General features: G+C 40.0%; 4 protein-coding genes across 4 annotated transcripts; 1 reads left to right on the top strand and 3 right to left on the bottom strand.

The window, feature by feature from the left end:
• Positions 1-26,102: 26,102 nt before the first annotated feature.
• On the bottom strand, positions 26,103-31,188 carry myorg (myogenesis regulating glycosidase (putative)). Its single transcript, XM_040158525.1, has 3 exons — positions 31,088-31,188; positions 28,320-28,702; positions 26,103-28,141 (listed from the first exon to the last, which is right to left on the bottom strand). Exons 2-3 carry the CDS (start codon positions 28,580-28,582, stop codon positions 26,350-26,352), a joined length of 2,055 nt encoding a protein of 684 aa, XP_040014459.1. The 5' UTR covers positions 28,583-28,702; positions 31,088-31,188; the 3' UTR covers positions 26,103-26,349.
• Positions 31,189-35,054: 3,866 nt separating this feature from the next.
• Positions 35,055-40,200, bottom strand: zgc:109965 (uncharacterized protein LOC619266 homolog). The gene is made up of 16 exons (XM_040159060.1): positions 40,186-40,200; positions 39,668-39,839; positions 38,998-39,188; positions 38,658-38,802; positions 38,330-38,427; positions 38,174-38,251; positions 37,901-38,004; positions 37,191-37,279; positions 36,932-37,071; positions 36,671-36,849; positions 36,460-36,547; positions 36,303-36,341; positions 35,717-35,889; positions 35,558-35,611; positions 35,399-35,477; positions 35,055-35,221 (listed from the first exon to the last, which is right to left on the bottom strand). The coding sequence occupies exons 1-16, from the start codon at positions 40,198-40,200 to the stop codon at positions 35,165-35,167; spliced, it is 1,701 nt and encodes a 566-aa protein (XP_040014994.1). The 3' UTR covers positions 35,055-35,164.
• A 631-nt stretch (positions 40,201-40,831) lies between these two features.
• Positions 40,832-51,672, bottom strand: fam219aa (family with sequence similarity 219 member Aa). Its single transcript, XM_040115692.1, has 6 exons — positions 51,435-51,672; positions 47,175-47,268; positions 46,301-46,394; positions 45,512-45,592; positions 44,194-44,248; positions 40,832-43,696 (listed from the first exon to the last, which is right to left on the bottom strand). The coding sequence occupies exons 1-6, from the start codon at positions 51,492-51,494 to the stop codon at positions 43,538-43,540; spliced, it is 543 nt and encodes a 180-aa protein (XP_039971626.1). The 5' UTR covers positions 51,495-51,672; the 3' UTR covers positions 40,832-43,537.
• Positions 51,673-52,088: 416 nt separating this feature from the next.
• dnai1.2 (dynein, axonemal, intermediate chain 1, paralog 2) lies at positions 52,089-71,389 on the top strand. Its single transcript, XM_040115691.1, has 20 exons — positions 52,089-52,280; positions 52,458-52,517; positions 52,668-52,766; positions 52,979-53,059; positions 53,375-53,501; positions 53,764-53,819; positions 53,995-54,150; positions 54,327-54,386; positions 54,743-54,871; positions 55,194-55,278; positions 55,438-55,555; positions 55,733-55,776; positions 55,886-56,133; positions 56,465-56,554; positions 56,682-56,769; positions 56,948-57,027; positions 60,576-60,724; positions 63,364-63,463; positions 66,709-66,894; positions 71,185-71,389. The coding sequence occupies exons 1-20, from the start codon at positions 52,239-52,241 to the stop codon at positions 71,284-71,286; spliced, it is 2,100 nt and encodes a 699-aa protein (XP_039971625.1). The 5' UTR covers positions 52,089-52,238; the 3' UTR covers positions 71,287-71,389.
• Positions 71,390-72,089: the final 700 nt, after the last annotated feature.

The raw sequence follows: 72,089 nt of genomic DNA, 5'->3' as shown, positions 1-72,089 counted from the left end.
ACTGCCCCAGGAGTGGCACGTAAGTATTCTCTGATCTGACGTCTCTGTTGGCAGGACGACATCCCTTGTCATTGCCTTCCAAAAACATTAAAAATCCCCGTTGTTAAAAAAAAAAAAAAAAGGAACAATTCTAATCTAACACAGCTACTGATCAGGTTTGGTTAGGTTTGGACACAAAGGTGACTTAGCTAGTGTTAGGGAAATACTATGGTTTGGGCTAAAGTTTCTACTAGGTTTGGGCCATTCATTGTCATGGTTAAAGTATAACCACTTGGTTATGGTTAGGAAATTACGTTTTTTTGACTCATCTATCTACTTCAGCCTCCTCCCTCTGCAGACTTGATGGCTCAATAATAATGTTGTGCAGGATCATCCAATTTGGAAATAAATCTTAGGGATACTAGGCTGGACTAAGAGCACCAGCATTCACCAGTTTCTTGAGGATACGCAAGTGATTTTTTTCTGTGTTGCTTTCTAGTGTGACCGGGTGCTAAAAGTTGTAAGCACGTTATGCAAATTCTCTGATATATATCTAAGCCAAGTTCAAATTAACCTTGCATGCTTAACCAAAAGCACTTGACAAAAAACAACTGCGCTGGTTTACTCTAAGGAGCAATAAGGAGGCAGTGGGTGAGTCGAGGGGCTTATGTAACGAGCACCCATCCATCTATAGAACTTGATGAATGCTGCCCAGTTTCTCCTCCCTTGAAAAGACCCCACTCATGGCCCCCTAATGGAGCGTCATTCTGCACACATCTCCTCCCCTTCATATATTATCATCCAATATATTGATTCATCATCCATACACACCATGCTCCGAGACTCCCCTCACCCTCCCCCTATTAAATGGTCAGCTGTGGACAGTTAATGTGAGTTATCATGGTAGGGTTCCACCTATAGACTCAACAGACTATGGTCTCCAATGCCCAGTGGACAATTACAGTGTCCAATGTGCAACAATGTATTTTCAGCTAAATGGGCTTGCTGTAACATATCACTTTAGCCCTGGGACTTATATATACATTCTCTTAACAAGTTCTTGATGTATGTGATGTATATTCCATTTAAAGCACACCCTAACTCTCTTCTTTATAGACAAGACGTCACGCAGAGCTTTTAAAACATGAAATAGCCTATGTTCTGCCGGTCTCAGAGCCTAATACACTGACACGTCAAAGCTCCTCTAAGGAACTGCCTTGCTTTCTCTTGCTCATTGTCTGTAAAGTGTGTGTGGGGGGGGATCACTGTACAGAGAAGCTAGTGTGTGTGTGTGTGTGTGTGTGTGTGTGTGTGTGTGTGTGTGTGTGTGTGTGTGTGTGTGTGTGTGTGTGTGTGTGTTGGTGTGTGTGTGTGTGTTGTAAGGCAGAGAAAAAGAGCGTAGTTGCTTTACTTTGTTTGTGTTCGAATGTGGTTTCATGCATACATGTTGCTCTAAAATTTATATTACAAAAATCCACCGACCTCATCGATTTTGTGGTAAAGCCTCACAAAGACTATAACCAAACTAGTGCACAAACACACAAGCAAACATGGACATTTTGTGTTCTCTATCTTATTGTGATTTCCTTGTATATTAGGCAAGCTGGCTGCCAGGCTGCAAGCTCAGTCTGATCAATTATTTAAGCTACCTTGAGCTCTCTGGGTTTTCCCAGGATTTATTAGGTCCAGCTGCTGGAAGTTTGGCACAATGAAAAACATGATGCATGGAGCGAGAGACAAATACTACAGAGATTCGTCACCCATGTGCCACTTAATGCCAAGCAGGGAATGTGAGAAGTCGAAGATCTGATTTTCAAAGGGGTGAATGGGACTATAACTTTGCTTCTCAGAGGACAGCACACAGCTGGGGGAAAGTTTGAGGAGTCGAGTATCCAGCTCTGTTGTCTATGATGGCGCAAACAACATGATAGCACACTGTGCCTGAGACATGTTGCTTTTAACTGGAAAGAATGAGAAATGGGAAAAAAGACAGAGTGTGTGTTTGTTTGCTTGTGCACAGTATCCACGAGGACATGTGTGCACACGCTACTTAGCATTTGTTTGTGTGTGCGTACGTGTGTGTGTGTGTGTGCGTGTGTGTGTGTATGTGCATGTTTTCTCCTACACAGCAGCAGCCTGCAGCAGTAATGAATGGGACCTGGGGATAGCTGAGAGGATGAGAGGTGGCAGATCATAAATAATCATTTATCCCATCGCTTCCCCTGCTTCACTGCCTGACAGACCACTGGGTACAGGCTGGGAGCAGCCAGCAGCATGAGCTGGGATGCAGCTGCATCGTCCGCAACTCACATGTAGCCTCAATGCTCTGGGGCAGATTTTCTTCCCAGCAGGTGTATCTCACTGACACACAAGTCAAATAAGCAAAACGAGAAACTATAAAATAGAGAAGATGCAGGATGAGTTGTGATCTGTGAAAAGGACAGAAAGAGGACATTTGCAAGCTAGAGCCAAGCAGACAAGCCATCTGATGAGAAAGGCTGCCACAAATGAGGAGAGAAGGATATGAAGTAATGAAAAGGTAATGAAAATCAAAAGCTGGCCTGTATTGTTATGTGTGTTATTCATCTTAAAATCAATAGCTACCTTGCCCATTAGCTTTTAATGTGTACTTCCAATTGGAGCCTGAAATTAAACAGTGCTGGAGGAAATCAGCAGCACCTAATGGCAGAGCCCTGGGGGAAAAAATTCACTCATAAACACAGGTTGGCCGTTCCTGCAGAGGAGGAGTATTGGCTTGTGAGTGGCAAAAATTTGTTCGGAACACAGGGGTGATAAACTGAAGATCTATGATGCACTTAAGACCATTGTCAAAAGGTTTAGTGCTATTAGTCAAGCAACAAGAAGCATTCACAGTCATTCACAGTAGCATAGCCTATTGAAGTGCAATGGCTTATGTATCACAGCAGCATGATGTCGATGAAAGCAGATGCAGAGAAAGAGATATTGTACTCTGTCAGTATCCACAAGTCCCACTGCTCAAAACTTTGTGTTGTATTTGCATTTGATGAAGAGAGTTTTCTTAGTGAGTAAAGACATGAGCATGAGAGAGAATATTCCCAAAAAAAAAGTACATTATTCAGGCATGTACAGGACTAGTCCGGCACAGAGGTTTTTTTTGGTTTTGTTTTGTTTTTGGAAAATGCAGTTTTAAGCCAGAGGATCAAGACTTAATCTTTTTTTCTATGTTTCCTTTATAGCTTCTCTCTGTCTCAGTCTCTGTCTGTCAGTCTGTCTGACTAAATGCAGGAATATGTGCGAGCTAACTAATACAAACTACCATGACTGTGCTCAACACTCAAAGAGCAACATTAATCAACGCTCCAACACCTCGGTCTTCTCCAGCCAAGCAGAGTAAATCAGGAAGAGGATGGACAGAGAGAAAAGAGGAAATGGCTTTGATTTAATTTATGGCTTCCGCTTTCATGTCGCCACACGCCTGACTAAGTGTCAAAGTGGCATTTATGATGTATGAAATTAAATTACGGAGGAACACCACCACACACAAAGCACAACGCACCTGCAATGTGTTCTCACCTCAGCGGCTTAACTGAAAAGGCCCTTCATTTCTCTCAGGGTAATAAGTCTCTCTCCATTTATCTCTTTTTGCCTATTACTTCACTGTCTACAGAACACAACAAGGAAGCAAATCAAATCTTTATTGGGCTTGTAATCAAACAGAGACCTATTTTAGGCCTCTTATTTGATATGGATCAACATTAGCTTCTTATTTTTTCAGTGAAGGGTATCAACATATATTTGGCCTTGATCAAATCTCCAGAGAGGGAAAACTGATGTGCTGAAATTATGCAAAAGTACTCCTTATGTTGAACAGCTGTCGATGAAGAACTATAAATTACATCCACAGCCATCAAAAAAGTTCCCACAACTAAATCTCTCATTTGTATATTGGAACATTGTACAATTCTGCCTTGAATGTCTACAATAGGACACATTATATTCGTACATCGTACTTCTTTTGTTGTCCCTTCAGACCAACATAATTTTATTTAAATACACTGTAACAAACTAGTTCTCTTGCCAATGACCAGTGTTCAAAAAGCAAACATGCAATGAAAACTTGAACTTCTACAAAAATAATGATGTAGCACTTTATGGATCCCAGCTGAGAAATTCACTTCATGGTCTCTCCTTCCAGGTGGTTCAGAGCAGAGTGTCAGATACATTACAGTGCCACTACAGCTGGTAAATACTAGGTGGGTTCCTCATTTGTTGTGTTACACAGTAACTCTACCAAAAGCACATTTTGCAAGATGAAAGTTTTAGGGCTGGCCTGTCTCTCAAAATGGCAATCTAATCCGTAAGTTATTAGAATTTTTATTGATTGAGCATTTGTTTAGAGGTACTGGCTATAGCAGATAGGCTGTAATACTGTCACTCCACAGTTATCATGTTCCATAAAACAAGCCTGATTCATTTATACTGGGACAAACTGGCCCTTTGGATTAGTGCGTGTTTTCCTGTTGGCCTGGTTAAAATTTGAGTTAGCATCAGGTCGAGCAAAGCTGCTACACTGTGGGTTTTTAGCCGTGCCAGCAGCTTGGTTCAAGGGATAGCAATTTCAGTTGGTGCTCCACTATTTTGGTCCAGATTGAGATATCTTAACCATTGGATGGATTGTCATGAATTTTTGTTCAGATATTCATGGTCACCTGAGGATGATTTCTTATTACTTTGGTGATCTCCTGACTTTTCATCCAATGACACCATCAGGTCAAAATTTAGTTAGTCCAATACTTTGTTTTATGACCAAATACTTGCAAAAGTAAAACTATTCCCATCAGCCTCAGCTTTATTTGCTAAATCGTGTTTTCGTGCTGATTGGCAAATGTTAGCATGCTAACATGCTCAACTTAAATGAAATTAGTTAACATTATACCTTTAAAAGATCAACATGTTCGCACTGTCAATATAAGCATTTTATCATGCCGACATTAGCATTTAGCTCAAAGCAGGACTGTCCCTCGTTTTAATTCATGACGTGTCCATAGTTTCTTTCTCCCTCACTAACTTCACCAAATTACTTTACATTTCTCTAAGTTTTCACGTTATGTGGGATATACTGTATATCAAATTGATGCACAAGTTTACATCAGTACTAAAATTTGTAATGCCACCAGGGTTGCAGAGTTGGTGATCATAAAACCACAGGCTGTTACACTGTCCTGAGTTGTGAAGTTGTAGCATCTATTTCAATAACTACGCTCTTTTTTTAGTGATTTTACACAGCAAAGAGGGAAATTACAATTATTGTGGACTTAGTGCCTTACATTTCCTACCTGAAAGATGTGTCACTATTCCTCTATCTATTGCTGAAGCACAAAAAAAAAAGTTCCAGTGCCCATATCCACAACAACAACAAAAAAACATCTGCATCCATCTTCGTCGTTTATGTCGGCCTCAAGCACTTGGATGCACAGCCAGTCATAATTATGACTTCCAAAGTTGCAAGTTTACGAGGGGCCCATGAACGCATGACCTGCCTATCATATGCTGAGCTGACAGTGACTGACTGCTTCTTCCGGGCATAAATTCTGACCTTAACAAATAAACATTATGCTGCCTTCAGTTACCTGTGTCACGGTTCTCAGAAAAAAGACCCGAGAGCACGACTCAGGAAGCAGATCTAAAAGTAAAGAGTCTTTATTTAGGAAAAAAAAAAAAATCCAAGCAGGCCAAGAAAGTACAAAGTGTCAGGCTGAGGCAAATCCAAAAAACAAAGGCAAGTTCCAAAACACAATCAGGATCAAAACAGGCAGTCAAAGAACAGCGCGCTGGAAAGCTAAGGCACATGGCACAAAGACAATCTGGCAGTGAGCAAGTGGAAATGGACCAGTATATATACTAGGGAGCTAATGAAGGGGGAATGGGGAACAGGTGAGCAGGTGAGTGGGGTTGGAGGTCAGGTGATTCTACTAGCGAGAAAGACAGCCAGGTGGGGGTGGCAGGTTCTGAAATGACAACAGAATTAGAACATGTATGCACAAATAACTGGAGCACGTTCAGCCTCGACAAAGCACAGCAAAACCTTTATTTAAACGGAAGTAGGTGGCGCGTTTAACACCCTGTTGTGTTATGGGAGGTTGCAACTATGGCAACATTTTTAATACAATTGTGGTTTATATATGTGGCTACTTATTGGGTAACACTGCTGACAAACCCACCAAATGAGAGCAAATGTACCTCAAAGTCCATTACACACCTTTTCACCAGGAATAATGTTGTTCAACCCAGAAACCTTAGCAAAACCACTGCACACCATTTTCAGATTGAACCTGCCCCAGTATTGAGTGAATGACAAGATGAATGAGCAAGCTGAAACTCAAAACCATGACAACCTGTTGGAAATAACAGTATTAAAAGTTATGGGGTAAATATGAGGACAATCTGGATTCTCTATGAGCTCACAATCACAGATTTACAACATTCGAAGCTGGGTGGTGCAATATTTTAACTTGGTCTGAGACTGCATTGCTGTAGTGTAGGTATTAGATGTGTAGATATGACATTAATTATATATTGGATTTTATTAATTCTCCAGAAATTATTTGGACATACAGTATCATAGAGGTAAGGTGACCAGATGTCCTGCTTTATGCAGAACTGCACAGCATTTTTTTCCCTTGTCCCACATATTGAGGCGATGTCCCATATTGTGACTGGCTCTAGTTTTTAAAGGTCAACACTTTAGGACAGACGCTTTTCTGAAAATCTGGCTTTTATCCAATGGCTGTGAAGAATGCAAGGAAGGCTGTCATCATGCGGCTGTAATTGATGTCAATCAAACTCCGCACACATGGGTTAAGTGCAGGTTAACCTTTCATCGTCTTTGCTTTCTAGGCTACGCCCAACTTTGCGAAAACTTTGGGAAATTGCGAGTCAACACAGAGTCAAACACTATGCAGATGTTGGCAGAATACGATGGAAACTATCACAAAGAAAAAAACTACTTATGACTGGGTGGAGTCGGTGGAAGGCAGTTCTCAAGAGTTTTTTTGCCTTTTTTTTCCAGTTACTTATCAGTTTCACACAGGGGAGAATACGACGTGAAGCAACACAGTAAATGTGTGTCCTGTAAGTCTTGTAACCTGCATAGTCTATTGTGTGTGTTTATTTTTTTAGTTAGATAGACATTATATCAAAATTTCAGACTAGCTCTCAGCATTGTTAATATGTACCAAATCGTCCCACAGAAACATGCTCTTTGCCACATATTTGTTTTGTTGGGATCTGGTCACTCTACTTAGACGCCGTCAATTTGGCCACAGCCTGAAGTTCAGGGGCACTTTTACATTCACAGTGAAGGTGCATGTTGGTTTGGGGTTTAAAATATGGCTATCACTGTTAAAGTTTTCTTACATACAATAATAATAGAGTAACAAAGATGGTGAAAGTGTTTTCCGCATTGTAAATTTGCAATGTTTTCTTCCAATGACAACCTAAACACAGAAGTACAGAAGACTCCAGGGTAAATTGACAAAACTATATGGTTATGTCATTGATGCTTTAATGCTAAAAAATACCCTTCCTAATGGTAAAACAGACTGTATTGTGAAGGCCATATTTACACCTTTTTTACATCGGCTATTGCATAGCGAAAATAGCACAACATCAGCAGTTGCAGTCCCCGTAAGACTCTACTTTACATTGGATCACAACAGTTTCATATCTCCCATAACCCAATATGCAATTTAAAGACACTACACCTGAACATTAAAAGAAAATAGCCTTGGAGTTTTAAAAGATGCCTCTGGAGACAGTTCCCTATATAGAGTATGCTGATTTGTATAAAACGGTTTCATAATTTCATATCAAAGCTGTATTTGATGTTTACTCAATCTACCATCTATTGAAAGTTTTTTGCATCGCACTGCAAATAAAATACTAACATGCTGAAAAAACACCTTGTAATCACCACTATTGTTATTGCACATGTACAAACATATTCAATAATGTTTGAATCTAGCATTATAACAACTAAAGATAAACATTCGCATTTTATACAACACTGAAATATGATTTGTGTACATTTTTAACTTTGTATCATTAAATAACTTTTACTCTCCCAACATGGAGCAGTATCTCTACTTAAGACAGTTTGACCTAGCATTTAAGTTTTCATGTAGTACGTAGCTGTACCGGAGATGTTAATCTTTGCCTAAAATTCATCCTGGCCCGTCCAGTCTGAATAATGAGGCTTTGTGTAATCCCCCACCTGCTAATGCTTCCCTTCATCTCCCCTGTGCTTGGACTCCTCCCACTCCAAATTACCTACCTTAATCTTGTGTCTGCCTCCCCTCACAGGCAGCGGCCACCTTTTTTTTTTTTTTTACAGGGCTGAAAATCTGCTGAGTAACTTCTCCCCCTCCTCCTCCGCCTCCTCCTCTTCCTTCTTCCTCAGCCACCCCCCACACATGCACACCCCCATTGGGCACCTAAAGAAAGTGATGGGAGGAAGAAGGGAGGGGAAGGTGAAGGGGGTTGCTGCTGCTGACGTTACGCGGCTCACAGGACTTACCCGTAAATGAACTCATTTTTCATCCTGCCTCTCTCCCTCCTCCCCCTCCTGTTAATGACTGGCACTTTCCTCATACGGTGCGCCAGCCCTCTGAAGAGCCTGGCGAGTGACAGGGCACCATTCATCTCCTCATGACGAAGAGGGGGCAGGAGGTGGAGCTGGCAGACGGACATGCGGACGGATGCAGGAGAAGAAAGAGACAGAGACAGGTTGCAAGTGAGGCTAGATTAAGGAACACTTCTAACAGTGGGAGCAGGTAAGCGATAAAAGAGGAGGAAAAGAGGAGTAGGAAAGGGGAACTGCCTACCACAGATGGGACAGGCACATCTCCTTCCTCTCGCTCTGATTTTGCCAAACAGATCAAATGTCAAATGAATCATCAGGAAAACCAATAATCAGCATGTTTTGATATTGATTTTTTTTTACTATTTACTCTCTTCAATCTATGCAGTAGTCATAGAGATTTTACCTAGATAATGAAAGCTTTCATACTTTGTGCTCTCCGGAACACCTGGTACCCTCTAGGACCTTTATGAGAGAAATCCTCAGGAGCACAGTGGGGGAGGCAGTTTATGCTCACAGAAAGAGTAACAGTAGCCTGTCTGGAATAAATATGATGCCGCTGCCAGGTCAAAAACTTTTCTCCGTAATGTCAACTATTCAAGAACTACAAAAATCTGCTGTATTTTAGATTTTATCCTATATATGTACACACACACATATATATATATATATATACCAGGAGCAATGGTTGCAGGTAAACTGAATAATCAATGAAGTATGATGAATTTGTCTCTGGTGGACCACTGAACCAGAGCCCAATCAAAACCACAGCCTACTCAGACTACCTTTTGTTTCACATTGTCACTATGCCTGTTGAAGACTGTTGTTTGTACAAGCAGCTTATTACAACCAATAGTTACGTTTTGTTGTTAAGCGACATCTAGAGACCGCTGTTTGTTTCCCATCTCAAACCGATTATCGGCGTTTTCTTGTTAAGAGAGTTCTGTTTACATTCAGTGTTCCTCACCACAAGTATATTCTTGAGGCATACCGGAAGTGTTGAAAGCATTTCCTTCCACATTTAACTTTGCAAAGCCGATTTTTTGAATATTTGAGACCTTAATCGTTTGCATCCATGTTTGCTAGCTTGCAGTCTTCTTCCTCATTGCCTGTGTTGGTGCATTGCTATGTTTCTTGGCCTTATACAGCCACGAAGGCTCTGTCAGTGGAGTAGCGTGCGAGTGCAAGCGCATCCTTGTGCCTGTTCACATTATACAAACAAAACAAAGACCCACTCATAAAAACATTGCTCCATAGTGCCACTAGTGGTCAAAAACTCCACAGGGTGACCTTAAGGTGTGCCTGCACACTCAATGCCTGACTGGTTGACTTAACTGAATTGGGCCCCCTTACAAAGACATTTATGGTGTGGGGAAAAATACTGCCTCACCTTATTCCAATATATGAACATTATCGATAAAAAACAAACAGTAACAGAATTTATTATATAAACTGGAAAATATTTGAAACTATATTATATATAGAGTATAAGGTTACTAGTAAGGACTCTGAGCAGTTATTCCGAGATAAGCCCAAAGTCTACATCACAAATATCAAATCTAATTATCATGAGCGCTTGGAAGATGTCTGCCTTTGGTAGACTAGAAAATCATCTTGAGCTCTTGATTAAAAGCACTGTGCAGATCCAATACACCCTCTCATTACATATAATTAAATAAAGTATAAATATGCATGAGCCAGTGATGAGCATCTCCATCTCCTGATCACCTATTAGGGGTCGACCTTTTGCTCTTTCACAGATTCTGGAACACTGCATCAAGGCAGGCGTTTTTCCAAAATAGAACAACTGTGATTAAATATTCAAGCATGCGGTGGAGAAAAACACGCCCCACTGTTCAACACAAATCTAATTGCGCTGCCTGTTTCCTCTGCTATCATATTACCTGTTGGTGGGATGACGGATCGCTGAGCCTAGACAATGCTATTAGGATATGATGCCTGTGACTCAAATCCCAGGTTCAGTTTTGCAAGTAAACAACATTATTGTGATACTGGAGTGCGTGATTAATTATGATTATAAAATTATGATTATAAAACAGGCTATACTAATGCGTCAGAGAAATTTTGGTATCTTGGATCCATACTCATAGATGATTTTATAAAAAAGAAAAAGCTTGTCGGAGAGGTGCTGCCTTTTTAATGAAATATGTGGATCATCATTCTGTTTTGTGACCTAAAAATTCATTTGAGATAAATGCTCTTTCTTGCATTGAGGCTTAAGACATGTGACACGTGCATATACTGTAGCTTGTTGAACCGGGGGAAACAGAAAGACAATGAAAGACAATAGAGAAAGAACCGTAAAATCCTACTGCAGCTATTTTTTGGAAGAAATTAACTCAAAAATGAACTGATCATGCATGTCTGTGTTCCCATTTGCAAGCATGTGTGATGCAATGATGAAAAAATTATGACAAATCATAGAATGCACTTTATCTACTATTCTACTATGAGTATATACTTTTGTATGTATCTGTGCATATGCACAGATACTTTTTTTTTTTTTTTGCCTGCTGAGTGTGGCAGATGGAGTCAGGCTCAAAGTGACACAGCTATAAAGCAACACCTGGTGGAGATGGGCTGGTCACCGCTACATCTGTGGCTATCAGGACTGATTGTGAGTATGGGTGCGTGTGTGCGTGTGTGCGTGTGTGTGTGTGTGTGTGTGTGTGTGTGTGTGTGTCCTACGGCCAGCAGAAGTGTTGGCACACCGAGGCCAGTGTGGGTGATGGTGCCAGTCTGAATCCTGAGATGAGATGTGAAACTGAGATGTGCAAAAAAAAAAAAAAAGCAGGAAAACACATCAGCTAGAAGATGCAAGAAAAAAAGATTCTGGCAGCTGTGGAAATTCAATATTTGTTCTGTGCCCTACGAAAATTCAGGCACAGTGTTAAAGTGTTGCATGTATGGTATTTAATGAAAGAAAAGAAGTATTTGTAATTCTCAGATGGCACATGGAAAAGGTCACAGTACAGTAATGTGTAAAAATGGCTTTCTATAACAACCTGTAGTGTTAACTTCTTGCTAAAATAGGAGCTGAATCAGGAAATGTTCCCCATCTCCTTATTCTTCAATAGCTGTGGTGATGTGGTAAAAAAAAAAAAAAAGAACCTTCTGCCATGGTTTTTTTCAACTATTGCAATTAGAAGAAATGTCTGGTTTCCCATCTCTGCCACTTAATTTTTCATGTCATCTTTGGCCCTCAACTAAGAACCAGGCAAGTGTAGGCAACAGAGAAAGTGCTGGATGATATCAATGATGGTGCAAATGTTTTTGTTTACACCTAAAGAATTTGCACAAACAACAAAATGAATGACATAATGAGTGCGCTATACGTCTATTCTGACTGAAAAGTTTCACATTGTGAGACACCTTTTTTTTTTTAAAGAAGCACTTTGTGGTATCTGCTCAAGATATGTGCTTCGCTTATTTTCATTCCTGAAATAACCAACCATCTCAGCTCATATCTGCTCCAAACACAAGGACAATATTAAAATCTCAGACAAAAACATGAGTTGCTGAGTAAAGTTCCCGAGAGTTTGCATGAGTGCATGAGAGTCCAGCTTCCTCTGCTCTGTCACCCAAAGAGCGTTTCGCTACACCTGCCTCTGCCCACCTTACTCCACAGTTAGCCATTCTGAGCCCTTTCCTGTACCAGCAGCCCACAGCCCAGCCAGTCAGAAGTAATTACACCCGCTATTAACTCCTGCTCAGCTTCATTAGGCATGCAAATTGAGGAGGGACAAAGACTTGAAAAACTTTACTCTGTCTGACGCCCTCCTCCTCCTCTCTTTCTTTCTTTCTCCCTAATGCTAAACTCCCACCTGTGTTCAATGAGGATTTGTGTCTCGTCTCCTAGTATGGAGACTCTCATTGGCAAAACACATAAAACTGCAGCATCAGTACTGTGACCTTATAGTCTTCAAAAGAAAAGCTTCTTACATTTCCACCACTATTGCCATCACAACCAGCTGTATCCTCAGTTGACAACGTACATAAATGCATTTTTATGCTTGTCACACTACACAGTTTTACTGTGCTGATGCCACCATCCTTTCAGAGATTCCCTAATTTGTTCAATTGTAGACTATGAATAATTTGAAATGGTAGCACATATAGTAAAACATAAGCTCTTCAAATATTCATGAAGATCATTCTGTTAACCCAAACTGTGGTAATGAAAATTCAGTGGCTTATTATATATGATCACACAGGCCTGAAAATGAACATGGAGATCCACGATTTATTAATATACTGGCTTGTCATAATTTTAAGTGAAGGAGGTTTCTCTTTTCACATCATGACCTCCATCCCTCTTTAGTAACCCTCTCTTTGTCCCTGCTGTCTAAAGCCACCAACATCAAAGGCAAGGCCAACATGGGTCAGGGCCAATCCTTTGCTCTGATGGAGCATAAATGTATTACCAGCGGGCTGAATTACCAAGGGATAACACGGTGTGTTGCGCCTTGCCACTTTGCATCACACAACAGGTTCAAACAGGTGGAAAATGTATTCGGAGGAGAGGAATAAAAATTAGCCTGTCTCAGTTTGCACAAGAAACACATTTTTAACATAATCTAATTCAACTGTATGTCGTACTGTGAAAATTGGTTTTAAGATTAGAACTGGGATTAATTTCTAAATTTGAGGTAATAAGAATTGTTGGTTTTGATGAATAATTCACAATACAATGAGGTCTAAACAATTTTGCAGACTGTTACTGGGTTACAGTTATTATTACAAAACAGGGTTATATTCTTAAAATCCTCAAATGATAATATCTCATGCAACTCAAACTATGATGATATTGTGATCTCAGAAAAAAAAAAATCAATACATTCACATTTGTCCTTTGAGCAGAAGCACCAAGAGCTGTGACTGCTGAGCAGTCAGCTCAGCTATGGCGTGTTAGAGAAGGTATTCTGTAGTAAACAGTGCCTTCCGCTGATTTATAAAAGAACTACAGTGACATGAGAGTCATCTTAAACTGAAGTGACTTGAGGTAACTGTTACTGAGATCATCAATGTTCTTCAAAGTCTTGTTTTGTTTGTTTGTTTGTTTGTTTGTGTGTTTGTTTTGGTTTTGTTTGTTTTTGGTGTGGGTTTTTTGTTTGTTTTTTGCTGAAACTTTGCAGCTATTTAACTTGTAAGGTTATAAATCTACAGAATGGAATTATGACTCTAACATCTTATCTTTAGGAGAGATAATGTGGTAAAATAAATAAAGCCTGGGACAAAAACTGAGTGGGCTATTTGAAGTTTTGACTAAGTTTTAACATGAACTTTCTGCATCACTTTTGCTTAAAGTACACATATCACAACATAAATTCATGCATAATTTTGACACCTTCTTTCCTTCAGGTCCACAGTGATGAAGCATGTCTGAGTGAAAATCTTGCCAGTGCTAAATGGTGCCGTGACGGCCCAGAGGCCAAGGGCCAGCCGGAGGACAGGTGGCAAGCTAATCATGTGGAAAATGAGAGCCTGGAAGGCAAGTGTAGGGGTGGGGATGGGGGCTGATGAGGGGTGTCCACCTTGTGCTCTCAGGTCCTGGCCCAACTGGGAACTAGACCAGCACCGAGGTCCTCCATTCTGTCTGCCAGCTAACCTCCTTTCCACCCAACAATCCCACAACTCTATTATCCATCCAGTGTTTCATTATACTGAAATAAAGAGGATGAATGATATTATAATCAACCTCTCTGGTCAATATACTACAGTAACCTCCCTTTGTTCACAAATTAAAAAGCCATTATACAAAGCCTGCACAGTATACGACGACAGAATGATCAGCATCGATGCTTAGCCCCCACAATTCAACTTAAAACTGCTAAACTGTTTTTGGTTAGAGCTTTGTCACTGTCTCATAGACATCTTTTGATAGCAGTGATGTTAAGTGAGACTGTGTAACTTTCACTGAACAACAGACACTGAAACCACAAGTAACAAACACAGACCAGTGCTAAAGTGCAAATTATACTTCATGCGTCCGCATAGCTGCAAAGGTTGGCAGAAAATGCAATAGATTTGTACGCAAAAAATGTCAGTGTCTGCATTTATTGTGAAACATATCAGGCCTTAAATGCTAAAACCAACTTTAACAGTAGCATGAGTGGAGAACAGCCATGAAGTCAACAAACTCACTCAGCAGTATTTACCTAATAGACCGAGTAAGGTAGGTGTAGCAAAACACCTGAGTGTCCTGGATTCAATAACATTGTGTTTTAAGAATGTGTCTTTCATAAGTTACATAGTCTCACTTTGAACCCATGAACAGCATTGTAACAGCAGTGCATGGCATGAAATGACTGAACTTTTCCGCGTCGTTTTCTGCAGTGTTTGAAGAGTTGTGCATTACAGTTAGATAAAAAATATTTTTCAACATTTGTTAGGACTCAAGTGACTCCCTGTAATGTGAAAGAGCTGCTAGTACTGCTGTTACCACTGAGAATCAACACCACACTGTGCAAAGTGTGGTTTCAACCTGATGGGAGCACAAAACTGAATAGTAGTCTGTCACCAGTGTAGGTATCAGCAGTATTGATAATGCCAATACTTTGCATTGATAAAGTCTTTACATTTACTGTCGTGGAATAAAATATGTTGAGGAACTGAAGACATTTCACCACTCACCCAAGAACAATTCTGCTCTTCATGTGAAGTGGAGAGAAGTGAGGAAATGGTCAAAACTCTAAATAACACGACACAGTTTAACCCAGAATAAAAATGTCATCTGCTAGATTTGCTTTTGAGTTTATTCTACTGTATTACAAATAGGTGCTTTCCATAGATAGAACCATGGCTGTGCTATGGGTTCACCTGTAGCCCCACAGTACCTCACAATACATAAAGGGAAAAGAAAGACATTTGAATACATGGCAGAAGCTCCAAGCCACTGGTTCAGATCTTTGGATGACACATGGCTGAAAACAGTCCTATGAAGGGGTGGCTGTCACAAAACACATCAACTCAGTGGACAAAGGAGGGCATCTCAAACAGCGTCTGTACACTTCCTGCACATTTCGAAAGTGAAGGAGCAAAAGTAAACATAAGACTGATGACAGTGGAACGTTTACAGGTAACATGAACATAAACACGTCATTTTGGGGCATTTACTGAAAAGAGGGGTGCTTCCTCACACGAGCCATAAAGATCATTCTACAAAAAGGCAGAACTATGGGTCATAATAAGCCTATGGGGTCATTTTTTATGGGAGGACAGTCTGAGAAATTTGTGAGAAAAATTTGAGAAAGTATTGGTTTGCTTTTACATATGTCAGATACATTTTTTATTGTCTACAATGCAAAACGGTTGTTTTAATGATGACAACTCTTAAATATATTTTTTAATACCAAAAGTCCCTAAACGTCCCAAGTGAAATTCATTTAAAAACAAACGCAGGTGAACAAACAAGCTCAGATAAAACACCTACAAAGAGATTGCCCCGAATTTGTATTTGCAAGTGTGAGCAGGCTTTGAAGAAACTGTGACAGAGAGCTATGAAAGTCAGAAAACCTGCACAGAGCACAGGGCCACAACAATGTCTGTCTCCTGGGTTACCCCATCTTTGAGAAAATAAGTAGGGCTGCAGGGCTGGAAAAACAGGTCAATATCACAGTGTTTTTCATGAAGGAATATTGCTGTATGTGTGTTTGAATAACATCCTGAGGGGAATTATTGATCAACACTACAGCATGAAAGAGAAAGGTCCCTCAATGGCTTCAGATTGTTCCTAAATTGCTGTCAAATGAATGCCACTCACATTAGGTTAGTGGCATTCTGAGGGAGAAAGGTGGGGGCTTGGGTGAAAATGAATGCGTTACATTTGCAAATAATTTTCAGAAGTTTTTTTAATGTGACTGCGAGTGCCAGTATTCAGAATATTCAAATATTAAATCAAATGCTTTTCTGTTACGTTGAAGACCTTCTAGCAGTCACTGTAAAGTCGATATAATTCTAAACTGAGAAATATGTAACTGTGATCATAGATGCACGATTTTGCTCCTTAGCAAAATAAAATAGAGTACGTTATTGTCATGTTTGTGAGAAAATCAGCTTCTTTTTGTTGTTGTTGTTTTTTTTTTTTTTTTCATCAGTATGGCTCATTTTGTTGTCATTAATATGATCGGTGACAACAGCAGCTCTATCTCATCTGCTTCCCACAGGAAAAAAAATAACAATCCGCATCCAACACTGATGGGATGAAACAAATTGAAGTTTGGAAGGAGCTTTGCCCCCACCCTCCCCTGCAACAGCAGAGGAAAATTAAATCCTGTAACTCGGGCTCTTTTTCAGTGCAGAACCCAAATTAGAAATTTAGTCTCTCATCCTAGGATGCAGACTCATTAATATTTATTGGTACTTTTACTTTATGGGAACACAGTAAAAGTAGAGCCATGACCCACTTTGGGTCTGATCCATAGTTTAACAATACATATTATACTCCATTTCAGATGTGACAAAATATCCTAGTATTTAAAAAAAAAGAAATGAACTGTAGAAAAAAAAAAAAAAGCATCTCAATGACATTAAATCCCTTTTAGTGGATACAACAAGCAGAATATGAAAGTCAGAGGGGGAAAGACTGATAAACAGAGAGAGAAGATGTGTTATCAAACTTGCCAGAAGGGGAATCAACTTGCCTGTCCCTATCCATATGTTACTAAGGTGATGTTCCATGACATCCATCCTGACTCAGACACCTTCTAGCTCTGTTCCCCTGCATGTCCATCTGGACTACTACTACCAGTGGCAGCTGGAAAACAGGACAGGAAGAAGAGGTAAAAAATAAAGGCTGCCAAATATGAAAAGAATAGTCTGTACTGGTTAGGTACAGAGCAGAGTTAAACTGCAGCGATATTGCTATCATATCAGTGGCTACGTGGTTGCTATAAAGCATGTAAGGTGTTCTTTCTGAAATGAGCTTTGATGTTGTATTCATTCATCCTAGCTAGAATAGATTGTTTGGCTGTACTCTAAGCAGCTCCCTGTCTGTTAAAGATAGATCAGCAGGCAAGACAAGGAGAGAAATAACGGAGGAAACAGGGGCAGAAAGAGAAAAGCCATTTTGTCCCTGTCGCCCTATTAATTTGAGGAGAACTAGGAAATGCCAGCAGGATTAAATGTGTTACTCCCACAGGTTTTTTTCCCCCCTTCTTATTCTTTCTCTCTCCGAGTTCAAATTAAAGGATGGGGTGGGGTGGGGGGGGGTTGGGTGGGGCTAGGAGGTGGGTGGAAAAAGAGAAGAAAGGTGTTAATTGCTTGCCAATCGATATTTCTATAATTACTTTGTGACAAATGGCTTGCTTGCGGTGCTAGGGTAGGTTCAGAGAAGGGTGGGGAGGAGGGTGGTCAGTGGGTAGGGATGTTAAAAGGGACTGGCCATGATCAGGAACGGAAATATTTGCTTTTGTGCCTACAAGCCTGGCTGCCCCAGGGATTTGTGACAGGGAATTTATGTCAGGTTTAAACGTGAAGCCAAGCCCCCCTTGGGGGGGGGGGCATGCACACACATGCATATAATGACACTAGTAGTTTTTGCCTCAGCATACTTTACCTGATATTTCTTCTCAGCCTGAATGAGTTGCAAAATCTCTTTATTCTGCAGTACATGGGACAATAGCCACATGGAGTATGAAAGCATATTAAAGACAGGACGGCAGATTATCATTTTTGCACCATCAAATTGTCAGACCACTTCAAGAGAAGAGCAGGGTGTAAAAGGAAAACTGGAGCGAAGGGTTTGAATTTGGCTAGAAGACTTTGAGTCTACTACTGCCTGTCACAGTTCACTATCTTCCAATCAGAGTTTCATTATGCCAGCCAAGCGTGAACTGATGCGAGCCTCTTCTAGCCGTAGGGGGAAGCTTTAGGCAGACAGCAGGTGGGCTATCTGGAGACCTGTACAGGTCAGGGCACCATGACACCTGGCACCCCCTAGCAGCTACGGCTGGGCGGGGGAGGGTCAGAGGGGCCAACAGGAGATTGATGGCCCACCTTCACTCATGTCAAATCACCTGTCAGCACGCCCCTGGCACTGAATCCATTTTGTTCCAAGCCACCATTAACCTTGGACCACTTGGATTCATTCCCCCTCTCCATGGACTAGGCCCCTGTAACCTTTGTCTTCTACAGCTGCCAGACTAGTTACTGGGCTATACTTTTATCATGTTCACTGAGCTTCCATCAACTTGGCTGGCTTCTAATAAACACTAAACAAGGAAATAGTTGACACAGACTTGCTCATCAAGTCTTTTGGGCAACAAAAAATAAGACTCTGCCTGTTATTTTTTTTGGAAACAATAACAACAACAATAAGATGACAAACAACATCAGAAATGTCTCATCCATTTTGGCTTTATTGATCCACCGTATTTGGTGAGCCTTAAAGTGGCCACTGTTGATTCGGTTACTGATGAGATCTGCCTCAAAGGTACTTACACCCTCCCCAATCTTCCACTGTACACACCTTTGGATAAATGCACTGTAGTGTCATTGTTACATCCTGCCGTGCTGGAGGATATCATGCAGAATTTGATATTGTATGTATGATCCATCTATATATGAAGCATGGTTATGAGCAGATGTTTGATCATTTCACAGGCCTATAAAAGGGCGATTGGGCTGCCAGTGGTCGCTGTAATATTGATTGATGGTGGGCAGGTGGGGGCCACAGTGCTGCCCTCAGACAGACTCTGTTTATTTATACAGTCTGCCGTCTGCCCACCTTACCCACCACAGGGCTACATTCACTGAATTTACAGTCATCAGGAGAGAAAAATATGCTAATGATGCCACGTAGCCCTGAGGAAAACAAAAACATTTTCAATCCAAACTTTTACACAGACGTAGCAGTTATTTCAGGCTGGATCTTCTGCACATTCAACACCACTACGCAGAGTACAGTATCCCAGCTCTCCACAGTACCAATCCATTATTTCCTACTCTGTCCCCTGGGGCATTCACAAATTGGATCCCTTAATGAGAGGCAGTAATGATTGTCTTTGCATATTTGGTCTTGATTTTCAATTATATATAATATAATGATAATATTGTCCTGGATGCTGTGCGTTGTGGTATTAAATTGAACATTTCTGTAGAAATGGACTCCGTGTCTTATTGAACATGCAAAGGAATCATTGTTTTCAGGCAAGGTTTTATTATGGCCAGCCATCCAACAGGGCTATTCAAATCAGGAATCTGTGTGACCACTGCGTGTACATTTGCACGGTCTACAAGGTGCCATTATAACTGCTTTCCTTGATCAGATACTGAATGCACTGTAAAATCTTGATTAAAAAATCAAAAGTCACACGATGCAAAAAAAAGGGTAAGGGCATATATTCTATGGCAGTGACACAGACAGAGACGGAAAAATGCGAGACAGGGAAATGGTCCTCTCCACATCATTAAGGATGCTGAATACTGAAGTCCTTGTTCCATTCCAATTTTCTAAGCTTTGAAGAAGTCAGTGGTTGGATGTGGGCTGCCTCACAGAGCGTGTCTTCTGTTCCACTGAGGACACAGTAGCTTAGGGATCAGCCTGTGTCCCTGACAGGAATGTGTGCCACTGAGAGTTGGCCTGTCCACTGAACAGAGCTGCAAGCCTCAGATCAGTGGCATTGGCTGGCCTACGGGTTGTTCTTTATGGCTGTGTAGCTGAGTGGCTGGCTCTCCGCTGTGCACACGGCAGCCCTCCAGATGGATGCTGGGACAGCGGAGGCCACAGGGCTGAAAATCCCATCAAGCAGCAGTTCCAGGCCCTTGCACTGAGAAGATGAAGCGCACCAGTACGCCAGGGGACACGGGCCAAACCCTTCTGCACCTCCATCACACCCCCCAACCCCAATCCCTTCATGCCCCTCTTTCCTTCCTCCCTGTCTTCCCCTTTTTTCTTCCTTTTACAGGAGAATACTGCAAGCCCAACCAGCCAGAATATGGAGTGTGGCCCTTGGGGTCTGTGGCCCTTGCTTGTTAAATAAAGGAGCTGACTGGCTGATTGATAGACCCTCAGCAGTCCCTGCACCTCACGTTTCCCGGTCCACTACCTTATATACGAATCCTTTGTTGGCCAGGCCTGCGTTAGCGTTTGTTAAATGCAGTGTTTGATGGATGGCACCAATTTTCCTCCAAAACCCAGATGAGCCACCTAAGCACCTTTCCCCCTCCCCTGGTTTCTCCCCAGGTAAACCCCATGAGCATGAGGGGACAGGAGTGTTCTAAAATGGTATCAATCAAAAAACCTTGTGCACGGCTGCAGCACACACCGCAATGTTTCAATTACGCATCTGTTCCTCAGTGCTTGACATTTTGTTCAACCTCGTACCCCCACCGAGACACAGGGCAAGCACCCTGCACGTTGTATTCACCTAAGTCCTTAATTTTATATATAATACATTTATATATAAAATGTATATATATATATAATATTTATTTCAGCATATCGGTCACCATTTTCCTTAACTCTATACAACATATACTATCCGTATAGACTCAGTGATCCAAACTCAATGATCAAATCATCTGCCGATTTTTTTTCTCAATTATTTGATTATTCATTTGGTCCCTGAAATGTCAGAAAACAGCAAAAAATCCCAATTACAATTTCCTGAAACCCAAGGTGATGTCATTAGATTGCTTGTTTTGTCCAACCAACAATCTTAAACCCAAAGTTGTTCAAGTTACTATCACATTAAACAAAGACCAGCAGACAGTCCTCACATTTAGTCCCTGGAACCAGAGAATCATGTTTTCTTGAAAAAAATGACTTAAAATTGATTATTCTGCTGTTGATCGACTAATTGTTTCACCTGTAGATACAACATGAGAAAAATAATAAATATAAAAATACCCATGGAAGAGGATTATACAGAGTTTAAGAGTGTTTAAGAGTGTTGTACAGTATAAAACACAAATGATATATATTATTATAATACAGTATGAAGTTATAGAAACAAATATGTAAGTGGACTGACACACTGTGCTACACTATCATGCCCAGTCCAAAAGTTAACAAATGCTGCTAACAGCCAACACCGACTGTAATGCCAGAGGCATGCTCTGAAATCTACAAAGGCTGCAGAGGAGTGTCAGCCTGATGCAGTGCAGTGAACAGACAGGTGAAAAAGATAAACAGATGCGAGTCCAGTCTCTGGGGTGTTGGGTTCATTTGTTACCTAGCGAGGACTGACATATTCCTGTCAGACAAGCCGTGGCAGCACCAGATGCGAGGTCATTCTAGTTACGGAGTGAGAATCTTGGGTTAAGGACAAAAATTCTCACTTCACACAAGAGACGGCCATGGAGTTTTATTTCCCCTGTGGTGATCGTACAATAAATGCTCGTTCCGCATTTAGTTTCAAAAGGCTGAAAAGCTTTTTTTTAATAAAACCCAAGCTTATTCATCACTGTTTGTGTCCTGTACGGTTTTGGTCCTATGTGTGATCTAACAACAATTCTGGTAGCTTTATTGTTCATCTGCAATTATTTCAGTGAATAAGTGATTGTGCTTATACATGTAAAAATCATAGGTTGTTTGTAATGTATGCTTTCCATTAATTAGCCCATCTGTGGCCGTTAGTAGGTTGTAACTAGTAAGTTAGAAAAAAAACCCAACTTGTTATATTTTCTGTTTGTTCAATGTAACATCAAATCTCGGGCATTATAATCACAAGAACATGTGCTACAATACTGTACTTAAATAATTCCTTTTTGCACTAACTTGTCAGATATTTGCAAAACAGAGGACATCAACCATTGGTCTATTTGGAAAATTAAGTAGGACATTTTCCAGGATGCATCAATTTTTAATTTTTTTTTTTTTTTTAAACTGAGCAGTGCTTTTATGGTTACTCCTCATAGCGCCACTACTCTCTCTGTATAATATATATGCCTTCCCGGAGAGGACAGACAGCAGACATACTCATGGAAGGAGGATATGGGAAGGTACTTGAGACACACTGGCTCCTAACCAGAACAACTGGCGTCTCTCCTCTGCAGATGGACACACAGGTGGGCTCACAGGTGGGGAAGGAAGGGAGGTACTGCTCTGCCAGTTTTGTGTCCTGCTTGGTGTGTGTGTGTGTGTGTGTGTGTGTGTGTGTGTGTGTGTGTGTGTGTGTGTGTGCGCATAACATCTGGACCAGGGTCCATTGACATGGCAGAGAAGGAAATTATCAATGAAGCTACACTGCACCCTTCTGGACATCTGCAGCACCACATGACCCAAAACAACTATATATTTCATATATCTCCTTATCTAGTTTTGAATATCTTTGAAAATTTTTAATGTCGGCTGTTTGACAGATTAAGCCTGTGAGCCTTCTTGTTTCCTTTTTTCAATACTTACAGTTTCTTTTAAGCATTATTTTAAACACACCAAAATATCTTATTCATTGTCGATTATTTCTATAATATAAAATATATATTGACAACAGTAAACCATTTGCCTCCACACAACGAACTAGGGGCAAATATAATTAATCAAGTCTCTACTGTTTTTCTATAAAACAATCCTTTATTTCAAAGTCTTTCTCTTTTCAACCCTCCTCCTAAAAGTCTCCCAATGCTCCTAAAGCTCCTACATAAATTATTTGTCCAGTCTATGAAAAGATGGGCAGAACCAAACAATATGATTGCAGAAAGCAAACCAACAAATAATATTGATCCCAGCAACACAGAGACAGCTAATCAATGAATGTATGTCCTCCCCGCACAGGCTGCAAGTCGAGATCAATTTTGAAGAAAGATGAGGCATTGGCAAATAAAGTGAAGTAGTTCTGAGGCATATCCTGCTGTTGTGAAATGGAATAAATTCCACAAACATATGAAAGATTGACTATAGCTGTGAGAAATGGTCCAGCCAGGCTGTTTGAACTCAGAAAGAACAATCCTGTTTAATGCTGTAATTCTACTAAATATTATTGCTATTATCACATACTGTAGTAAATTTATCTTTCTTATTCTTGGTGTCTAGTCACACACTTTTATTTCAGTTGTTCTCTGGCCTCACATCATGAACCACCAGATGATTTATTGATCTGAGCACAGCCTCCAAATAACCTGCACAATTGTTTCATCACTGTGTCATTATTGCCCCATGATGAGCCAGGCGTCAAAAAGTTAGAAAAGTCCCTCAGGGGTGCCTCTTTCAATATAGAATTGATAGGCACATTAGTTTTCATGTGTTGCAGGCTCATGAGAGGTTGCAGGTTGCTATTTGCTAACTGATTGCATGGTCAGCTTACTGACCTGAATTTCATGTCCAGATTTTTTCTTCTGATATTTTATTTGTTGGTGTGTTCAAAATGTAAAGGTTGGGCACATATTGATCAGTGATAAGAGCATATGAGGATTTAAAATCAGGTGTTGGTCATGGTAGCAAAATATAGCACTGTGCTTAATGTACCATATGATGTTTAAAATGTGAAAAAGAAAAAAAAAGAAAAAAGATTATTCAATTCTTTTAATACATTCATACAAAAGGACATCAAATATGCTCTCTTGCTGAAATTAATGTTGCCCTTAAGTCACATGCAAATGTTGCAAACCTCCAGTAACAAAAACCCGAAGCAAACAGGAAACACTGGGTCACAAAAGCCACAAACAAAGAAACTTTCAGTCCAAAATATAGCCTCTCAGTCTTGTCACAAAGCAAGACAGTCTAAACCAGAAATAGCCTTAGAGATTGACCTGGCCCAGACGCTGAGTGAGAACTACTATTAATAGGCAGGGTTATTATGATGAAACAGCATCAAAAGGCACAAACAAGATCCATCAAGGTCAACATGTAAGCCCCATGTAACACCACACAGGGTCAGGACGGGGCTAGATAATGGGTGAAAGGCAGGCAGCATTACAACACAAAAACAACCCAATATTGACAAATGAGACTATTGCAAATGTGGACAATTCCTTCTGATTACTTCACAAAGGCACAACAGTTTTTCAATGCAGTTTGAAAACTCATCATAATCCAACACAACAAATTTTAAAAAAGCTACCAGGAACTATAGGAGGTCAAAAATGGACATCATTGAAAGCAATAATTTCCATGTTAGGTTTGGGATTCAGAATCCCCGAGTTAAATGAGAACATCAAAATCAGTTTAGTCTCCAGAAACCAAGTCATGATTTTAACCGATGTACTTGCTTGAGAACTATGAAAAAAAATTTTCCAGGCATTTGCAGGCACATAGTGTAAATTTAAAGAAAGGAGATAATTTTCTGTGATACTATGTTGACCATGCTACTGCCCATAAAGGTTTAACTCACCAATAATAGTACATAATAACTGTACAATACGTAACAATATAACAATAATAAATGTGTAGCATGACAACAAATCACATATATTATATGGCAGTAATTATTAAGACATGGCATTGGAGACATAACTGTGGTTACAAAATATTCACATTAACAAAACGCAACGTCACAAAACACACTGTACCATTTAAATTGATAATTAAATTTTGCAAAATTTCACACTGCGTACCAAGTAGGTAGAAGGAAACCAAACCATTATTATTTAAGTTATTGTGTTTCAGGATTCCAAAATTTAAATATCTTATAAAAGAGATGCTCATTATCTTGGATGTGGTAGTCAATGTATTAGACATTATAGCATCACCAACTGTATTCAGAGTAAACAAAGCACATTAAAGATAGTTAGCCAACAATTCAAACACACTACAGCCTGAGAAAATTGCCTGAGGAAGAGCATAAAATATTTAGTGCCTAATAAAAAGACGTCCTCTTCTGGGCTAAGAGAAGTTAGATGACACTGTGTTACACAAATGAGAGCACATGCAGTTTGTAATGATTAAACTTCAAGCATTCATCCCGATAAGTGAAGCATAAAACCCAACTTCCTGAGAAGTATCTCGGAGCAGAAGAGTAGAAGAGTCATTAGTGTCAAAGGAAAAGTAGGATGTCTCAGTCAAACTGAGAATTGTTATAGATATAGAAGGTTTTATGGAGCCTACTATCTGTCATATGACAAAAATTACACCCCTTTTATCAACCTCCCATCATACAATATGTTTGTCTTACATTAACTTCGAAGTACTGTGACACACAAAAACAACTTTTTGGCTTGTGGCCTACTATGGCATTTATGCCTTAATCACTTCACAGTGTCTATATTCCTTTTTTTCCTTGTAAATTGAAAAGCTGAATTCATAAGAATTAAACACACTTTTACTCACTTTAATACATGCTGGGGTTATGTTGATACAGCCTTATTTGTTCTAGTATGACCAGTAGCTTATTATGGCTAATGTTAGCTAATGTTAGACAGAAATTGCTGTGTAACTGATGATCAGTTTTTCCACTATGACCATACATATTACCATTTATCATTAACCCGTAATTGTCACTTAGTGTATGTCAAAGAAGTTACATAGTCTCACTTTAAAGAAGACTACTTAGCTATCTTTCTATTAAACCACCAAAAAAAAAATGCTAAAGAAGATGACTGACGAAATGAAATGACAATTAAAAATTAAGATAAAATTTTCAGAATTTTTGTTAACATTTGTAATTTAATATGGTGTTAAAATTTAAATTTCTTTAAGTCTTCATATTTTGTTCCAGGAAAGCTTTTCCATAAAAAAAAACAACATTTTCATCCAATGTTTCATGCAGAAAAGCTTAATTCATGAAGCTTGTCTCACAAGCAAATTGGAGCCTGGATTAATCAAGTCTATTCAGCTTTACATTCCCGTTTTGTTACACCCAAACAAAGTAAGCAATTTCATCCAGGTCTACAGGATAGTCCGTGAGGTGCAGTGGCTCCTTGATATCAAATCTCTCCCCCTTGTAGCTTCTCCAACGGCCTGCAGGGAGGTAGATGTCACGCTCTTGCTTTCCAGGCTCTAAAACTGGGGCTACCATGAGGTCATCCCCAATCAGGAACTGGGAGTCAATTTTATAGGCTGTCTCATCACCTGTGGCAATCCACCACAGGGGCCGTATGATTGGGTCCCCGGTGTCCAGCACCTCACCAGCTAGCTCCAGGACCCGTGGCGCCACAATACTCTCGTGGAGAGCTGTGTATTTCCGAGCAATTTCAACCACCTCATTGTCATATTCCCATGGCGGAATAGAAAACTGCATGGAGGGCATGAAGGCTGACAGCTCCAGCCAGCGGATATAGAGTTCTCGATCAGGTAACACATGATTTCCATCTGTGCGGTTCAGATAGGCATTCCCTCCAATCATGTCTGGTAGAATGAACTGATAGCCAAGAATGCTAATGGTGAGCACTGTGGGGATAAGAGATTTGAGACCCAACTCATAGCCCCACACAGAGTCTCTGTCAATTGGCCTGAAGAAGCAGGATATGTTCTGGGATTGGTAACCACTACGCAGCTCAGCTCTATCATTGTAGGGAATGGCCATTTCCGTGTAACGTCTTGTGAAAAAACTTGGGTCTCGAATGGGAGTTCTTGTGCTAAATTTCCATGGTAAGTAGTTGGTCTCCCCTGCATCAAATTTAAAAGATGACACCCCATACCTGGAGCGCAGTGAACGTAGCTGGGAGGAAAACCAATCACGGGCCTCTGGATTTGTGAAATCCAAAATGCCACCAATGCCATTCCACCAGCGCACCAATGCTGGCAGCCGCCCTGTAGGCTCCCTGACAAACAGGCCCCTCTCTACACAAGTATGGAAGTTTTCTGAGTCATAGTTAACAAAAGGGTGAATCCAGAGTGACACCAAAAATCCATCTGATTTCAGCTTTTGGAACATGGCTGAGGAATTGGGGAACTTTGTAGTGTCAAACTCAAATTCCCCGTAGCGGCTGGTGTAGCGGTCATCTATTTCTAGGTGGCTACAGTTGAAGTTATGCTTGCGGATGTTGGCAGCATACACTAAGAGTTTCTCTTGGTCAATGTCAGTCTTATGTAGTGCCCAAGTCGACCATATAGGATGGCGAAACATGACTTTGGCCGGCACTTTGTTTGGTTTGTTGAAGTATCTGCGGACCATATACTTGTGTATGGATGTCACATCCAAGCCCACGCAGACTCTGTAGCTAAGTTCAGCACATGGAGCTTCCCCTGGGTTTGGCTTGAAGGGGCTGTCATTGTATCGCGCCTGGAAGTACATGGTCTTCTCTGTGTCATTCCAGCCCAGGTGGAAGGGCACAGAATTATTTATCTTGATGGCTGTAGCATTGGACGAAAGCCAGTAACTCTCCAAAATTCCACCAAATTCATTGCGATTTGAGTAGATGTCACTAGTAACAAAGGGTTTGGGAGCCTGTTGGCCAGAAATAGAAATAGGCCAGTGCTGAATTGCTGACACTGCACCGCCATACCAGTGTGCAAACTTGTATGTCATGGCATGCTCAACAGGAATGTCAGGAACCAGTTCCTCCCAACGCACACGGTAGCACTGTACTGTGTCCTTAGGTCGAACTGTCTCAATGAAGAAATTAAGTTTTCTATCTGTGGTGCGTCCACAGCTGAGAATCTCTCCTTCTTTAGAGCAGGAATCCAAATCCAGGGTCCCTGACCTGCCAAGGTTTAAAAATAATTACATTCTCATGCACTCTCTAAAATTCTCATGCACTCTAAGTATTTGTCCATTTACATTATACATACATTCCATTTACATTATACATACATTTTCTGATGTAAATATGCCCATACACATACATTAAATTAAATTAAACACCATTTTTATATACCAACCTGAAGTCCATTCTGAAAACAATAGAGCCTCCCTGGTTGCGGATAATGTAGCCATCTTTATTCAGATCCAGCAGTTGAGTCTTAAGCAGCTCAGCTTTGCGTAGAGAGGCTATGTAATAACACCACGCCGTCACTGCTGCAATCACCAGCACCAGGCCGATTACTCCAGCTCCGACTAAAGGTCGAGTGTCCTTGCTGTGTTTCTGCTTGGGGATAACATCTGTAATTGTGCCCCCCGCTCCTCCCGGTACCACTTGGTACATGACTTGTGCCGTTCAGTGGCTAAATCCGAAAGTTAATTTTCTACAGATCATGAGAATGTTTTCCAGGGCACCTCTTTTGTTGCACTCTGGCCCCGCTGTCACGTCTGTCTGCCTAACTGTCTGTATAGAGGGAGAAAAAAGATTTTGAAAAGTCAGGGTCAAGGTTTTCATGCAATATTTGCTCTTCTCATGTCAACACTGTTTTTGTTTTTTTTTCTCAAATGTGTTCAAAATAATTTGATTTCTACAAAAAGGCTGCCTGTTACTGTAGCCTTTGCACAGTACATTCACCTAATGACATCAGCCCCAACCAGATCAAGAAGTCACATTCAAGAAGTCAACTCGTTTTCAGTCTGTCTTGTTTCCCTGTCTGCTCAAAGCCTCCATGGCATTTGTAGCATTGTCTTACATGCCCTACACTGCTGCATAGTAAGTGATTTCACAGCACTTAGAGGTATTTCAATGTCAGGATGTAAACTTTAAAGATATGTTTGAGATTTAACTAAACAAATCTGCTGCCAGTTACCCATTAGAAGATAAAGTAGATGTCCCCAGCAGTAATTCTAACATATGAGTTCAATTGAAAGAAGACTCATTTGTATGTAAGGAAGTAGGGAAGCTGAAAAGGGGATTTTGGCCTTAAAGCTCCGCCAATGCCGGGGAGGAGAGGAGAGCATACTAAACTTTGTGCTCTATCAAGCCAGACGGGCCAAAACTGGAAGTTACCTGGTTCATTCTGGCCAAAAATATAATTTTGAAACAAAGATGGAAAAGATATGTGATATGATATTTCCACTGCATACAGGCCTTACTGTCCCTCCCATCAGGGATACAGGAGAAATTCTTACGAGTAATTAACTGGTTGATGTTAGTTTTCGTGGCTTTAGCTAATGAGAATAGATTACATTAGAATGCACTGCACACCAAGGGGAGTTCAGTCCTCTCCAGCTTCCCTGTTTGCTGACTAGTCCTAACTGCAATTGACCCTCATGCTCTGCTCTGGCAGCAGGGGTCGATAATAAAAAATGCTTGGTATTAATTAGCAATCTAATTGACTAATTCTGTGTTCAATCACCCTTAGTATAGATTTCCCCCAACAACAGGAGTGATAACATAAGCCCGTCATTAATTAACGGAGAACTAACTGTTGGTTTCTTCGAGATCCACCGAGGCTGCTGGACTCCAGTAGGGAAACTGACCGGGAAAGTCAGGAGAAGATTTCCTGTACATCAGCCCTGTTCTAAAAAGAACTGTGTCTGAATTAATTTTTTTTTTTTTTTTTTTAACCAAAGAGTGCAAGATGGACACCGGGTCGAAAAAGTAACATATGACAATCTATGATTTCACAATTAACACGTCAGGGCTGCAACTAACAATTACTTTAATTATTAACTGACTATTATTATTTTCTCAGTTAATCATTTATTCTATAAAATGTCCGAAACTTTGTCCACCACTGTTTCCCGGAGTCCAGGGTGACGACTTAATGTTTGTCAAAATATTCAGTTTATTGTCATGGAGGAATAAATATCCACACCTGGAAATGGAAAGGAAGCTGGATCCAGGAAAATTTGGCTTTGCATTACTTTAACGAGTAAATTGCTTGTCTTTTTTTAAATTTTATTTCTTTTACAATTTACAGACAAAAATCCAACAGTAATACAATGACTTATTACAGACACTAAAAAGCCTTATAAAAATTGTTGCTGATTAATTTTTTGTCACTCAACTAATCTTTTCACGTCTACTCACAATTCGGCAAATCGATTAGAAAAAAAAAACCCTTTGTTTGCTTTTCACGTGTACAGTGGCTTTTCTTAACATAAACATCTTGAGCTCATGTTTGACATGTTTTCCTCACTGAAAGAGGATGACAAAGAGGAAAACTTTCTGATTAGGGCATTTTCTTTGTTTAAACGTGTGAGCAGGGAGGTTTCATTTTTCAGCTTATTTTTCTGTTCTGACATGGGGAAAAATAAACACAGAAGTGCTGATGCAGTTAGAGCAGCAGTTTGAGAAAGCCTCACTACCTCAGTGTGTGTGTGTGTGTGTGTGTGTGTGTGTGTGTGTGTGTGTGTGTGTTGGCATATGCTGATTATGGTCAAATCTTCGGCATATAAACTTGAATCAATAAGGACAGAACTTAACAGATCACCGGTTTACTCTCTTTTTTTCAGATATGAACTTTGTTTTAGATTTGGCCTTTCCAGTTTGCATTTTTATTTTTTAAATAAAAACGTTCAATAAATTCAAACATGCATTTTCTAAGGTTATAGCTGTACAGAAAGGAATGTCTTTTTTGCTGCACCCACAACTTCTACATACAGTACCCAATAGTCCGATGTATAGAAAGGCGTTGTTGTGCGCCTTGGTGGGTGGTGCAAGAAAGTTAACGGAGGGGGGAAAAAAAACCACGGAATCCGCGTCAGTAACGTGGCATACAAATATCGTTTCTGCTTATTCAGTTTTCTTTTCAGCTCTGCGTTAAAAATAGCTTTTGCCTACCGATCAGCGGCAGCCCCCACGGCGGCTCCAGGCACAACTTGTTTGCCACAGTTCAGAGAAGGAGCGAGAGAGGCATCGGGGTTTGCTGTTGCGTATCCGCCTCGTCTACGCCCACTACAGCATGGGAAATGTAGTCCAGTAGATTTGAACAGTGCACTTTTATTTTCTCCTTCTGCACACATTCGACAAATTAACATGACTTGAATCGGTCATACTGGCTGGAAAACTTCACATATAGCAAGAGGCTAATACAACAAAAAAGATCTTTTAAAGAACTGGGAGAAATAGTAATTAGCAAAGTGAGGGGGGAAAAAACGTATAATATTTCTATGGGGACCTGAGGTATATCTGTGCTATGTAGTATTGTGTTTGTAATGACCTTATTTGCATCGGCGTTATATTTTGTCTACTATATGGTTTCACTAGAAAAACGTATAATGATCATTGTAATAAATCTGTAATACCCCTGAGTAAAGTTTCATTGTTGCAGCACTATTTCTGTTTTAACCATCCAAACATGCATTGAAGAATGCTCATACCACACGTAAAAGAATAATCTCTCTAATAGCAGAATAAAATTTTAAAGTCATAGATAGATACTTATTAGGGCTGCAGAACCTTATTCGATTTGATCACCACAGGCCCCTTATGGGAGGATCTTTGCTGCTGATTTAGTACTTAATTGTGTGTGTCCACATTGCATGCAGGGAGATAATAGAGGTGAGAGTGCAACCTACAGGTACATTATTAATTCTTACACCTTGTCTCCACGGGTTAATTAGTAAAGAATTAAATAACAGTGAAGTTAACGATCCCTCATTCTGCTGGAGAACCCCCCAGGAGGCCCCCCTCAAGGACCTCTGCAGACCCCCAGTCCCCACTTTGGGAGCCGTTGCTGTAATAGTCCTAACGAAGACATTCAGACACAAACTCTGGGTGTATGATGTAGTGTCCAGCTTGGTAGGGCTTCACCACGTGGAAGCAGCTGTAGCAACCGCTGTTAGAGAAACCATAGGAGCAGAAATTAGAGCTCAGTGGTTATTTTTTAAATGACTGAAGAGAGGCCTGTTCTTGTCCTGTAAATAACATTTGATGTTATTACATGAAAGTGAATATATGTAGGTATAATCTAGAGTGCTGTTAGAGCAAGACCTGCAATACTGTGTCCGTGCAAAGTGGTGTTGAGCTGCAGGAGGGTTGCTAGTTTGGGGTCTTGTCCGAAGCTGAGCACCTGGATGTTGCCTGTCAGAAACAATGTTAGCTTCAGTTAGTTTTTTTTTTTTTTTTATCACATTAACAGGACTTGAAGAATCACTCAATAATGCTCATCATCTTATCCAGTGTTTTTGGGGTCAAAGGTCAGTGTCTTACCTAAGTCGCTGTGCTGAGAGGGGATGCACATTCCTCTGATAATCCATTCTCCTGTGCAGAAAATCAACCAGAATCAGTATCTCTCTAGTGTTATCTTTGGCCCATAGAGTGAACTGATTCATCGCTACCTTTGTGGGTTCTTCAAAGCTGTACGGAGCTGGTGGCCGGTGCCAGCGGGAGCCCCCGTCAGCTGTAGTTTCTTCAGTCTATCAGCAGAGGGCAGAGATTGTTCTGCGGCTGGGTTGACAGGAGTCATGTGTCGTGGTTTGCCTCCCGCTGCTGTTTTTAGATAGTTGTCAGGACAAGTCGTAACTGGATTGTGAAATGACAAATGTCTGACAGGGGGGAAGAGAGGACCGCCAATGCCCACAAGGGGCGAGGGGTGCGGTTGTGTGCGGGTTGACTTGTAGTTGGGCTGAAGGCTCCAGGGAAACAGAAAGTCCTGGAAAGGCAAGGACAAGAAGGAATTGTATGGGTAGAAGTATAGGAAGAAGAAGTAGAAGATAAAGACAAAAAGAAACATAGTTCTCAGGGAACATGTAGCCACTGGTTATGTCACATGCCCTATAATATACCTTATTAACATACACCTAATTTTAATGCCATGTAGTTAATGTAGTAGTAGTGTAGTAGTAGTGGTAATAGTTAATGTAGTTAACATTCTTTTTTTATTTTCACCTTCTTTTCCTCATGAAATTAACCACGATTACCCCAAAATGGTTGCTCTCTGGTTTTGTCTTTCAGTACAATTTTATTGTATATTGAGAATGTAAAAAAACTCAAAACTCAAAATGCCACCAAGATTCTTCTACATATTATTGCCCTAATATTACATAATGCACTAAATCTGTGAAAATATCTCTTGTAGCAATTCTTTTTCTCTACAGTAAAGTGCCTGTACACTCCTCTCAGCTCTGCTTACGCCATGTCTGGATAAATAAATAGGCGCGGAGGAAGTGCTGAATAATAGATGGGATACAGCTTTCACTAAGCACAGGGTAATGTAAACAACCAGCCGCCAATTAGTTTAAGACACTTTAGTCTGGCCAAATGAAGAACCATAGAGTGCCAATAATTAGTGGCCCAATTAGTCCTGTCTCACCTTAAATGCACCACCAGGAAACGTTAATTCTTGTTTGTTAAAGTTTTTTATTATTATCATTTATTAAATCACACAGATTGCAAGACTGCCAACTCCATGAATTAATTGATTCTGGACTCTCTATGCACAGTCATGAATAATTACTCAGCCCTTTTAAACCTCTACAGTCCCTGTGTGTGTCACAGCAGGCTGTGCATCTTACCGGGCGAGGCTGGGGGTTGTTCCTGCGGTGGGCAGAGGTGGGTCGAAGTTGTGCTCTTTTCGCTCTGCCGGGAGAGGCAAACTGCTCTCTGTACGCAGTGATGTAGAGCTGAGGAGCCATTTTCACTTGCTGTCTTTCTCGTTTTCCACTGCTTGCCCCCACTCTGCCTGAAAGTCATGAACATCCTTCTCCTCCCCTGTCACCTGGTGGCTCCTCCCTTTCTGTCATACCTGTGTACCTCTTGTTCTATTCCTTCCACTTTTTGTCTGCAAAATTGCCAAATATGTGAGGGTTTTTTTCTGCTTGAAATTGTTGCTGGGCCGTACATGCCACCGATTTTGCTGCTATATATTACTCATTTTGTGTTTAATGTATCATAACATAGTTTTTCTCCTCTGCATGTATCAGTTGCTGTAAATCCAGCATGGATCCGAGTCACTGACCAAAAATAGATGGTAGGAACTTTTTGATCAACCATGTACCTATTGTGATGAATCTACTGTGTTGGAAGTAGACACGGGTTAAGAGCATCCTTGCTGAGCCAGATAAACTCTTTGTGCTACCTGAGCACTTGGCCACTAATCCCCCTACGCCCCAGGCCCCCTGCAGAGAAACACATACCTAGGGTCACTGTCTATGACCTACTTCCCTCCCAGGGGCCCCTCACAAACTAGCCAGCACTGATCTCAAACACCGAAAGGCTCCCGTTGTGGCTGTGTAAACAATAGTTAAAACACACTCAGTTTTATCAGATCTGCAGAACCAGACCAAAGCAGGGGAGAGATGGGATTTCTAAGAATCTCCCACCACTGTCCAGGGTCACCTCTGTTCACTGTCAGCATGCCACATGAGCATCAATTATTCACTAAGTGCTGTAGGGTGCCTTTGTGTCTCCACCGCTCTCACTGTGACAGAAAGTGGCTGTTCATCTCGCTGCAGTGGCTGGGCCTTGTTTGACAGCCATTTTAAGCCCAGTCAAATCCATGTCAACAGATGCAGAGCATAGGACACGGAGAATCAAAGTAATCATGTGGCAGGAACGTTCTTCATGGTTGCTCAAATCAGATCCAAGCTATGATTTATACTTCAGTATACTTTGAGGCAAGAAAATTCTCCACCGTTGTCCTTTATTTATTTTGTTTCAGTCTCATCTCCTTCAAACAACAAAACTCAGTCTGTTCTTTTAAGAAACGGTTTAATTAAAGGTATGAACCAAAAACATTAAAACAATATACATTTCAAAGCAAATGCACACTTTGTAGGTTGTGCATATGATCAGTAAGAGAAGACCCTTGTTGCATTGCTTTCATGTCCTGCACAGCCAGCCAAGCCGAAGTCCACCATGTGCAGTGCAGACTTCAAAGCCGTTGTCATAGACTCAGTATTTCTAGTCTTACAGGATTTACTGGTGCTTGGATTTTACTGCTGCTTTCAGTTTTGTGTAAATACAGCCAAAATTCTGTAAGAGAGAAAAAGACAGGTAATGTAAGAAAACAACTCTGAAATCAAGCCGTATCTAACTAGCTGTCTGTGCTTTGAAAGTATATGACAACAAGCAAGGTGATGTACTGGTTGCAAGGAAGAAATGCAGCAATATAATTATGAATGGACATTATAAAAGAGAACATTGACCAACCTGGATTGCATAGTAAACGAACCCCAAATAAGCGGCAATGCAGCCACCAAGGAAGAGATCAAAGGCTGCAGGTTTCACTCTGGGAGGAAAAGTGTGTCAGTATCCAAGTCATATTCAAAATACTACATGCACAAAAATAATTATAACACAGATATTTACCTGTACATCACTATTGGTTGGTTCATTTGATCAAAAAAGGTAATATCAGGGTCCCTGTATGAAGAGTATTAAATATAGTTAACCAGGTAGTGCAGGAAAGATGAGTGTTGGGAATACACTATATACTGCATGTTTACCACTTTTACTATCATATGATACCTCTTGTCCTGTCGAAAATTGTGCCTGTGGACCTGCTGTAGGTAACGTTTAAATTCGTGCTCCAGTGAATTGACCAGTAGGATGTGACTGGGCTCCTTATCCAGCAGCTGGGTTGCCCGGGGAACTGACGTCAGGAAGGACATCAGACTGGACATACGACTGTCCTGAAAGTCCTGCATCAAGGATTCAGGTGTGAGTTCACAAAGGGAAAAATGAAGCAAAGATTTGTGTGCTGTAACATGAAAAAAAACGGGTACCATATGCCATAGTGATTGTTTCGGGTTCTAGTTAATCATTAACAAACCCAACCTGGAACTTACATTACATTTGTGATTCCTACTGGAAATTATTCTCACATTTTGCTGTGCCAAACGTACAAAAACGTCCTCCACTTCGGAGCATTTAAAACCTCTTAATATATGGCAGTTGTTTTATTTGAAAACCTTCAAATGAATCAAATTAACAGGCTAAAACTAGTACATGAGCCTGGGCCTTTGAAGACATAAGTCGTTGTGTAATGTCTAAAAACAAACACCAGAGGTCAGCAATTTCCTTTGCATAATGACCAAAATGACCAGGAGCTTACCATTTGGCCCTTAAAAACCTGCACATCTTTTGGTGAACCCTAATGGAAGATGACACAGAGCGATCACACATTAACATGCAATAAAAAACAGAACAAATTATAAATATTCTGTTTCTGTATTCATGCACGTGTGCTCTGTTTTCCTGAATTTAATCACCTTGTCAGAGAGATTGTACATATACTGTGCCAGTGCTTCTGCTACGATGACGCCATTACGCTTCAGTTTCCTGAAATCCACTTGTGACCTGTTAGAGGATATTCACATGTTCAGGAAACAGCCAATATAGGTTGTGTCTCTTTAAATCATCTCTTTATATCATCAAAGTAAACAAGGCCTTTATAAATCATAAACGGAATTTAGAACCTACATTGTGTCCAGTATGGAGCCGCGGAGCTCAGATTTGGGGTCTTCCAGATGAGACAGAGTGAAACCGGGGATCCTGCGCAGGCTGTAGCGCTCATGCTCCCAGGCTACTGTGGACTCCACAAGATTGATCTTCTTATGGACCAAACCCACCTTCACCCAGGGAAATCTGGAGGAAACTACCTGGGGGAGATGCCAGAAACTTAAGAGCAAATGTTTATTCAGACTTGTCCATATTTTGTACGTAGCAGTAAAAAGTATGTACCTGCTCCAAGTGCTGAATGAAAGAGTGTATGGGACTTCCGGCTTTGGGAGGGCGGGACACATGCATGTACAGTTCATCAGCATTGGCCAGTGTATCCAAACACAGAACAAATGCCACATTGTCATGCAGCAGGCTAGACTCTGGAGGGAAAACGTTTGGCTCAAATAAATCAAAACGGGGCAGTCCATGGTCAAATTCTTATTAGCACACACAGTAGACATTCCATGCGATTAGTGGGTCACAAAGGCCAAAAACTCACCTGCATGGTCCAGATTCTCTTCAATCCATCTCTTTGTGCCAAGGAAGTTGTATTTTCCTCCACCAGTCAAGGAGAACATTAAATGATAACTAAAACACCAAAAACCAATTCAAACAATCAAGCTTTTTATCCTTTACTGATCGATTGCTGAAATATTTATACTCAATAACATGATATAAACGAAATCTTAAATTTGTTTATATCAGTATTTAGCAGTGTGCACATTCACAATAGGTTGTCAGCCAGCTTTGGGATGTTATTTTCTGACCAGTGCCACTCATAATAATAATGTATGTTCTCATAACATTAGATGCTTGCATTATTGGCACTGTGTATATGTACATTAGATACGTGTATTCAGTGGTGGAAGAAGTATTCAGATCCTTTACTTAAGTCATAGTAGCAATAACACACTCCATTACAAGTAAAACTCCTGCATTCAAAACCTTACTTAAGTAAATGTATCTAAGTATTATCGTGGAAATTTAATTAATGTATCAAAAGTAAAAGTGCTCATTATGTAGAAAAATGTCAGTGTCAGTGTTTTATAAAGTTAATTAAAATGGAAATACTCAAGTAAAGTACAAAGTGCCTTCGAGTTTGTGCTTAAGTACAGAACTTGAGTAAATGTACTTAGTTACATTGCACCACTGCATGTAGTGACCATGCTGCATATGCTTTGGTATGTTAAAATGGGAACTGTAACTCACGGTGGTCTGGTGCTAGGTCTACTATAAAGCTTCTGGAAGAGACGTGCCAACTCCAGCAGGATGGTGACCCCACTGCCATTAGAGTCTGCTCCATAGGACAACCACTGTGTTACACACAAACAGGAGCACATTAATGCCTGAGGAGATTATTATACCGTAAGTGCTGACATTTTAAGAGGGGAATGGATCGAAAAATTTAACATGGTAGAGAATTGGAAACTGTTACACACGACTTCATAAAGTGTTTTATCATTTATAGCATATGTGACTCACCGGGGCCAGCCCATATGAATCATAGTGTGCCGTGATGACAATAGTGGGTACATCTTCTCCTGTTCCCGGGAGCACTCCCTGAAATGCACATCACCAGTTACACAGCGCGGAACTGAGGACCAATCCCAAACCAAATGAATCAGGCTCCACACTCACCTCCAGTGTGACTACAGAGTTGTCAGTGATGGCCTTGATGGGGACGTTGTTGCTCACTAAGATCTGAAAGGCCGTAGCTGTGACCATACTCCGAAGGACTGCCAACATTAAAAACATACAAATTTCAATAAATTAGACATACTGCTTCTTACCCAGTTATTTAGTCTGCTATTCTATTATAATCTCTTCAGCTCCTTGTATCCATTCTGTAACTTTTTCCGTTCATGTTATGTCATGTTCATATCTTTCTTATCTGTCTTTGTTTGAAATAGTAATAATCCATCCATCCAGTTTGCAGTACATCCACATACCCTCTTGCTCCTCTTACCTCGGATTAATATCGACAAGTTTCGGGTGGCCGCAGCCTGCTTGATCTCCTCATACATGCAAAGCAGCTGTTCATCCTCAGGCACCACATACACGGGCATGAGGGTCTCCTTCAGCAAGGTCTCGCTCTCACTCACCATGAAGGACTGAGAGAGAAAAGGCATTGTTAAAACAAATGGCTGAGGAAAAAATTGATTAAGAACTGTTTAATATCCTCCAGTCCATCCTGTTCTCTTTCCATTTCCATAGCAATGGTATGAAGTTCCATAATAATACTTCAGCAAGCTGTTACCTAATACTTGTCCTGAACCACAAAGAATGATTTTGGATAAACCTGTTACCTGTACAGTGTCATGGGGGATACTGGAGATGTTTTTGGGCAGCAGGATCAGTATGGCAGCAGCATTTTGTTTCTGGGCCTCCAGGTATTTTTCTGTGGTGAAGTCCAGCACCTTCATGATGACACAGCGGCGGGTCAGCACCGGCTCGTCGGCTGACCGTGCCTCTGCCACCACAATGGCTCCACGGCAACCTCAACGTACAAAAAAAAGCCAAGGGGCAAAACTTACATAAATATCAACTTGAAATTTGATATTTTGCATATTATTTCGTAAACACAAATAAAGTCAATACAATGCAAATGTGTTTTCTTGAATCACTGATTCATTGCCATATATGTGACAGTAATTAAGACATCTCTCAATCCTTTTTTGGGACTGAGTTGTTCATGTTGTTCAGGTCTATTCTTGAAGATAAGACTGACAACTACATTTTTGCAAGCCTTACACCTCAAAAACACTAAATAATGTGTCAGCTGAGCAGCGGTGGAAGTACTCAGATCCTTTACTTAAGTATAAGTACCAGCACAACTGTTTGGGTAACATTTAGTTGATACTATCAGCACATAGGCATCTGAAAGTTTGTGTACCTCAAAACTGTACTTAAGTACAGTACTTGAATAAACTTAATTAGTTACTTATTCCACCACTGGAGGCGATTCTCTGAACTTACCATGCTTCTGTTGCGCCAAGTTGTACTGTTGCATCCTGTAGGCATTGAACTCATAGGAGGATACAGCAGGAAGAGCAGAGCCATGCAGACACTGGACACACAGCAGCAGCACAACAGCAGCTAGGCCCAGGTCTTTCAGCAACGTGATGTCACGTCCTGCTATGGTGTCAGTCTATGAAGGAAGGTTGGCATTAGGCTTTAAACAAGGCCACACTACACACACTGAATGGTGTGCGCCATATAACATATAACACAGGTACGTAGACCAGGCTTGGCAGGACAGATAGCAGGACAGCATGTTTACACAGACTATCACTGTGCTGTATGGTTAAAACAGCTAATAACGCGATCTCTCATTTTTTCAGACCCCATTACAGATATCCTTGAGAATTTCATGAAGAACTGGTAGCTAAAGAGGGGCAATTCATCTTGTCTCGTACTAGACTATAACAGAGTCTCAACCAACCTGAACTTCCATTAGGCAATTCCCATTGTTGATGATATTTTCTACCTATAACCCTGAAGTCATCCATGTTCGACTAGTAGCATTTTGGATATCGAATTGTTCCTCACCTGTCTCCCTGCCATCCTCTGTCATGAGCCTCCTTACTACGTATTCCTCAACTTCAGTGCTACTCCTTGCAGCGTGGACTCACACTACTGTAGCTCCTGGGCTTCAAGGCATCTAGGTAAGCCACCATTCACCATCTGCTCCCAAGGGATCAACTCAAAGCTAATCACAAAAACCCAACCCCCCTCCCTCGCACTCGCTGCTCCTCTATCTATGTATCCATCCCTTCCCTCCATCCTCTCTTTCCTGGCTGCAATATCACACTCATTCACTTCACTTCAGTGGGTAATAACACATCACCAGCAGAGACTCTGTGTGGGTGGCAGGCAAACTGTTTCATATGGTAGCTATTTTTTTTCACCTCCTACAGGGACCGCTGTATGAATAAGTTTTGGATTGGAGTCTTTGAATCTGACTGAGACTTCACCCCCCTAATCATTCTGTCTTTCTATTAGTGGAACATGTAAAAAATGGTTTAAAAAAGAAATGGCTGCTATGGTATCAAGCAAAAAAGGTACAATTACAAATCACAGAAGCATGTGGCAACATCAAAATTCAGATATCTAATATTTATTTATTTTTTTATATGTCGCACTATACACAGAACTTTAACACTGTTAAAATCTAAATGGAACCAGTTCACAATCATCATAATAAACATCTGACAAATAAAAAGTATCTGTTTGTATATGAGTTATTTCCCATACATGAAAAATAAATTAAAACACACGCAACTGCAAATAAATAGCTTTTGTTACAATGCATTACGTTAAAACTCAAGTGATTAGTGAAGCAATGCCCCAAGGAGACAACATTGGCCAGAAGTAGTGAACTCAGTAGGAGACGACTCCGACAACCTATGTTGAATCTATCAGGATGATCTTAATGCTTAAAAAAAAAAAAAAAAAAATGAAGCACCATAGTCAATCACACAGTCAGTCCTTCATTGTTATTATACTGTACTGTACACGGCTACTGGTCTAAGACACACCTCAGCTAGGAGATGCATTGGTGACATATTACCTGACCTACTGTACTGTTTGTGTCTTTTTTCTACTTAATACATTATCTACACGCATGGCACCTTATTTGCAAAAAAAGTTGTTGTTTTTTTTCAATGCTTCTGTACTTTTGTAAATCAAATGCTGTATCACTGAGGTTGTATCAGGGATATCAGCGATTCCTGTCTCGACCACACATAAGCTTGCAGATCTGTCATTTCAGAGTCATACATTACACATCGTATCTCCATCCAATGAATTGTGAAATATTTGAATAAAATTAGCAAAACATCACTTATGAAAGATGTACGGTTCCCCCAAAAAATAAAATCATGTATTGAAAAAAGGTACTCGAAATGAGATTGCTCATTGTAGATGCACAGAGTATTTAAAATCCCTTGTACATGAGTCAACAGAATAATCTCAGCATTACCATGAGAAAATAACATCGACCACAGTGTAAAGTGCACACATACTTAGAACTGTAGTTATATTAACAGCTATCATTCCCATAAGCTGGATAAGAGCTTATCTAGGCTTAAGTTATTTTCAAGAGAAAACCGTTTTCCAGGTGTCATACTAGTTAAAATATGCATCCAGAAGTCATACATATGTAAAAACTCTAATTGTTGGGGAGTTTTGGTGGAACCTGGCTTGATCGTCCGCTGAGCAGATTCAGATGCAATCTACTAGAAAATAGCTGATATCGGTAGAGCTCTGGAGATGTCTTTAGAATGATGTAAACACGAAAAATAAAGAGAATGCATTCAGTAATTCTATACAGCAAGGAAAACTTCCTATTAAACATCATGGAAAACATCCACTGGCGTAAAGCATTGACCATACACAGCTGTGTTAGGTGCTACATATACAGTTGTTGTCCCCAAATCGGACACATTTGTTGTATTCAAAATCAAGGGGAGTATGAGCAAACGTACAACCATACAAAACAAATACACTTAAACAGAACTTTAAAGAAAGGAAAGCATTTTATACTTCCCTTGATATGCAAAAAGAGTATTTTTTCCTGCCCAAAAAAAGAAAAAAAAATCCCATTTCATTTCCATCCAGGCAATATGGAATTACTTTGTACACATTCTCAAGTATGACAAAAATTGCACATCTTTCTATTTATCTGCACATATTCTAAGCCTTTTATCCATTCACTGATAAGTATATGAATTATTTTGCAACCACATTCACAAGTGGTGACTGCCTTTGAGAGCATCTTAAACAGCCACTCATGTCGGGGATAACATGAACAAACACAAAGGAAGTACACACTAACTCATGAGCTGTTCCTGCCATTGTTTCTAAATCCCTAGATCTACTGATATTACAGTAGGTGACCCTAAATATTACTGTTTTTAATAACACACCTCACATTATGTCTCAGGATGTGTTTAGAGGTCAATAAAAATTGATAAATTGTCTGCACAGGCTGGTCATTAGACATTTAGAGTGTTAACAGGCAACATGCAAAACAATTTTTTTTTTCAGCTTCTCTTAACTGAATATGAAACCATTAAGCAGTTAAAGCTTGGTTTCACAGAAAAACATTAAAAAAAAATCTAAAATTACTATTTTAATGTTGTGAGTGTAAGCATTTGTGATTTATCAGCAAGTTTTAATGGTTTAGCACTACTTTCCTGGACATAATCAGACACACACACATGTCATTTTCATGTTCGGCACACATATATTTCACAGGAAGACAAAACAGACTGGCTGAAAGAAGTGATAGAGAGAAAAAACAACGGCCACTACAAAACTTCCAATCTCTTCTTGTCCGTTGAATCTTACCATCAATGATACACAAGCAGAAAAAGTGCTTTCCGTGGATGGTGCACTGCCAATGATGACACCTCGTCGCCATTACACACATTCAATTTTGTTGTTTCTGTTCTTCCACAACGTCGCACAATCTTTCATGGTCCTTGAAAACCAAAATATCCACAAGCATGAGATGGAAGTCAAACAAAGGAGAAGCAAAAGTGACATGTTTTCCTTAGAGGTAAAGTTTCTGCCATCAGTCAAGTCCCCGCTGAACCAACAATGCAGAAGTAAGATGCACAGATCCTACCATAGGAGGAACGTGCACAGATACTGTACATATTGACTCTTTTCTCAAGACTTGGCCTATTTTCTTTTCTTATTTTAGCATTTACAAACCCTTTTTTTCCCTTTGTGCCATTGCAAGCTGATAGTTTTTCCTCCTTGCTGCCACTCTGGTCAGTAGTTGGCGTCATTGCAGGTGGCGGGCAGGAGATTTTTCGGGGGCAAAATGGTGGAATGGTGCTACTGGATTTGACAGGCTGTGGAGGGAGCAGCCTGACAGCACATGCAGGTGGGGTTAACTGCTTTAGGGGGGATCAAATCCAGGTCCTCGTCATCTGGGATCTCATCGAGTCGGTACCCATCCTTTAGGAGCTGGATGTTCAAGTCCTGGTTGATCTGCTGTAGAAGCCAAAGAAAGACGATATCAACAGAGCGTCTGGACAAATGCTCTTCTCAAATTTCGAAGGTACGAATGACCTTTTTAGTTGAATAAATTACTAAGCTGGTTCAAAAAATACTTAATATAGATGCCGAAACCAATGGTGATCCAAATTAGTTACATTTTTACAGAAACAGAAAGCAGCAACATAGAAACGAAACGGGTCTTAGGTGGTAATGGGACAAGGCAAGAGTCAAGACCAAACAAAAGATACTCCAAGCAGAAGACATGAACAGGAATCAACCTGTTTGGATGAGAAATGGGGATATATCATTACAGATGACTGTGTGTAGGTGAAGTGAAAGCTTCGCAGAGCCAGTACATATTTTTTCAATGCGTGGACATATACCTGGTGTGGGTATGGGACTGGGTGATCAGGTGGTGACACTGGTGGGGTGACACTGTATAAACTACAATATAACGTGTGTATAGATACCTGGTCCCTCAGACATCTCACCTCGGCTGAGGAGTATCCTGATGAGGAGTATCTGGACATGTCAAAGTCATCATCACTGAAAGACAGGAGACATCAGCAGTTAGACACAGAAGATGAGGGTCCGGATAACAGTAACACATAAACGTAAACTGATGTCTGACTCTTTAGAGAGGTAGTCCAGCAATTTATTATTGCACTTTCATAATAACTTGCGAGACTCAGATTTTTAAAAATAATTTAAATCAAAGCAGCAGTGCTTGAGGTATCCTCACTTTTTAGTCTCAGTATGGGTCAAGCCTAAAAAATGCTGGATCCTACATTTCCCATGATGCAACTCAGTCTTTTTTTTTTGACACTCCCTCCCTAGTAAAAGCCAATGCCTTTCAAACTTTATGACCCCTGTTTGTGCTGCAGGCTTTCAGTTTTAAATTTGTAGGCTGTATCAAGTTTAGGCTATAGATAACCCTGATGACATCATCAACTGCTAATACTAGTCACCAGTTGCAGCTCGTATTTTAATTGGTAGAGTGATTAGAAAACAAAGTCTTGACATTTCTGAGGTATTGATTGCACATTATAACTCATAAAGACAATATGCTGCAATCTCTCGATTTCTATGGAAACCACTGGCTCTCATAATCAGGCTGAATGAAGAGACATATTGGAGCACGCAGATGTTCAGTTCAACATACAGACACCAACTGTCTTTTTTTTCTTTTATATAAAATTTTATCTGAGGAGTAGTAACATCATGTTAAAGCAGCTAACAGGCTTTTCCCTCAAATGAGAAAACTCCCTTTCATACACTGTAAACAAACAGAACAGAGAGACATTGTGCAAAGGGTGTGCACTTGAATCTAAAATGTGGACAATAAACAAACGGGTGTCCTGTGTTGCTGTGAGCCAGAAATCTTGTCAGTGGGTGTACATGATGCAGTACATGATGTAAGCTTGGTTTGCTTCCAGAGTGCTCTTTTTACAGGACAGAGTTTCCCTCATGTAGCTGCAAACGGAGGCCACAAAAGGGTGGGACTCATCTGTGTCAAATACAGCCTCGCTGGTACGGGGTGGAAGCGAGTGTTCCCTCTGAGCCGCTTTTCCCTGTCCAAATCCTCACCCCGCATATCCTCAAATCCTGAGCCCTGGGAGAGGCCTTACCCCTTTTTAGGATCCCTTCTTTTAAGAACTCTCTCAAGTGGCTCTATGGATTAATGTACCATCATGGCAGAGTCAGACCTTCAAAACAAGTGAGCCAATTTCTCCTTTTCTCTCCTTTGAGGCCAGCCTGAAAAGTTCACCCTGTTACTATTATAGAAATTGATGTGAAGAAACTATGTACCTGTCAGTGTCCAGTGCTACCAGGGGTTTCTCATCTGGGCTCTGGTCTAGAGAGGAGTAACCTTTGTTTGGCACCACCAACCTGAAGAAGGGCATTGAAAACAAGACAGAACAAGACAAAACTTGAAAAAATTTTCGACCCTCAACAAAAATCTTTCACATTTTTCACAAAGACATGCAACGTGTTCTTACTGAAACACCCACAAAACTATTTGCCAACATTTGAAATCATGGAGGGATCTTAATAGAGCAGTAGTTTTACCAAAAACCAGATGCTTGTCCTGAGTTTTGTAGTGCTCTCCTTTCAGGCCACAAAGACACAAAAATTGGGGGTAATCTGTATCCCTCAGACTGCAAGCGTTCCTAGATTATCTTTCTGCCTCAGAGACTCGGGGTTCAAGTCGGTAGCCTTTCTTGTATTTCCACTAATCTGCCAGGGAGTGGGATTAGACAGATGAGCCAGTTGTCAATGCTGTGGGTTGTACTGGGTTTATGCTCAATGCTTTGGCTCTTTCATCAACGTTCACACACACAGAAACATCAAATTCCCCTCTCTCTAAAAAGCCTTGTTGTCTGCACTGTTTGTGTTTGGTTGTAACATTAGGAAGTCTGATGGTGTTTGCAGACGGCTGACGGCAAAAAAAGCCTTAAGTGGCAAGCTGGTTGCGGTACTTTGCCTTGAACGGTGAACAGCAGATATAAAAACATATCGCTTGAGATGCTAATTAATGCATTCGTGGTTGAGCTGGTGGCCAGAACAGAAACACAAACAGGCAGTGGAAGCTGTTACCTTGTCCTGGCATTCTTCTTGGGTTGTTGATTGACAGGACTTCCCACGGCGCCATTCTTCACTGATCCCTTCCTTGCAAGGTCCCTCTGTTTCTCTGGGTAACCACAGGATGTGAGGTCATGAGTAAATACATCAATAAACCTCAACTTAATGACCATGAATGATAGATGTATATGATTTTGCTGCTTGAATATTAGTGTACAGTGTATGGATGTCATGACAAAAAGTTTTTTTGGATTGAAGAAATCACAGTTTGACTCCAAAAACCAACTGTCACAATTTGACAGAATTCTTTCAAGATACTTGCAATGTGAAAGTTAAAAACATTGTGATTACTATTAAAATATAAGTTCTTCTTGAGACACGGAGTTTCAAAATAAATGTTTCCGAGGATGGGATCATTTTAGCTTTTGAAATATTGACTGGTGAATTTGAGGAAGCAATATTCTTCGGCAAGCTTTCTGGAACAGAACCCTTAGGACTAAACAGAGATGAGGAATCCTGAATTCTTTCACCGTGTTGTGGTGGTACAATAACAGAGGCAGCGAAGAAATGTTCTGACACCTCTGACAGTAGAAATAAATTGCAGTGCTGGGGAATAAAACTTCTCTGAGATACAGTAATCCTAGCGAATATCATATAGTGCTGGATATGAACTGAGTGTTTGTGCTTATTTTTGCAATGCGCTGATGCAGTAAAACATTACATGATGCGGTAGCCCATGGCAAACTTAACACACACATTTCCCTGATGTGCTTAATGCTTTCCACAACACAAGGTGTTTTCGACTCTTTGCTACTGCTCACTGTTAAAACCTTTATTATAGAGTGTGAAGTCACGTTATGTATTGATTTGCAGTGTGTCTGTGTGATACCTATTTGGACTTGCAGTGGTGAGGGCTTATAGTTCATGGCCACAGTCTCTCCCTTGGTGTCACTGTCTGGCTCTGAGGTTGAGGCTGCTGGGTCCTAGGAAGAGAAACACACAGTACAGAGCATGTTAGCGTGATTCGGCCAAAAACAACAACACTAACAACTAACATTTGGTATCTTAATTTAGTGCAATCTCTGGTCCCGTCTAGGTGCTGTCTCTTCATAGACTCTCATAATCCTAGCTGTGTCACTGCTGCAGACTATCTGAAAGGGATTAAACTTGAACCCAAGCTGTTTTCTAGTAACACAATACCAATTAACTTGTGCTATACTTCCTTTGGGCACATGAAATTGAATGCAGTCCTGAGGGAACGATCAACATAATGCTGAGAGCAGCCCCTCGATTTATCACTAGGCTACCACCGGCCCACATCAGTAAAAAATCAGTTCTTTTTTAGAACCTGCCTGTGTCCAATACCCTGATATGGGCCACTGTAGCTGCCTGGTTTGCAGCATCAATAGGCTTGAGTGTTCTGCCTATGTCGCTGGCTCCGTCTCTTTTATGTGTGAGCAGTGATGGCATAGGGAGGAGGCGTGGGAGAACAGAGGGGGTTGCTGTTGGAGCCACGGTTTCCCCAGACTGAGAGAGAGGGGAGCTGGTTCGCGCTTGGCCTGTTCTGCTGACAGAGCTCCACATTATGTTGATCCTACAGGCCTCCCCTTGTTGCACTCAGAGGGACTCCACAGGCCAGATGGGCAAAGGCTACCAGGCATTTGGCTTTCAATAACTCTGTATTCTCTCCATAGGAATAACAGCTATATTTAAAGGATCCTTCCAGCAATCAATTGACTGGAGCTGAAACTTGGACACTTCTGTTCAGTTATAGTTGAAAATTCATATGGGCTCAGACCACAGCTTTATACTGAGATATAGTGTGTTACTTAAATAACGTAAAATAAAATATATAATCAAAGTGATAGATGTCTATACATAAAAAGGCCATGGTATGTTTGTACTTCATGAAAACGTTTAAAAAATTTAGAAAAACCCAAGTGTCTTTGAAGTTTGTGAGAAGGGATTACAAAGTAAATAGGGCTAGACACAGATATGCCTGAATCGATTTCATCAAAACCTTTTCCTATTATTAATGTGAAATACTACAGGAACTCAGGCCAATTCCATGAGACCAATAGATCTTATTCAATATCATAGGGCCTGATGAAAAATTCATGAGTATTTAGCACGGAAAGTGGGAAGCTTATTTTGCATATCGATTTTCACGTAACATGTTTAAAAACAAGCTGCCAAAAACACAGTCTGGTAATACAGCATAGCAAAGCACTACATGTTTAGATTCATGTAGTGTCTGGTTAATGCATAGGCAAAATTCAAAGTACAAAGTTATATTATTGTCATCAGAGCAAAAGGCTGATACAGTATCTTTTAAATGTTGATTTCCCCACATTTGAACAAGAACAAGTGATAAATGACAGGCTGGAAAGTTTTTTGTTTTGTTTTTTTGTTTTTTTTTTAAATGCAGTCCAGTGTAGCCAATATACCTTCACTGGATACAACAGTCTCATCCTCATCTGATGATGAAGCATTGTTCGCTTGGCTGGAATAATTAATGAGAGCTGCAACAGTGAATACAGTACACACACTAGTAGGAGCTGTGAAAGCACAGCACACAAATGATGTAGTCGCACTGTAGCAAGCACAAACATGAGCCCTTTGTGTTCTGCAACAGGCCCTTCCCTTAAATCATTAGGCTTACCCACAGGATTTTTTTTTTTTTTTTTTTTTTTTTTTTTAAACTCGTGTTTCTCACACTTCACTTCGACCACAGGAAAATACTGTAATTAGGTAGGGTCATATTGTCTGTCAAATGAATCCCTTTGATTTTTTTTTCCACAGAGCTTGAAGTGAATAATGAAAGGGATTCCGTATTAAGCTGTTTGTGACAGAATTTCCTGCCACTTCTTGAACATAACAATTACCAATAGCAAGAAGCAGGTAGCCCACGATAAACAAATTAAAATTGCTCTTGAAATACAAAAGCTTGCAGTATATCACTCCAAACTTTTACCTAAAGAAATGCTACCAAAGGTTGTTAAATTAGAAGTAATCCTTGTTGGCCTATGTTATATTATCACTAGCTTCATTTGGGTAAAGTAATAGGTACTAGGTGATGGCCTCATACAAAGTCAACCAGGCCACTTAAAACATACATTAAGAGCCTATAGACTGCTGACAGTCACTCAAAAAATGATTCAGTCCTGAACTATGACATTTCGGGTCACACGCTGATTCTATGTTTTAAAAGTAAAACATGGCCCGTCGTCCCGACCTTCAACATTCACACACACGCACGCACGCACGCACGATGTGTGTACACATCAGTGTATCATTTTCATCAGCGTGTCCTCCAGTGAGTGACTCCTTTACTACCTCTGATGATGAAGAGCCACAAGGATGCTGACACAGCACAGACACCAAGCTATTGGTAGGATTATACATCATGGCCTCCCACTGGCCAATAGCAGTGAGGACTGATACATCAGGTGACCATTAAAACAGTTGCATGCTATCCTTATGGCTGATAATGGCAACTGGGCAATATCTCAATATGTTGCAAGGCAATCTCTCGTAATGATATTTAGCCTAGAGTAATCATTCTCAAAAACTGATTTCATTGAAGGGATAATTAAAAATCATTAACAAGTTTACTTTTCACAATCTTAAGCTTCATACACTTCTCACTGATAATTGACAATTATTCAAATCACACATAATTCTACACAAAGCTGTTTTATTTGTATGAAATTCATTTTCAACAAGGAGCCAGGTGCCATGTGCATTCATGCGGTTTAGGAATCACAATGAAGTTATTTGCATTAAAATGCACAGCCATGTGCGCCACGGCAACTGTGATCCTAACACAATCAGATATGGTGTAAAAGTGAGGGAGAGTTTCAGGGGTTTGAACTGCAAAAGTTAGGAGGTTACACTGAAGAGGACCACAGTGTTTTTTGACTTGCACAGGTTATTATAGTTATGAGGAGAAAAAGAATAAACTAAATGGTTTCAAGAGTTTTAGGGCACAAACTGCCCACCCTGCAACCACAATGATTCACTTCCTCGGAAATCTCACTGGATGAAACATGAGAGCAGATTGATCAAATCTTCATGCAGAAAGAGCAATTGCTGCTGCATAAAAAAAGGCAGACTTTCTTTACTGGGGGAAAGTGTATGATTTCTGCTGGAGTATAGCCTCAGGGGTAGTAGGGCTGAACATTAGAACTCGGGAGCTCTGCTTTTGCCTAAACCCCCAAGGCAAACACTTAAAAAGGGACAGCTGTTTGAGACCACTTTGTTTGAAGCGTGGAAAATAAGGCTGGCGTATCAGAGTTATCTATGGTAATAACAGAATGTATTGCTCAAAGAAAAGCTCAGTTATGCTTTAAATGTAGGGAACAGAAGCAGTGAATCCGTTGATTTTTGGCAGTCATATCCACTCAGAACTTATGCAAGGTTAGGCCCATATTGTAATGGCATTAAAACACAGAGAAAAATAACACTATGTTGTAAACAATGTATTATTATATATCTATATATCTCTCCTAATTTTATCGGCGGGCCAGCAACCTATCATTTGTTAAATCATGGAAGGATGAGGCCATTCTCTTCATAGGGGCCTCCTCGCCCTAACCACCACCACCACCACCACCGTCATCAGGGCTGCACTCTGCAGTACAGTTTGGACACAAGAGCTCCTGTTCACGCGATCATTCGGGCTCACAGCTCATCCCGACCCAAATCACACGTCACCAGATGACGAAATGTAAAAACAGTGGCGTCCGTCAGATATTGATGTAAACAAGCGCATACTGGCGTGGATTTGCAAAAAAAAAGAAAAAAAGAAAAAGAAAAACACTATTTTAGTCAACTGCATAGTTTAATTACTAGGATATAATAAAGTAAAAGCTTATTTATTATTGAATTATTATCAGAGCTATTTATGTGTTCATTCTGTAGGGACGGATATAGCCCCTGTCCTTTCATCTGGACATAATCAATGTACACCCATCCCAGAGAACCGGTTTGTCCTATAGCTATCCGTTAGCTCTCGCACGCAGATTATGTGCCACAGCTGTCACGATAAGCCCCACAGGCGAGATAAAAAGAAGAAAAAAAATGCTGCCGTTTGCATTCAACGGCAGAATGATTTGCTTAAAATCTGTTTTTGTCTCTCGTCTCTTACCAAAGGCTGTGTCTCCCCGTTGACTGGAGGCACTTGGAACCTGTCGATTTCTTCCATCATTTTGGCAAAGCGTTACAGAAAGGACGCAAGCAGTGTAAGATAAACGGTGACTTATGTCTAACTATCCTGGTTTATGATGCTCGCTTGTCGGGATCCTTCGTTTTTCAGCATGATAGCAGCTCGTTTTCCTCCATCCTGGCAGAGGTGACTCGACAGCAAAACAGCAGTACCGCCCCACTTCCGGGTCTATAGACTATTCATGACGAGACTGTCCAATCACAAAGGAGACCGTATTCAAACGCGTAGTGAGGCAAATGGTGTTTTTAAATTATTCTTTTAAGACTGCATTTTTTAATTGATATCTTAATTAATATCTTCCCTACCTGTCAGATACTTTTCAGCGTTTTCACCCCTTCCCCCTCCAAATAAAGCAACGTAACATAACATATTTCAACATTTTAGAAGCATTCTAAGAAAGGGGTTGTTTCAGAAGCTAAAGCTTGCAAGTGACCTAGAGTTTATATACTGTATTCATGTGCTAGCATAATTCACAATCGTAAAAAACGGACATTAAGCGAAGAGAACCTGGCGAGTGAACTATCTTGATTTTAATAGGCTCTTTGACCCCTCTGAGTGACAGGCCAAGACGACTGGTTGTCTTGGCAACCTATATACAGCAGCAGGCAGCTGCTACAGACCGAGTTTAAAAGTTTATTTTTTGTTTTGACTCTTTGTCAAAAAAAAAATTACAGAGACCAAATTGCTAAATTGTTGGCCAAGTCTTTAAATCGGACTCTTGCCGCAATGCCTGTGCCTAACAATAACGTTGCGGCGTCCGGAAGAAAGGTAAATGTAGGCTTAGTTTAGCTAGCGGTAACTAGCTAATAAAGCGATGACGCCACGTCCCAGTAACTGAATAGTAAAGCAAAAGTAGGACAGTTAATGCTAATTGTTCTTTTGCGTCTTGCTTTATGCTAAAGACACAGCTAACCATTCAGGTGGTCGTATTTTGTTTTCACACAGGGCTCAAATGTTCAGAAGGTACCTGGTGTGAAGCCAACCAAAGCTACCAGTAAGAAAAAGGTGGGTGTATTAAATGCCATAAATTGATAACAGTTCTGATTTTTGGCATCTGAATTCAGCGGGGAGGGCTATGAGAAACACACGTGCTATTATAACATGATTTTTCAATTTAACTAAGAAATAAATCTCTTTTCTTCTGTAATGCTATAGGATGAGGAAGAGGGTGTGGATACTGGTGATGGATGGGATGACTGGTCTCACGGGAAAGCACTCACTAAACCTGCAGATCAACTGGAGCTCACTGAGGCTGTAAGACAGGGACAGGGATCTTCATTGCTCAAGTTCAAGACAGCCAAATGGGCTGTATTGAGGGAAATGTTTCAGAATTTGCTGATGTTTTTACTTGACTCAATTTTCTAACTATAATTGTTCATTATTATTTTTGGTAATTGTCCTTGCGAACAAATTGTGTCGAATTATTCAGACAAGGGTAACATGTGCTCTTATCGTGATATCTCAAGGAGCTGAAAGAGGAAATCACAAGGATCCTGACTGCAAACAGCCCGCATGCAGCGCAAAATATTGTCCGCTACAGCTTCAAGGTATTGAAGTTACATCCAAGCTTATAACTTACTACTATTGTAACTATCACTGACAGTAGATGCAAGCATTACTACAACACTGATGCCACCTCATACCATAGATTGTTTAATTAGAAAGGCAGATCTTTTTGCCTCTCTGTCAGCTATTTACATTTAAAAGATGACAGTAAGCTATTTCTGACAAACGTCCCTGATCTTTTGTTTGATACCAATAGTCAATAATATAAAATGTATTCTCTCCTACCTATAACCAAACAAAATTAACAGTTTCTTCTGCTTGCTATTCCTCACACTCTTGCTTCTTGTGTTTTTCAGGAACGTTCCTACAAGCCTATCAGTGTTGTGGATCAGATGGCTGTTCACTTTGTGTTGGAAGGCAGTCTCCTGCATCAGGACTCTGATGAGGCTCGAAGACTGAGGGCCCAGGAGGGTCTCCCTGATGGTAGTTACTGAAACATGTTGTAATAATTTTCTGTATTTTAGAGCACAGTAACACTTTTGTTTAATATTCAAGGACAGTGTTACATAGTTTGTTTTGTAGTGTGTTGTTTTTTAATATTGTTCCTCAGGTGTAGTGCATACTTGGTGCCACAAGGTGTCACTTCTAGCATGTGCCAGAAAATTAAAGAAATGTCCTGAGTTTACATGTGAAAAGTGGATTTGGTCATTTTTTACACAGTGACATTACAATTCAATATTTCCAGAGATTGCAACAGTCAACAACGGAGCAGAACCTAATGAAGAGAAGCCAGAAACTCCGGTAAAAAAGATCTTTTGCTGAACTAAAATCAGACCACTGATGTGTGTGGGGCAGTATTTCATATTCCATTTTAAACAATGCATGACCAAGGCCTGTTGATCAGCATTTCCTCAAATGGTCAAAAGTTCAAGAGTGCAACTTGAGCTACAAAATTCCCTTTGTTGGTTTTCCACAGGCTACACCTGTAGAGGATGGAGGAGAAGTGGAGGAAGCTGGAGAAGAGGATAGGCCAGACAGTGTTGCCTCCAAAACCGACAAAAAGGAGCCGAAACTTACTAACCAGTTCAACTTCAGTGAGAGGGCCTCCCAGACCCTCAATAACCCACTGAGGGTAGGAAGGAGCAGTATAGCCAGTCATCTCTATAATGGTTAAGATATCTAACATTTAAAAAGGGAAAGTTTTAGAATTACAGGGTATGAAAAACATCATATCAATGTGTACCTAATAAGATATTCATAACGTACTGCCTCAAGTGTTTCAGTGGAGTTATTTCTATTTTCGTGCAGGAAAGAAGCTGCCAAAGTGAACCTCCTCCACGCAGCATCTTCTCAGCTACTGCTAATCAGGTACTGGATTCCCTGATTTTTTTAAAAGAGATGTTTGGCCAGGGTTGTTTTCACGCTGAGTGCGTTTACATGCGCATTAGTATCCTGAGTCTTATCCTGGTTTTGATCTTTTTCAAGCCATGACTTTTACATGGAATGTGTATCCCTGTATACATGATCATAACAGCCTCCAGGTTACTGGTGATCAGTTTATCACCATCTTAGCCACTATGAGATGGTTCAGACACCCAGTATTTTCATGTTTCTCAAACCTGGGGAAAGGTCTTATCCAGGTTTCTGAAACAGGGATAGGCTGTTTACATGCACAGAACATAACCAGGATACTACTGTGCGTCTAACTAGTATTCTCTTTGCAGTGGGAGATCTATGATGCGTACGTGGAGGAGCTGCAGAAACAAGAAAAAAATAAAGAGAAGCAGAAAGCCATGCTATCCAAGAAAGATAATGACAAAAGCAAGAAGAAGATGATTCTGATGGAGACCCAGGTAAATTGACTGCTCACCAACTTTCATGTCTTAACTTAAAATGTATCTAATGTTTACACATGATAATAGTGTTGCCACCATAATTACCATGCATACATTACCATACAAGACATTGTTAGTGACTATCAAATAACTGTCAAATCTTCAAAGCTGTCAACATTACTGCCCAGGACTTGTGATAATGCTCTACCATTATACTCATGTTCTTATGTTAGTGTATGAAAATTTAATTAGAACTGAAAATTGATCAAAAAATTATAGCAGTGTTTAATGTATGTTTTTCCGGTGTTTCCTTCCAAGATTTTGTCCATTTCTGTTACAGAGCGATGACATCACAAAATTGGGAAAAGCAGCCAAGATCTTTGAACGGATGGTCAATCAGAATACACTTGATGACATAGCACAAGGTATGTTCTATTAGACATAACAAAATACTAAACTGCAGTCCTATTTGACAATCGAGTCATTACAGTCATTCTCTTCTCTTCTTTTCTCTTCTCTTCTCTTCTCTTCTTTTCGCTTCTCTTCTCTTCTCTTCTCCCTGCCCTCCCTTCATGTCCTTTCAGATTTCAAATACTTTGAGGATGCCTCTGATGAGTTCAGGGACCAGGAGGGCACCCTTCTCCCTTTGTGGAAGTTCCAATATGACAAAGCCAAAAGACTGTCTGTCACTGCCCTCTGCTGGTAGGTTTGCCCATCATGTCTGCTATCATTTCCCCAGAATGATTTTCATTATTATTCTGGGGAAAAAGGGTTGTGATTTTATACCTCTACTATTAGTGATTGTATTTCATTTATTTTATATCACATCTTCTGTTCCAAGATAGGAAAATGACTCCTTAATGCACCTGTCCTTAACAGGAATAACAAATATCAGGACCTATTTGCTGTGGGAATGGGATCATGTAAGTACACAGGATAGTGAGCTGTTATGTAAACATCTCATAGACAATTTTAATTTTATTTTAATTTATTATCCTCCTATCCAATCTCCACTGTCCTTCTCCTGGCCAGACGACTTCAGTAAACAGGGGCGTGGCATGCTTGTCTTCTACTCATTGAAGAACTCTGCGTTTCCAGAATACATCTACTCCACCAATTCTGGCGTCCTGTGCCTCGACATCCATGAGCAACATTCCTCCCTGGTGGCAGTGGGCTTCTACAACGGCTGTGTGGCTGTCTACAACTTGAAAGAGGAGGGACTGGAGCCTGTGTACAAGAGTACAGCTAAGACTGGCAAGCACACTGACCCTGTCTGGCAGGTGAGAGTAGTAGAGGACAAGGCAGAAGTGATGAGACTTCACGGTGTGTGTCTAGTTCCAGCCACTACACCCTTGCACAATTGCTTTGTCTCCATTTGTGTGAACACATCTAAGTTTAATGGAAGCCATTTTTAGAGCTATCCAAAACCCTCTAACACCAAGTGCGCAGCGATGCTGAGTTATTATTCTCCACATTCAGATGCAGAAATTCATGCACTGGAGAATTAAGGAAATGCCATATAAATGTAACTTCCTCGTTTGATCTTTTCACACACCATCCATTTTCTTTTGTTCTCGGTGGATTTATTCATTGCTCTGTTGTATCATTCAGGTGCGCTGGCAGAACGATGACATGGACAACAACCACAATTTCTATTCTGTCTCATCTGATGGCCGAGTTGTGTCTTGGACACTTGTTAAGGTTAGCCAAGAAATTATACTTTATTTATTTACAGAAATTGTCTGTGGCTTGTGTTCTCATTTTTTTTGGTTTTTGTTGCATGTGTATACGTTGACAGTTGCATCACAGTGTGTTTTCACATTTTCAGACTGAGCTAGTCTTTACAGACATTATCAGACTGTCACTGAATGGCGCTGTATCTGAGAGGCCAGAAGGGGCAGAGCAGCCCAGCATTGGTAAGGCTCCACTCACTCGGTATGTCATGTTGAACATGTATATATGAATGCATCTATATCATTTTTAACAATAATTACTAATACAAAGCACTGCACTTTATATATATTGCCGGATATTAGATCAGATTTTCCTTGGCAGGCGTCTGTAATTTAAGTGCTTGATGCCTTTTGTCCACAGCTTGTGGTACAGCATTTGACTTCCACAAACAGATCAACTATCTCTTCCTAGTTGGCACTGAGGAGGGGAAAATACACAAGGTATGTATAAAGGATTCCACTGTGGTGGTTTAGCTGGATGACACAGGTCACGTCTAAAATTACATCAAGCATGTTGTTGATATGACTCACTTAGGCTGTCAAATGTCCAGTTGGGAACGTAATCACAGCATAACTCGTGATACAATAACATCAACATACTGCACAGTGGCCACAGTACATATTATATGTTTTAAACAAATCTATGATGCACAGTACATTACAGGGCAATTGTCTATAGTAAACCATTAGAGTATGTGTGTAACTGATGTTATTGACATAAGCCTATAAAATAGCAAATTAGTTTTTTAAAAAGCATGAATAATAATGTAATTTAAAACTCAATTAATTTAGGTACCTTAAAGGACCATACCAGCAGTTTTCATTCAGTACAAACTGTGTATAGTTGCATTATTATAAACATTTTTAGATTTATTTTTCAAACACACTGGTGACCATGGGTATTTGATGATTTCAGTAGAAACTTTACGCTTGTTTGAGATAATCCCACATGTGTCCAGGTTCCATAGTATTTACTACATAGTGTTTGCCATGTATTAACATTTATAGTGCACTATATTAGAAGGTAGTTTACATTAAATAAATGTATTTTCAGTCAGTTGAAGACGGATGTCTTAATTAGCTGTCCTCCCCATTCCTTCTGAGTCAATATATAGCTATGTAGTAATATTTTGCAAAAGTTATGTTGACTATAGTTTGATGTTTTACTTTGTCCTTGTTGACAATGCCAGTAAATTGGCTCAGAACAGAGTTAGTGTCAAATAAAAAAATAATACTTCATGCCAGTGTATCAATTATTTATCATGACGGTGCATATGATTGACCACTGACAAGTTAGCTATACAAAGGAGGAGAGGCAGGCAAAATAAAACTGTAAATTGAAACATACTGTAATGTATAGCCAAAATCACACCATTCTTCTTTCTTCACACCAGTGTTGACCGTAACTTTTTGTACCTATAGAACCAAAACAAAAGTTCTGTTAAGTTTGTTTGGATGACCTTTGAAAATTCATACAAAACTTTTGCTGGTGGCGTTCAGCAAAACCTTATCCCTAAAATGTGTTTTCTTTTTATACCACACTTACATGACATTAAGATCATCTTTGGGCTTTATGCTGTCTCCCAGTATCTGCCCTGAAAAACGGAAGCTCATTTTGTTTATGGTGCACTTACAGATATCCTGCTGGGCTTGCACTCCAGAGGGTACACAAGTTATAAAGTTTCCTTTAATAGTGCGTGTGTATGTGTGTTGGTGTATGTGTGTGATTGTCCATATGGGCACTTGTGTGTCTCCATGTGGCCCGTTGGGAGCCCCGCAGGCTTCACATTAAGCATTTAATGAGTCTCCTTAAGCAGAAGCTCTCTCTGTCCACATCAGACAGCTGGTAGTTTCTGGCCAGCCTCCAACCATCTCTATGCTTATCTTCCTCATTTTCATGCTTACTGTAGGCAGAAAAACACTCATAAAAGCCTAATTTGTTTGCAGTTACTGTGCCCTCATTCTATTGATTTAATAACAAAGAAGTGTTTAAGCAGCTTACTGACTAATGCACACATCACTGAAATCAGATTTCATCTTTATCAAATTAAAACTTGTGCTTGAGGGAACGGTATCTAACATGGTCATAAAGAGAATACAGTGTTTGGTAGTGAGATTATGTGAGTGAAGGTTCATTCCTGGCTGCAGAAATCTGAGGCATGCAAGACCGAACACAAATGCGCCAATTTAAGCACATACATAGACAGGCAGTGATATTGTGAGGATAAAGGATGAGGCTGAATTATTTTGCCTTTTCATTATTATCAACATTTGACTCTGAAGACACAACACTGAACAAAACAACACCAACATTTGATTTAATGACCAAGCAAATACTCTCTGCCGCTCCAGCCCTATATATCCTTAGCTACAGTACGGAACTTCACTGTCATAGAAAAACATTAAAATCATATAAAACAACTATACCATTGCATTGGGTGACATTTTACTTCATTTGAAAAGATAAAATACCCATGACTAATATCGTGCATCATGCCACATAAATAAATTTAATACAAGACACTAGTTTGTAATGAAATTATGAAATCTGCCTCTTTGGAAATCCCTAATGGCCTTACACTGTCTTACTCCCTGCATCTAATAGTAATCAGACACTTTTTGATTGCATGTTGATGGGCTTTGTACCAGGCAATGTACATGATCAATGAAAGGTCACAATTAGCAGTAAAGAAAGGACTTCAAACCTTGGCTAAACTTCTGTGCAATCACCTTACTTACCTAGCTCTCCTTGCAGAAATGTTGCCAGACAAACAACCAGTATGTGTCATGAAATATGTTCAGTCTATCACCTCAAGGTTCAGTGGCACAGAAACCCCAGGAGAGGACTGATTAGGAATCTCTCACATAGCTGCAGGTCAGCAATCAAACTGTCAGTGCTTGGAAATGCAACAGCTGTCCCCACAAGCCATGAAGCTGCTTTATGCTGGATTGTCCAGTTAATTTATCCCTGCAATCTAACTCTGCTGTTGTTTTGGTACGTTTGTAAACCCTATTCTGTCAGTGGCAAACAAATTGTGGAAATTTAAAGGGTAATTCAACATTGAACCACAGAGAATTGCATGACTCTTTGGGTTAAAACTGTCAAGTATATTGCACTTCTAGCCTCCCTCCAATCAGCAATGTCACAGCAGGACTTTTCCTTCAGCTGTCAATGGAAAATACCATGTGCCCAGAGACAGTAAGCATTTTCAAGAAAACATTTTATGTCAAGTTGTCCTTGCTTAGAAAACTAAATTAGTAGTTTAGAAATTTAACTTGGTTTTGGCCTATCACTTTACTATTCATGAAGAGAGACTCAGCCTTGGAAAACAGTTGTATAATGTCTTCTGTGGCTCTGGAGGGACCTTTTTCAAGTCCCAGTGATGTCACCAGTGTTGTCTCAGAAAGCCAAGGTTACAATTTGGGGCAACATGGAGGTATCTTTATGAAAAAGCTCTATTGAGTTGCATTTTGGAAAGTCTAGGATCCATGTGCTGGAGCTTGACACATACCATAGACTAAAAATCAGGCTATGCTTCTTTTTTTTAAATCTGTCTCCAGAAAGTCCCTGAATATTATGGGAGTGCAATAGCAAATCACTAGAATACTCTGTTAAATTCTGTTTTCTAGTGCCAAAAAATATAATTTCCAACAAAAATAATGGATACCACTTAAGATAACTTTTCTCAACTAAAATAGAAAAAGAACAGAACAAACAGAATTAAAAGGTGTCAAGAATGGTGTTGTGAGTCAGAAAACATCCATGAATACTTCTTCATTTTATCTTGCCACATTTGTAGCTTCAGACTGGACATGAGTAGTCCATGACCAAACATATCTCATCACACAAACTGGTTGTTGTGTTACTGCAGGTGCCACCAGCAAGTATTGAATGCGTTCAGTCACTGAACAATGTATTAGAAAGTAAATTATTAAGACAAAAACCATCTACTTTGCTCCAACTCAAAACTTTTGCCTTTATCTCCTAGTGCTCCAAGACTTACTCAAGTCAGTTCCTGGAGACCTATGAAGCCCACAGCATGGCCGTGGATGCTGTAAAATGGAACCACTTCCACCCAAAGGTATTCATCTCATGCAGTTCAGACTGGACTGTGAAGATCTGGGACCATACCATCAAGTAAGACAACTAATAGAGGGAAAACTTGCAGCTACTGTAGATATGACATTCTCCTTGCGGACACCACATATTGTATCACAGCTATAAAATTGTGATTTTATTTTGTTTATATATTATCTAAGTTTTAGTAGATGCTTGCCACCTACAATAAAGTCACATCAGACACAACTGGCAGTGTTAGCTGGTAGGAAGCTGTTTTGGGATCATGTACTTGGCTGGGGCACATTTGCAGAGGAGGATGACATCTCCGGGGAATAGCTTGAAATACTCAGTGTCACAGTCTCCCTGTGAACCTCTTCAATGCTGGGTGAAAAGAGGGAGCTTATGACTCCTTATGTGTTGGATTTGACACATGGCAGTATACTCCCTGGGCAGACAGTGGGAGTTAAGCAGTGACAAAAACTGCAGTGCATGAGGAATTTGGCAATTTCAAATTTGGAGAAAGGGGGAAAAGATGTATAAACATAAGGGATCTGAGTCAATGGCTACTCGTTAGTTGTTATTTCATTATAATGGACCGTTTATTAATGTTTAGTTTATATTTCTGTTTTAGCATTATTCAAGTAAAATACCTGACTGGAAGAAGATGTAAGATTCATTTGTAAATCACCTCTAATTGGAAGTATTAAATATGCTGTGGTTAGATACAGAATAGCAACTGCAGTTTTGTGCTGTTATTATATTTCATACTTATTAACATTTCTAATGCCCTGTGTGTTGCAGTGAAGAAGGAACAATATAATTATTATTCCTGTAATCTTTCCGTAATATTGTAGTATATTAGTCTTTATTACCTTATTATACTCATTGTGGACCCCGCATAATTTCACTTTCTTATTTGAATTACCCACAGTGCCTCCCACTTCTTGTCAGCACAGGCAGCTTGACTGAATAATGATAGTAATCATCCACCCATTATGAAAGACAGGGTTTTCAAGAATGATCCATAACATCCCATAGATACAAGCCTTATTGTTTCTAGGAGAGGTCTGACTGGTTCAAGCACCTTTCACATACTCTTCTGAACCTGCTTCTTCTGAACCACACTGTTAAGTAGTGTGAGAGCTTGACACTGAAAACTGTTCCTTTTGTTTGACGGATGAGGCTCATATATCCTGAAAGACTGCCACATGACGTTAGGCAGTCTTGCACAAACTAAAGGGCCTGTACTAAGAGAAGACAGTTGCACCAAGCCAAATAATCACACCAAAGGTTAGCTTGATAGATTTGCTCTTCAGCCCAGTGATAAACTTTATGAGTTAGTATCCTACTAACTCTGAGTCTGGATTTACAGTATGTGCAGTGTCATTCTGTGGTAAAATAAAACCAACTCTACACCTACCAGAGTGCATGTTATTTATCAAACAGGCACACCAGTTTGTCATTTGTACAGTTTGTCTGTCATCTGAGGCACATCTTGCACAAAATTAAGGGCGGCTGGAGCAAATAACTGGAAGAATTGGTTTGGTTGATGCACATCCTGCTTTGTTTGCTAAGATTCTTGAAATTGTGAAGTTCTTTTTTGCAAGAAAAATACTCTATTTCTTGTCCAATTTGAATATTTGTAAGAACTCTGTATTCAAGGAAGGCTGTGGCGGGTAAGAGCAAATTTAAATAACCAGTATTCTTTAGAAATTGAAATAATGGCAGGTTGAGGGTAAAAGAACACCACAAGAAAGTATGCGGTGGAGCTGTACCGATGTAGTTCCAAAATAATACATAGCAAATAAAAGGATTTTATAAATGAACACAATACATGTCCAGTCCAAACAGAGAGGGAGTAGAGTGTTGCGGCTGTCGGTGTTTGCGGGGTTCTATTTGACATTCAGTTAGCTTCTAAAGCACTGTGTAGAATGTATTCTCAATGACAGATTTCATTTCATTTGTTTTTCTGAGCTTGCTGGTGGTAAACATACTATTGCACCACTGAACAGGGGCTTTTCAACTCTGTTCCACTTGCACGAGGTGCTTAGAAGACCATCTGAGGTACTGGTTGCGTAATTAGTTCCTGACTTAGTAGATCAAACACCAAATTTCCATAGAAATTGTTTTCATGTATGTTATGTATATAAGTCTGCTCCTCCCTCAACCTTTAGAAAGAGAAAGATTTCCTTACTGTCTCTCTCACTCACACACTCCCTCCTTAAAGTTTGAAGACATGTATGTGCCTGGTTCCACTCTTAGAAATATTTTATTTCTTCCTCTTGCTTTCAGTGGTATTTCACAAGTTAATAACGTGAGGAAACAGTGTGCAGGGGCCTTCTGTTTGATCTCCACATGTTTTCATCTGCCAGGCTCTTATGAGGCATCGGTCTCTGGACATTTTTGTAACTGATGACCATGGATGACAATCTAAAGGTGGTTTTCCACCACTGGAAACTAGGAGCGAGACATTGAAATGTAATAATGGCTAAGAAATAGAAATAAAATGAACTGTTTTATATCCGGAAAACATGCAAAAGATAGATTGTGCAAACAGTCTCAGTTGTACTGAGCATTTTTCTCTATAGACTCTGATGAGTAACAGCTCTTGTTCATTCTGAACAATAATGAATATCAGAGGCATATACAATTTCAAGCTCTATAATAAAAAGTTACGGATTTCCCGTCTGACCTTGTATGTCTTTGTGTTTTTCCAGCACTCCAATGTTCACCTTTGACCTGAATGCAGCTGTTGGAGATGTTTCCTGGTCTCCATACTCCTCCACTGTATTTACTGCTGTTACAACAGACGGAACAGTAAGTGTACTTTTAAACTTACACTTAGCAAACAACAGCATGACTTGGGAGATTAGCACTTCATTACTTTTTTTTTTTTGCTTATTTAGGCCTTCGAAATACTCTGGTTCATGCTACAGTGCATGATTTATGCTTGGATTTATCAAGAATCTCACACTGATTGTAAATTCAAGTATATTTCATTTATAGTTGAAGAAAGCAGATGGATCAACACTGTGACAGAAGATATCACCTATAGATAGTAAATGGATTTTATTCATCTTAATGTCATGGACAGAACCATAACTTATGATATTTTCATGGCCCCAGGTGGTATAGGCTTACTATACAACCAATCCTGAAACCTGTATGAGGGTCTATAGGATGCTTTGTCTGAAGGCTATGATTATCACCATCACAAATCTGCTGTGTAGCTAAGATAATTGGAGCTTGACACTTACCTGACAGAACATGTGGAATCCCAACATCTGCACCATCTACGCACTGCCACCTTTATTGCCATTATTATGCTTATAATATAGTTATGGTCTCAGCTGACTAAACCCTTACTATATTCATAAGGGTAAACCTCAGATTAATGCAGAATATCCTCAGGCGATTGAGTTTGTTCAAACACGGTTTCTTTTAACAAAGGTGGCTTCCTGCTCGCCAGTGGTTATTGATTCCTGCCAAAAGTAATTTCAGTGGATGTGTGTTGCTTATCTCCACATATTTTCTTAGTGTCTCTGCAAGCTGTCCCCATCTGTTTGTCTTCGCACCAGTCTGCGCCACGCTATAAAAGTCTACAGTGTTGTGTCTGACACATTTCCTGTCCAGTGTGCGAAGTGAAGTTGAGTGAGAGTGACAGAGAGGAAATGAGAGCTGAGCAATTCGAGAGACACCTTATGTGATATTGTCTGTGTGTGCGTGTGTGTCTGTGTGTCTGTGTGTGTGTCTGTGTGTCTGTTTGTCTGTGTGTATGTGTACATGTGTCGGTCCTCTCAAATTCCAGGATTCAGTCAAGACATACACAATGCATACTGTAGTAACGCACCATTATGTAAAATATTTCACAACCAAACAATAATCTTGATAAGACATGGAAGTCAGGAAGTGAACAGCAGATTTCACAACAAATTCACAACTATTTTAGTTGTGAATTTGTCCCTATGGGACATTTGAAATGTGCTTTTCATAGTATACAAGTTGAAAAGTAAATAACTGGCAGTACATACAGCGGATGTTTAAACCCAGAATAAAGCCTGCAGTTTGTTTAATTTTAAATTTCTTCTACAAAAAAACCAACAAAATCAAACAACTTTGCTAGAAAGCATATGAAGTATCATGTGTAAAGTAATTTATTCTCAGAAACTGGATCAAAAGCAGTTTTCAGCAGCTATTAAAAAAACTCATTAAAAGCTCATCAGTTGGCATACATTTTTCAAGCACAATGTCCTCTCCTTTCTAAGCAGCAGGAAGGACAAGATATTAAATTGGAGTCGATCAAGGTCAGTGCAGCTGGTCCATTTTTTTTCTCAGTGTGCTGAACTCAAAACTGAAACATCATTCTATGATGATGGATATGATTTTATGGATATGTGCTTGGGCGGAAATAGGTTAGATTTTAGACAGAAGCTAGTAATTATATATGGGTAGACCAGTATTTACTGTAATGCCAAATATTGAGATGTCACCTGACAGGAACGTGCAGAATTAACTGGATCCACATAATAACTCCTTTTCTACATTCAGTCCAAGCAGTCCAAGTCAAGGCTAAACCCTCCTTGACATTTGGTCACTGTCCGATTTTGAAGAATGGTGGAATATTTTTAGAATTTCCACATTCAGTGGTGCGGTCACAGTGCATGATGTTAATCATCATAATCTTCCCCAGGATAGCAGCTTCTTTGCAGTACATTTTTTTGTTTTCTGTGATAAGTGTGTGATAGAGCTAAAGTGACTAAGCATGAGTTGTGTGCTTTTTGACATGTATTTATTGATACTGTTGATGACAACCTGGCCTGCTGCTGCTGCCACACAGCAAAATGTCAGGGACACAATGATGTGTGTGTGTGTGTGTGTGTGTGTGTGTGTGTGTGTGTGTGTGTGTGTGTGTGTGTGTGTGTGTGTGTGTGTGTGTGTGTGTGTGTGTGTGTGTGTGTGTGTGTCTTCATTCTCTCTGTCCTTGCCTCAGTCTGAGCTGACTGTTGATGCATATCCCCCACTGATTAGTCTCAGAAATCCATATTTGCTCTCCGTGCAGTTCCTCTTAACTTTCTGCAAATGTACTGCCAAATATTTCAGTTAGTATACATGCATTAGCTCATGCTAGATTTTTAGATCTGATGCTTAAACAACATCAGCCTAAAGCAATAAAAACTGCCTAAATAATTTAACTAATTTGATATGTTCATTTTAATTAAAATACAATATGTAATACATTATTAAAAATCACAGGCACTCACTTAAGCGCAGTAAAATGTCTCTCTGCTCTAAGTTCTGGTGTGAATTACAGATCTAGTCAGTGTATACCGCTACCAGTCATGACTGTTGTTACATTATTGCTCATATATCAGCAACAAAAACACTGTAGATATTGGCCATAGTGATGGAGGTTAAAGAAAGTCATACCGTGGCAGAACATGGTGATAGATAGCTGTGATGCTTTGTGTGACGTTAGTACACATAGACAGTGTGAACTCTGTCGGACTGGGCAGAGTCATCTTTCCTGTAAACGGAGTGGGCTGTGCTTTGAAGTGGGCTCATTTTTTTGTCAACAGATTGTCTAAATGCACTTAGCCTGAAAGAAGAATATTTGTCACCTGGTTCCTTCTTGATAAAGATGCCTATGATTTTGTATTTGGGCTGCCAGCATACACACACACATACAGTTACATACATACATAAGAAGTGCAAACTCATTTAATTACTGGGAACACCCTTCCTTGCACCAGATGGTCAGGCTTACATCCATGCAGAGGCTTAGCTTGTGCTCCACCATTCTCTTTCTCACAGAAAAGACGACACAGTCGTAACACTGATTTAGCCTTTACTTACTTACTCTGGATGCATAATGTGAATACTTAAATCCTACAGCCTAAAAATGGTGGTCTATAAAATGGGTCAGGTGTTATCAGGTTTTTATGTACACCCTAAGCCAGAGCTGTTGTGGTAGTGCCATACTCTTGAAATGTGAGAACTGTCAAAAAAATTTAAAAAAAAGTTTTATACACACATTAACTGGTGTGATCACTAATCTTTTTCAGGTTCATGTTTTTGACCTCAGCATCAACAAATATGAGGCCATCTGTCAGCAGTCAGTGGTGGCCAAAAAGAAGACCAAGCTGACTCACATCGAATTTAATCCCATCCATCCAATCATCATAGTGGGCGATGACCGAGGCTATGTCACCAGCTTCAAACTCTCCCCTAACCTTCGCAAAAAACCTAAGGTAAGAGTCTTACAGAGTTGCGAGAGAAAATTACATTACAATCATTTGAGCTAATTCACTCGAAAGCTAAACCCATTTTAAGCCTGTCTATAAGTGGTAAGAAGATAAACCTGCCTTTCCAAATGCAGCTGCTTTACCATTCCATGTTTCTACTCTTGCTACTTTGTCATTATAATTAGGCTTTATTGACACATACAAAATGAGTTTATCCACATTACAAATTAGGTACCAAACTTTCTACCACTTTCAGTACTATGTAGAAGTGTGTATGTTAACCTATTGGCTCCTTTACCATATATACTATCTTGCAATCTTGATGCATGCTTTCCCTTTTGCATTATTCATGACTGCCACTTGTTCCACATCACTGAAAGCAGATCGGGTGATTCATTCTTTGCAGTGTACTGACCTAAAGCTAATTGCGCTAAATAACAATGGAACAGAGGCCAGCCGCCCCTTCTCCAGCAGCATAGACAACACTAATCGTCTGAAATTCTTTCTCCGTTGCCCATTTAGGCCAGCTAACAATTAGCCACAGAGAAGTCAAGTGTTCTTTGTAATTGATTAAGCTTGTTAGAGAAAATCACTAGAAGGAGAAGCAGAACAAAAATTGTTATGTATTGGAAATGTTACTGACAATCAGCATGAAGAATAAGATAAAAGAGAATCTTCTGGTGGCTTTGGTGGTTAAAGATGCCTGCCACATAACCAAGACACTGTGGGTTCAAGGGTATTCATGGTAAGGTCATGGATCTTTATCACAATTCATACCACTGTCACTCTCCATGACATACTGGCAAACTAGAAATAAACACCAAGACATAAGACAATCTTAAAGAAAAGAAAGCTAAATTTTCCACTTTAGTCCATTCACAATTGATGAGTCATCTAAGGCTGTGTTGCCACTGATGACAGTGGTTAATGAGCTGTGGAGTAATCACAGCGGCCCTACTAAACACAGGAGGAAACTAAATTGCACACTGAGTCACAACACTTTAATCAGGGCCCATTAAGAGTCAGCTCTGCTGGTACAAGTAAAGTAGAAGAAATTATAATGACTATAGTAATATGTATTTATTTTCAGAACACGTTTTTGTACATTATGCATAGCACCGCCATGCCTGGGTACAGACACTAACAAAACACAGTTTATATGGGTTCAGCCTAACAGAACACACACACACACACACACACACACACACACACACACACGCATACACACACACACACACACAGTACTACCTCATTAGTGACCTCAGACTGTAGCCCTAAAGCATACAATTGGGAAATAATTGCACAGTTCAGCACCACTGACAGTGCTCAGAGCATTTTGGAAACAAGTGTGGCAAATAAGCATCAGGCTCAAACACCCACAGCAAATATTACCAATAATATGTCTTATAAAATTGGCACAACAGTCCACTAAAACTAGCACAATGGGCATGGGAACATATTAATATACCTAAAACACTGCTACATTGGCCTAACAATCCAAAATTTAACAATACAAGGTGTGTCTGTGTGTTAATGTGTTGTAAATAGGTGTCTTGTATTCACCTATTTGAAAGACATTTGATGAGGCTGACGAGGCAGTCCATGTTCTTGGCTGTCTTACTCTCACTAAACCAGTCCACTTGGCCTCTCTTGTCCTGTGATGCTTCTGAAATCGTTTTTAATCAATAATTTTGATCTTTTAAAGTAAGAGGTCAAATATTAGAATTCTGACTATATAATTTACTGCAGGAAGTACATTGCCGAAGTATGTTCTAAAATGTGCTGTGCGCTGTCCGTTGTGCTGAATTTAGCAATTATATCCCAGTTGTAAGCCTGAGGGTCACAGTCATTAATGAGGTCATGTTAGGTGTACGTGATGTTGCACGTGCAATTGTGTAGCCCTGTAGGTGTGTTACTGTGGAGGGTCTGTGCTTGGACCCAAGTGTCCAAGTCCACTGTTGCTCACTAGCTCTGTATTTTAGATGTTTTAGAGTCCGAGGTTTTGAGCAACAAGAATCTTCTGCGATAGACCAAATTTGAGCAGTCTCCACTTTCTGGTTGAATCTGGGCTTAAAGTTTCACAATTCACGTAAAACATTTTAAGTACCTGAAAGTGCAGATAATAGTGTACTTTGGGCAAACACTGCAAATGTTCATCATCTTTGGATGACCACTATCTAGAGATGACCCTTGTCTGTGTCAACACAAAACACTGCTCTGTTCAGCTGTGTGCAATGTGAATGTGTTCATCTCATCTGTTCTCTTTTCAGTGGCCTCTCTCTTTGTTACCTACAAATCATAAGGGACACCTGCATTATAAAAGCAGCATTATGCAACATTTTATGATGGTCCATTTATCACTATTGCCTCCCAGAACATATTTTGTCTCATAGCATTAACACTGCTATGACATATAGACTGCCTGAAAATGAGCAGACACAAAATTCTGGGGCTTATATCGCAGGTGGGGAATTGTATGCATTACTTTTATACAAAGGAAGATAAAGTCTGGGATTTTACTGTCGTGGTAAGAAAACCAGCAAGGAAAAACAGGAAATTAGAAAAACAAATCAGAACACATTGACATCTTGAGAGGTAATTATTTTTTTGCTTGTTTTGATTCATGTTGAAGTTTTTATTCATTTTAAGTGCAGGTTTGTGCTCAGTAAGCTTTATTTTTATTGAGCCATTCATCATTGCAGAGATATTATGTTGCCTCAAGATTTGATGCTCATTCGTTTAGGGAACGCAGCTGTCTGTCTGGATCAGCCCCCTCGCTGTATCCATTTCAAACTTCCAAATAGCTGTACCTAATTATAAATATGAAATTTCCAAGCCTCAAAGCAGGAGTTGGAAAGTCACCCCCAATTGTTCAACTGTGAATATTAAACAGGCACTCTCCCCCACTTCTATACTAATATTATAAAAAGTACATTATATACATTATTGTGCTTTTACTACTAACGTAAAAATGCTATGTTCTTGTTAGTAAACATTAATTGAATGTGCTTTGCTGTTTACTATTGGCAGGATAGGATGGAAGGTGTACAGACAGACACAAAATTAAGACTAAAAGAGTATTTTGTCATCAAAGCTTTAGCATCAAACACTGTCCGGTTTTTTCTTTTTTCCACAGCTGTGTATCTCCACTGTACATTGCACTGTGGGATGAAGTTTTACATTAACACTTTACTCAAAAATGTAATACATTTTTTGTATGCAATCTGGCATCTTTACACTTTTGTATGCTTCCTAATGTGAGCTTTTCCAATGTGAGCATCCTATACACAATAAAAGAACTTGATCAGAACAGACCTTTTTCACAGCAGACATTATGTGATGTCATAGCAGGAAAAGCACAAGTGTGAGTAATAACACTGATAATGAGTGCAGTCCATTCAGAATTTCTCATAAGACTCACAGGGACACTTCAATGTAGCCAGCTGTCATTAATGTTATTAGCTAAACCTGTGTTTTTCCTGCTTTAACTATTCAAAATTTCTGTCTACTAGGACCATTCAGTGGTCTGTATTTTAAACCCCAAACAAAATTTGAACTGCCTCCTTCTCAATCCCTGAGCCAGTTTTCTTGGGCGTCCTTGTGAAAACAGGACCGTCAAAATATATCGACAGTGCCAGCAGATTTTCATGCAGTTTTGGAATGATTTTGGCTTTTGAACCTTATGAAAACTTAATGTGAATGACCACTTTGTTTCTGAAAATGAAAATCCATTATATTTGTACAGAATATCCAATACATTGTTAATATCACTATATAAATGTCAGCACTTGAATTAATTTAGGGGTATAAGCTTTAAAAGCTGATGCTGCCTCTTAAAGTCCCAGAAGTCAAACATGTTATTTCCTAATTAAGATGGTTAAAATCAGGTGAAGCTGTGCTGAACTGCAAGATTGTATCAGGCTTCTTTAATCAAAGTCCAGTTTGGTATAAGAAAAGCCTGTAACCGTAGGAAAGGAGCCTTGATAAGGGATCCCTGTGAAGTATTAATTCACAGAGGTGAAATAAACTCCTGCAGTAATACAGGACAAATGTTGTGCCATATTGCATATTTCTTAGGTGGCTGTGCATATTTACACACAGGAGTTTTTAATGTGCAAATAATAATAACTTGCTCAAATCACAAACTTTGGAAGATCTCTCTGAATTTACCCTTTGCAATAGTGCCCTTTAGGCAGTAGCTCCATGTCTTCAAAGCATATCTTAAAAAGTGTGTGTGTGTGTGTGTGTGTGTGTGTGTGTGTGTGTGTGTGTGTGTGTGTGTGTGTGTGTGTGCAGGCTAAGAAGGGTCAGGAGCTGCCTAAGGGCCCAGAAGTGGAAGCAGCCAAGATGGAGAAGCTCCTTAGTCTGTTGAGGGAACCAGAGCCAAGCACAGTTTAACGTTGTAACCGTGGCTTCTCTCCATTACACTGAAGCATGGTACAATCTTTTACTCTCATTCATACAAGTCAAATTTCTTTTGCTCAGCGTGTACAACAGTAAACAACACTGACATAACAAGAAAATAATTTGTATATGTTTATTAAAAATGTTTTCAACTGATCTCGCTTAAGCTTCTAATTAATTATTCATATTCAGTTAATAATGCATTAATTTACACTGCAGCACTTGATACATATTAAACAGGCAACACTAGAATTCCATTGACTTGGCTGGCAGGGATTTATTAAACCCATGCCATATGTATTGTCCAAGTTGATCAAGCTAAAAAGTGAGGGGGTAGAGTTACTGCAAGTGCAGGGGGTGATAAATTAGCGTAATAGATTGAGTACTTGTGGACCATATCCAGACGACTTATCTTGGCTGGCACATGCTGTCCTGGGCACTCGTCCAATGATGAGTGAGGAGCCTTTAATATCCCATCTACGGGAAGAACTTTGCTTAGAGTCTTGGTGGTGTCTGTCTTTATTTCGTCTTTTTTCTCCAGTCCCCTCCATCTTAATGATCTTGTCTCTCAGGAAAGTACTGCCCAGTGCTCTGATGCTCATAAGGAATCAAATGCTGCCACAGTGTCCCAAGCTCTCTTTCTTTCTGTCTCTACTACAGAGAGCTTCTTTTCTCTTCATACAGCACTCTCTTTTCCTTAAGAGTGATTCATTCTCCACAAGTTTCGTTAGAGAGGACTGCTCAATCACCTCATGATATAGACAATGCGTCATAAATGATTGTGGCCATGGGATAGT

This window comes from Xiphias gladius, chromosome 21 (genome assembly GCF_016859285.1).
Source record: "Xiphias gladius isolate SHS-SW01 ecotype Sanya breed wild chromosome 21, ASM1685928v1, whole genome shotgun sequence".
Lineage (NCBI taxonomy): Eukaryota > Metazoa > Chordata > Actinopteri > Istiophoriformes > Xiphiidae > Xiphias > Xiphias gladius.
Note: the sequence above shows the minus strand (reverse complement) of the source record. Positions and strands in the feature narration are given on the sequence as shown.

Coding starts and splice junctions, on each gene's coding strand:
- myorg (XM_040158525.1), bottom strand. CDS start 28,582: ATGTACCAAGTGGTACCGGGAGGAGCGGGGGGCACAATTACAGATGTT. Junction 28,142..28,319: donor GTTTTCAGAATGGACTTCAG/GTTGGTATATAA, acceptor AAACCTTGGCAG/GTCAGGGACCCTGGATTTGG.
- zgc:109965 (XM_040159060.1), bottom strand. Junction 38,428..38,657: donor CTTGTCGATATTAATCCGAG/GTAAGAGGAGCA, acceptor TAATGTTGGCAG/TCCTTCGGAGTATGGTCACA. Junction 38,252..38,329: donor ACTCTGTAGTCACACTGGAG/GTGAGTGTGGAG, acceptor TGTGCATTTCAG/GGAGTGCTCCCGGGAACAGG.
- fam219aa (XM_040115692.1), bottom strand. CDS start 51,494: ATGATGGAAGAAATCGACAGGTTCCAAGTGCCTCCAGTCAACGGGGAG. Junction 45,593..46,300: donor AAGAAGAATGCCAGGACAAG/GTAACAGCTTCC, acceptor GCCCTTCTTCAG/GTTGGTGGTGCCAAACAAAG. Junction 43,697..44,193: donor CAGGATACTCCTCAGCCGAG/GTGAGATGTCTG, acceptor TGGCTTCTACAG/CAGATCAACCAGGACTTGAA.
- dnai1.2 (XM_040115691.1), top strand. CDS start 52,239: ATGCCTGTGCCTAACAATAACGTTGCGGCGTCCGGAAGAAAG. Junction 52,767..52,978: donor AACTGGAGCTCACTGAGGCT/GTAAGACAGGGA, acceptor TGATATCTCAAG/GAGCTGAAAGAGGAAATCAC. Junction 54,387..54,742: donor TCTCAGCTACTGCTAATCAG/GTACTGGATTCC, acceptor TTCTCTTTGCAG/TGGGAGATCTATGATGCGTA.